This window comes from Triticum urartu, chromosome 1A (assembly GCF_056163025.1).
Source record: "Triticum urartu cultivar PI428250 chromosome 1A, HENAU_Tu73, whole genome shotgun sequence".
NCBI lineage: Eukaryota > Viridiplantae > Streptophyta > Magnoliopsida > Poales > Poaceae > Triticum > Triticum urartu.
This window is the reverse complement of record NC_141873.1, coordinates 540,801,153-540,871,996: the sequence shown is the minus strand read 5'-3', so window position 1 is coordinate 540,871,996 and position 70,844 is coordinate 540,801,153. Positions and strand designations below refer to the sequence as shown.

The following is a 70,844-nucleotide window of genomic DNA, read 5'->3' as shown; positions in this document are numbered from 1 at the left end:
CCAGCCAAGCACTGACCCCTGTTGCTGTTCTGCGCAATGAGAATGACGCCATTGATCTGTCCAGCGACGACGATCTTGGTGATGACGCTCTTGAGCAGTTGATCAAGAGCAAGCAAGAGGCAGAAATCTTCAATGACCTTCCTCTCTTTGATGTTGAAATCTTGAACAAGTTCATTGATGAGTGGTTTGACAGCCCAAACGTTAGCTTTGATGACCTTCAGCTTCCCATTGACCTTAGCGTCGCCTTCCATAGAGCCATTGCTGCTGAGCTGGCTCTAGCTCAGAAAATTGTCGAGCTGAAGCATAAGATAGATTATGAAAAAGCTCAGTTCAAGAAGCATATGGCCAAGCTCAATGTTGAAGACATTCAGAACTTCCAGACCATGATGCATGAGCTCAAGGAAGCATTCCGAACCAAACGCGAAGAAGCCAAAGGTTCTCGTGAGCGCATGAAGGATCTTGCTGCTAAATGTGTTCAGGGATACAATGAAGCTGAAAAGCGCAAGGCCTTGGGGCGACCAGGCATCGACCCCAGAATGGAGGCCAAGAAGAAGAAGAAGAAGCCAGCTGTGGCAGAACCCGAAGCACCAAGGCAGGAAGTACATCCAATTGTCTTCCCAGCCAGTATGACAGGCTCGAAGCCTAAGGTCCCCACAGTGACTTTAGAACTGAAGAAAACAAGGGGCAGCTGAAGCTGAAGCCAGAAAGCGCAAAACCAAGGCCACCATTGATGATGCTCCTCCAACTAAGAAACGCAAAACCAAGAAGAGAGATCGGGCTGCTCCCAGAGAGCCCCTTGAGGTCGAGCCAATCTCAGTGGCTCGTCCTGCGTCTGAACATCCAGAACACCAAGTGATAGTTCATGAGCCTGCTTCCCCAGAGGCTCCTGAAGCTGAAGACAAACCAGCTTTTGACCCCACCGCAGCTGAAGACATTGGTCCTCACGACAATGTTGAAGATGATGAAGTCCTTCCTCAGATCGAGCACCAGTTGGTATCATCACCTGTGCTCACGCACATCGAACTCATCAGCATTGGTCGTCCTCTGACGCCAACTGCTCAGGATGCATCGTGGGCTGATCACCCACAACGACAAGACACCCCAAGTTCTCCCCAACCACAAGTCACCTCACCCGTGCAAGATGACATTGACTTTAAGGCCCAGCAAACTCCATCTCCGCAGGCGTCGCCAGCATTACACAGGCTTCGCAAAGGACCAAGGCCCCAAGTCACTCCCACTATGCACGTGTTTGAGTCTGAAGCCAAAATGGCTGAAGATATTCCAGCTGCATCAGCCGATGAAGAAGAAGATCCAAGAGTTGAAGCAGATAGCGTTGCTACACCCCTGTCCCACCAAGATGTTGTTCTCGAGGAGAACGTGTCCGACCCTCGAGCTCCTGAAGTGGAGGTTAACAATCCTGAGGCGGCCACCAACATCAACACTGAAGCCAATGACGTTGTCATGGCTGAAGCTAATGTGGCGCCTGAAGCTACTGCGGTGCCAGAAGTACAAGCACCTGAAGCCACTGCAGTGCCCGAAGCCAATCCTGAAACACATGAAGCCAATGTGGCCCCTGAAGCCCAGATCAACGACAATGCCAATGCTACTGTTCCCCCTCCAAGACCTCACACCATTGAGCTGGCATTTGATCGTGGTCAGCCTGTTATGGTCCGATGGCCCATTCTGACTCCTCCACCCGCGGCGGGTCCACAATTTGACTATCATGTCGAGCACAGACCTCCCGTCCAGAAGCCCAAGCCAAGACTTCCACGATTCCCAAGCACTGCAACTTCATCTGGGGTCTTCAATGTGAATGGCTTCGTGGCACATAACACCTTCTTCAACAGTGCAAAAAACCCTTGTACCAAACCTCGCATTTCATCAGATCGGTTCTGGAGCTATCAGCAGCACAGCTACTATTCCTGCGTCTTATACAATCAAGGGCGCATATTTCCACATATGCGTCTCGACACTGAAGCCATAGCTAGCCTGCCCTGCCTTGAAGAAGCGTTGGATTGTTTCAGAGACGCTGGACTTCTGCAGTTTGTCACAGATAAGGAACATTGGAGTGAAGAGCTTCTACTACAGTTCTATGCAACTCTTCACATTCGAGGCTACAACAGGGATTCAAAGACTTGGGTCCTTGAGTGGATGACAGGCAATGTCCGTCATGAAGCCAAAGCTCTTGATATCATTGAGCTCACAAGCCTGCCCACTCCTGGTGAATACTATGAGCCAGGTTGTCAACAACACCAGAATGCTTTGGAGAGCATTTTTCAGAAGCCAGAACCCAACATGAGTCAAATGCTGAGCATGATGAAGCCTTTGCCTCATGACGTTGAATACCCGTCTAAATTCTTTGTTGAAGACCTAGAGTATCTGCCTCGCACCATTTACCATATCATCAGAAAGACTCTATGGCCTGTCAAAGGACATTCATCTGCAGCGAAGCTTGAAGGAGCAATGAAGACTTTGGTTTTCTATATCTTCAATGGCATCAGCTTCAATGTTCAAGATTTCTTCATCAAACAGTTGGTTGCATCTGGCTCTGACATTTTTGGTCTAAAGTTCTATGCTCCATGGATAATGCGACTTATCAAGCTTCACTCTGCCATTAACTATCAGCCGTCTGCACGCAATCATCTTGTCTTCTTGTCAGAGGTTGATCTGTCTGTTGAAGCTATTTACCCAGAGCCTGCTAAGGATCCCATTTATCTTCACAATGTTGATCACCAAAGCTTCACCCAGCCCATTGAAGTAGTTCAGGCAGTCTCGCACGTTTATCCCTTGGCTGGCAACACACGTGCCCCTCGTGCTCAAACTGACGCCACTGGTAGCACCATTGCACAAAGGCCTCGAAGGAGATCTCATGTTCTAAATGACCGAGAGCTTCTCGTCGCGCTACACCAGAAACAGGACAAACATCACGTCTGGCTTAAGCGTCAGATGCAAAGCCTCTTGGTGGATGTCAACCGCATTCGCAATCTTGCCACCAAGAATGCCTTTGTCACTCATGAAACCTGTCGGAGGTCGTGGAAGAGTTTGACGTTACTTAGTGCTGAAGCTGATCTGCAAGACGATGGCTTCACCGAACGATTCAAGTTTGACTCAACTCCTCCCAGGAATGCTCACTTGCGTCGGACTCTCTCACTTGAAGACTCTGACTATTCGTCCTCAGCTGCGACAGTGAATGCCAGAGTCATTGATGACCAAGATGATGCAACTTCACCTCCTCCAACTTCAGCGTGTGTCGACATTGCACCAAGTTCTTCTGCACCACCGGACCTCAACGACGACCCTGCTGCATCGCCTGCACCTCATGGGAATGAGTAGGCGCTCTATGTCTTCAAACCTTTTTGGTCCTTACAGACAAAAGGGGGAGAAGCATATGAGTTGATAGTCTTCAAGCGGGTCCATATGAGTGGTTGCTTTACCTTTTGCTACTTTGGCCAAGTGCTTACAACTCTTGCTTTTCGATACATTTGGTTCTTTGAGTTGTAACACTTCAACTCGATGGTCGTCTGCTACTTATTTGCTATTCTGTGATGCGATGATAAATTCCGCATGTGCGATGATAAATTCCGCACTTAGGTCATTTTGCAGACGTCCATTTTTCATTATGCATGTCATTATCTTTGTTACATCATATCATGCATGATGAATTGTCATCATAGGTTGAAGAGGATCTCCACAAGTACAACCTGCCATGTGCATTTGCATTCCAAGAGCAAATTACTTATATGCACATCTTCAGGGGGAGCCTTTGCAACTTATGAAGACAATACCCTATCCTTTACAATTTCACATATTTTATTCCCCGTTGAAAACTTCAACCAGTTTGTCATCAATCACCAAAAAGGGGGAGATTGTAAGTGCATCTAGTGCCACCCCTAGTTGGTTTTGGAGTATTGACGACAAACCTGGTTAAGGGACTAATGTATTTGTGAGAATTGCAGGATAACACAGGTAGAAGTCCCTCATTGATTCGGTTTTCCTACCAGAGATGACCCCTAAAAATGTATGAAGACATTAAAGTCAAAGGTGGGATGTGAAGACATTCACATTGAAGACTATGACAAGAGAAGACATTGTGTGAAGACTATGGAGCGCGAAGACTTAGTTGTTTCATCATTCTTTTTCTTCTTCGTTGAGTCATAGGAACCACCGTATTGTTAAGTGGGGTCCAAGAGAACCAGTCAGAATGACTGAAGTGATGCTTAACCAAAATCCTATGTTTTCGAGCGAAGATAATGAGAGCAAATCTTATCCAGAGCTGGATAAGTCAGCTTTGCTTGTAGCCCAAGTAAAGTTGCCGTGTGTGTTTGAAATCTGACCGTTGGAACACGTGTCAGTTCCTTAGTGACCCAGGGTCATTTCGGACAAATCAGGTCGGGTTGCCTAGTGGCTATAAATAGTCCACCCCCTACAACCATAAACGGTTGGCTGCTCAGAGTTAGTGTATGGCTTTTGTCATTTGAGAGCAACCCACCTCGAAGCCTTTGAGAGAGAATTCCTTGCGAGGATAAAGCCCTAAACACCCAGAGCCAAAGAGTGTTAAGTATCACTTAAGTCTTCCTGTCTGTGTGATCTGAAGACTTATTACACTTGAGGACTGTGAATCCTCCAGCCGGTTAGGCGTCGCGTTTTGAGCATCCAAGAGTCATTGTGGATCGCCGGTGAACAAAGTCTGTGAAGGTTTGGAAGTCTTCCTTGAAGACTTACCAGAGTGATTGGGCGAGGACTGGGTGTCCTTAGCTCAAGGGGAATAAGGTGAAGACACGGTCTTCTGAGTTGAATATCAGCCTCCCTAACCAGACGTACAGTTGTCACAGCAACTGGAACTGGTCTAACAAATCATTGTCTTCAACGAGTCACTGGTTCTATCCTTCCCATCTCTTTATTTACAGTTGGTCCTTGTGAAGTCATTGTCTGTTTGCATTATATTTTGTCTTCACTGAGTGACTGCTTGTTCTGATTGGCTTCATACTATCTTCCTATCTGATATATACTGCCTAGCTGCCATTAGTCGTTGTGCTTTCACTTCATTGAATACTTGACTATGGCTTGCTTAGTGTAGTCTACCTTCCGCTGCATGGTAATAGGTTTATTTCTATCGTTTGTCTTCGAAACTCCCATGTTTTGAAGACTTTCTTAAAAATCGCCTATTCACCCCCCCCCCTCTAGTCAATCACTAGCACTTTCAGTGGGGCTGAGGGGTCTGATTTTGCATCTCTGGCATGGCGGGTTGTCTTGGGATTGCACCAACCATCCAAGACTGTGCCAAGGAGGTGTTCACGAAGGTGGCGAAGGCCAGGGCATGGCCGCCGGTTCTCGGCAAGACCAACCACCAAAATAATGATCAACTCTACGCAGCACGCCTCGCCATCGCATGTCATAGCAAGGGCTCACCGTGGTCGGTCAATGAGCTAGCTTCGGCGATGGCTGCTTAGCGACAAGAAGGGAAATCGCAAAGTTAACCGCACGCATCAGGAAGCACCTCGGGGAGGAGGGCGCCGGGCTGATGGGCGTCAATGTGGTGCGCGCGTTGAGCTATCTGTGCCACTTTGGCAGGCAGCTTGATATGAGTGGTCAGGAAGTCACGGTGGCCAAGGAGGCGGCGAGATGGCTGGAGGAGGACGATCTTGGCGTGCGAAACACCAGCAAGTCCATAGTGGTCGGCACGTCCGCATGGTCCTAGAGAACGACAATGACAAGAGGCTCGTCGCCAGTGATGTGCAAGAAATTGCGCCCGCACACCGAGCTGCTCTTTGGATGAAGGATGGTGTGCCATGGTTTCTTTCTCTGTCCCTACTCTCATGGAGATCCGTCCAGCTTGTCCGAAAATACAAGTCTTAGGGACTTGTACGGGATTGTTGTAAGGTTTTATGTCTTTCCTTTGTTTTGTCAGTGATAATACTTGTTTGATTAGTTAATCAGAGCTAAACGGAGATGATTGTAAATTATAAATTTACTCATCGATGTGAATCTTTTTTTGTTTCATGCTATTTCTAGGTATTTATTACTTTCCTTGATGCATATGATAGGTCCAATGTATTAGGACATAAACATTGTTTCCCGCAAAAAAGGAAAGAAATGTTCTGAGATCGTGACAAGGAGAAATCGCCAGCTATGTTTCATCAATATTGCCAGTTTCATCTTTCCAAAAAGCATTATCAGTTTTAGAAGGTAGAGAAAAATGAGATGGGCCTACCGGTGGTTTACTGAAGTTAGGGTAGTGGCTCTTTGAGAATTTGGTTACATTTTGGTATTTTTCTATGTGAGTGTGGACCAAGGGGTTGTCCAGGTTAAAGTCAATGTCTGAAAAAAAAATGATACCTTCCCTATATGTTGTGTTTCATTGGTATCCACATCCTAGCATTGGAGATTATGTCTTATAGAGGAAAGGTCTCTTGGCTCCGTGCTTCCTCTCAACCAAGAAGGTGTTGATCTCCCAAGTGCAAGGCTTTGTAGGAAGCAACAATTTTCCTTAAGTGAGATCAAGGTTTATTCGAACCAACAGGAGTTTAGTAACACACACAATGGTCAACACATACACACACACACATACAAAACTACCTTGTCCCCCATCAGAACTATCAAGGTTGTCAATCTCACTAGTCTGCTACTCCGTTTGTCTCATAATATAAGAGCCTTTTTTACACTAGACACTAGTGTAGTGTGAAAAATGCTATTATAACTAGTATAATGCCCGTGCGTTGCCATGGGCTAACAAAATATGTGTACAAAGGAAAATGTCATATGACATGAGAGTCATAGACTAATCACATGGGATGATATCTCATGGTCCTGAAGTGGTAGAATAACACATCTCCTCATCATTGTCCTCGCCCCCCCCCCCCCCCCCCCCCCACTTCTCGGCGACCACGTGGCACTCTATTTCCTTCCACGATCCTTTCTCCTCCGTGTTTTCTTGCTCAGACTCCACCTTGCACGATAGTACTATGTGTCTTGTCGAAATCCAGTTGGCCATCTCTCATAAATATAATAAAAAGAGCTACCAGATATCTAGCGAGACATGAAACTTTACGGCGATATCTCATACCGTGCATTCAGTTTTCAAGATAAACTCTTTCTAACTTCTATAAAGATTGTCACACGGGTACATTCCACAAACTAAAACGCGATGGTACTTCAATAATACAATATTCAAAATGCAGCTCTAGTCATCAACCCGTGCGGCTGCATGGGCTTTCTCTGAAAATACATTTGTACTGAAACATATTCTCTAGGTAGTAGCTTAAGAAATTAGAAATATATGTTGTGCAAAAATGTTAGAAATACTGGATATCATCTCAATAGGACACATTTTCTTTCATGAATTGGATTATCAATAAGAGAGCAAATTGACATCCATATTATGCCAGCTTGCTGGTCTATTTCTATAAACAATAACGGGAACAACAATGAAGCATATTTGAAAATCAAATATGTGATTCCTCGAATACTATGAACCATGACATCGATCCAGCCCCGCATGGATTTGGCTTCATCCTCGACGTCTTGATGGCGGATCTGAAGCTGTGTTCGGACCGTCCAGATCTGGTATAGGGGGTCTTGCTTGTGTGCGCACGGCCATGGCTAGGGGCTCTGTGCAGGAGGTGGGTTGAAGATAGAGTTGCAACGCCGCGACAGCTGGGCTGGCCGGTTGCGTGCTCGTGGCATGCTACTGGTGCTAGCAGGCGAGGAGTGGCTCATGTATCCGAGGCGGCGGCCTCGTCCATGGTGGGCAGGCATTGCCTTGTGGCGGGTGGCGGGCGCGGATGCTGGATGTCCTTCCCGGTTGCGCGGGCGGCATGGATTGGGTTCGTGCTTTGGTGACGACCCTTCTCCGCTATCGCTCATGTATCTATGTCAGCTTAATGTGGTTTTTCGTGGGTGATGGTGTTGTAAATCTTGCGGAGAACTTGGCATGGGTGGTTCACCGTGCTTGGTTTCTCCCCCTTTGTGATCGTGTCGTCTCCTCTGCAATAAGTAATGTAACAAAGCGATGTGCAGTTTAGTGAACGGATTAAGTAGCCAACCGAGTGATAAAATGTGCCAAATTGTGGCATAAGTAAATGGTGCATAAGAAGGCGTGTTGTGCAGAACTATAGATACACCATTAACTGAAAAGATATACAATGGGATTACACCTACTTAGTAATTCAGCAAGAAGGCGTGTTTGTGTAATACAACAAAAAGGTGTGTTGATGTATTATAGTGTTAACGCCTACTTAGTTCATGAAATTAGCCACTATATTATAAATTGGATACTTCATTAGTGGCATAACACAATGGAAAGTACGTCTCATCGTCAGGGCCGGTCCTGACTTTTCAGAGGCCCGGGGCGAACTTAAAAAGTGGGCCTAATATAGTGAAAAATATATATTACATCGATGCATAGCACAATCGGTGCAAAAAAAAGATACAAAGCACAACATTTTTATGCCTAAAAAACATCCTTTTTTCATTACTAAATAAAATATATCGGATCTAACTTATCTGCTAGCATTTTCTTTCTTCTTTCTCAAAATCATGTTTTTAGCCAACATTTTACAAGAAAGGAGTCGAAATACCTGGATTTGTCTGATGAAAAATAGAAGAAATCCAGCTATTCAATCCCAAGCATATCAGGTCTTCCTAGGGTCTTCGTATCCTCAAATGAACAACCCCGTACAGAAATAGAAGATCAGTCAGGGAATCGCTGGAAAACAAAGAAAAACAGTACAAAAATCAAGCGGAAAAGGACTATGAAATTACAAGAACTTTGCAGGCCTTTGACCCAAGAAAATGTCCTGCTGCAACTTGCAAAGTAACTGAGCTTATGAAGTGTTGTCTCTGCCTGTGGCCGTCCGCTAGATGAGAATAGTTATAGGCAAATCCATAGAGGAATGAGATGGAGAAACTGAAAGGGTATCAAAGGAATCAAGTATAGAAGCAATATCCATTAATTTGCTAGGCATGCTGCATGCTTCGGGAGTAGGAGCAGAACGGGGAACGAGGATACAGGAATAAGAAACGACGGCGGCTGGTGTTATGAGATGGATCGATTGAAACGAGACTGGGATTGTGCCTTTCACAATTCAAGTAACCTACTAGTTTTTTTAACAGTACGTGCGCTACATGCTTTAAGGCCCGTCTTGTTCGGTTGTGTAGTATATATATGCACAGGGTCGGGGCCCCCAATCGGGCTGGGCCCTAGGGCGTCGCCCTTCTTGCCCCTACCCAGGGCCGGCCCTGCTCATCGTAATAAGATGTAAAATGAACACCAAAGAATCTAAGCTTCTGACATATTGAGCGATAAAAGTCATGCTATGAGTACAAATTGTACTTTCAAATTAGGTGTGCAGATCGCATATTGTATGATCTAGCAATCACCTTTGCTATACAAAAATGTTATCTACGTTGGAATCAACATGTAAAGAAAAGACAAAAAAGAGAAATAAAGTGGAAAAAGAAGAGCACGACAAGGGACCTTAGACATAATATTTTTGTGCGTGCGTGTTCTGTGTGATTTGATGTGATTGATCTATGGGCGAAATTCCAACAATCTATGGGTACTAAGGTACAGGGTAATTATTTAACACTAAGATTGCAAGAAAAAGGACAATACCTTGTCCATATTTCTCTCTAATCTATGAAACCATCAGAATGTCACGGATTATAGACCACGTAATGTTCTGAAGTAGCATCATCAGATCTCTTATCCAAGCGACACAGATCAAGAGCATTTATCTTCAGTAGTATGGGGCTGGCGTTTTGGCTCCCGGGTGAACAGTAACGCGAAAAACAATATTAAATGTTTTAAAAAAAATCTGAATTTTTTTGTAGATGTTTGTATTAGTGTCACAAACATACATGACAATTTTCATGCGACGGCGGTGTTTCGTCGGCAAAACAAACAAATTTGGGATGACATTTTTGGGTAACTTTTGGTGTTCGATTTGTTTTTTTTTGTACAAGCCAAAATATTTTATCTTTGTGCCTCAAAATTTGCAGGTAGCATTTGGATGTGACTAAGTACACCAAAAAATTTTGTACTTTGTTTTTCATTTAAAAAAATGGCCCCGAGAGCCAGCCAAAAATCTACAAGCAGTACATATCTCCTTTGTTGAAGACATCTCACCATGCAAACCTGAAGTATATTCTATTAAAACTGAACAGAAATAAATACTACGACTATCCGAAAATAGTAATATTACAGATGAAGAAGAATAACTCATATAATATAAAATGATTTGCTAGCTACTATGAGAATGATGAGTTGTTTGCAGCACTGCATCTTCTCCTGAACATTTCTATCTCTTTAATTCAGTAATGTATGTAAGTCAAGAGTGTAAGACATAAACCCTACAGAGTTCTGGTTGACAAGAATCACACAATATACCTTCAGAGTTCTGATTGATAAGCATCGTCAGGTGCCCAACCTTCGGTCAAGATGACAATATGGCATTTTCTCTCAACTATAGTCCTTCCTATTCTTGTTCCTCCTAGCCTACTCGTGCACCACATCACCCAGTCATGTGGTTGACCCTACCTGTCCACCTGTAAAGTGGGTTGTGGTCAAAACCTGCCAGACACCGTCGTCACACGCTGGTCCGGTGTTCCCATGCCGACAATGCCCTAACATGACAATTTTTTGCATGATCTTCAGGTAGCATCACCGGCCAGGATATCGTGGCTACGTTCCTGGCAACAAAGGAGGCTAAGATTGAAGAGGATTTCACTGATGTGGTTATAAGAAACAAAAACGAAAGAAACAATGGTCCTGCAAATGAACAAAAGCACGAACATCTCACTCCTCTCTTTGGCAGTGAATAAAGATCTTAGCATCCTATAGTAAGGGCCAGTTCTTTTGGGCAATTATCCAAGAATTGACCCCCTCCCCAGCTTCTCCCAGAATTACCACTTCATCTTTTTTTATAATTCCTACCTAGTTAAGATCTAATTAGCTAGGAATTGTAAGAAAATATAGAGTGGCAATTTTAGAAGAAGCTAGGGAGGGGGTCAATTCTCGGAGAATTGCCCAAAAGAACTGGCCCTAAGCTCCTCTCTTCCTCTATGTGAGCAGATACTGTAAGTTAGAAACTTTGGAGATATTCACTCAACTAAAGAAGCTATAAAATAAGATAATCATGAACATATTGAGGTGATACATAGTTTGTGCAACGCACACACAATAAATAATCATGAAATCAACACAGTCTAGAAAAAATGACTGAATGATTATGCCAATAAGACAACAACAAATGCAGAAGAATTCTAACCAACAAATAATTAAGAAAACTGACCACTAATAAAGATAAGGCCAGGAGATGAACATTGATAAAAGATTAATAGTTACTTCTGGAAATATAGAAATAGCATCGTAATCGGTGTGTTGAAGAAATATAAACAAAATGCATGTTTACGTGTCAGTGGCTATCCAATCAACTATCTTATGTGTGCGTCTGTTGCTAGTCAATCCACTTTTTCAATCTACCATGCTATCCAGGTTAGAGAGCAACTCTAGCAGACCCCGCATCCCGCCGGCCCACAAAACGTGTTTGCAGTTCGCGGAAAAACGTCTTTGCGGGCCGGCGCGGACGGCCCCAGTTGCAGACCTCGCAAATCGGACCCGTAAAAAAGGATATTCGCGGAAATCGGCTTTGCGGTGTCTGGTCTGGCGCAGCTCCTCCCTGAAGGAAATATGCCCAAGAGGCAATAATAAAGTTGTTATTTATATTTCCTTATATCATGATAAATGTTTATTATTCATGCTAGAATTTTATTAACCAGAAACTTAGTACATGTGTAAATACATAGACAAACAGAGTGTCACTAGTATGCCTCTACTTGACTAGCTCATTAATCAAAGATGGTTAAATTTCCTAACCATAGACATGAGTTGTCATTTGATGAACGGGATCATATCATTAGAGAACGATGTGATTGACTTGACCTATCCGTTAGCTTAGCACTATGATCGTTTAGTTTATTGCTATTGCTTTCTCCATAACTTATACATGTTCCTATGACTATGAGATTATGCAACTCCCGAATACTAGAGGAACACTTAGTGTGCTATCAAACGTCACAACATAATTGGGTGACTATAAAGATGCTCTACAGGTGTCTCCTATGGTGTTTGTTGAGTTGGCATAGATCAAGATTAGGATTTGTCACTCCGTGTATCGGAGAGGTATCTCTGGGCCCTCTCGGTAATGTACATCACTATAAGCCTTGCAAGCAATGTGACTAATGAGTTAGTTGCAGAATGATGCATTACGAAACGAGTAAAGAGACTTGCCGGTAACGAGATTGAACTAGGTATTGAGATACCGACGATCGAATCTCAGGCAAGTAACATACCGATGACAAAGGGAACAACGTATGTTGTTATGCGGTTTGACCGATAAAGATCTTCGTAGAATATGTAGGAACTAATATGAGCATACAGGTTCCGCTATTGGTTATTGACCGGAGATGAGTCTCGGTCATGTCTTCATAGTTCTCGAACCCGTAGGGTCCGCACGCTTAACGTTCGATGACGATCGATATTATGAGTTTATGTGTTTTGATGTAGCGAAGGTAGTTCGGAGTCCCGGATGTGATCACGGACATGACGAGGAGTCTCGAAATTGCTGAGACATAAAGATTGATATATTGGAAGGCTATGTTTGGACATCGAAATGGTTCCGGATGAGTTTGGGCATTTACCGGAGTACCGGGGGTTACCGGAACCCTAGGGGAGTCAATGAGCCTTATTGGGCCTTAGTGGGAGAGAGGAGGATGCAGCCAGGTGGAGGGCGCCCCCCCCCCAAGCCCAATCCGAATTGGGTGGGGGGCCGCCCCCTTTCCTTCCCTCTCTCTCCCTCTTCCTTCTTCTCCTACTCCTACTAGGAAGGGGGTAAACCTACTCCTACTGGGAGTAGGACTCCCCCCCCTTTGGGTGCGCCCTATGAGGGCCGGCCCTCCCCTCCTCCACTCCTTTATATACGGGGGAGGGGGCATCCCATAGACACGGAAGTTGATTGTTTAGCCGTGTGCGGTGCCCCCCTCCACAGAATTTCACCTCGTTCATATCGTTGTACTGCTTAGGTGAAGCCCTGCGTTGGTAACTTCATCATCACCGTCATCGCGCCGTCGTGCTAACGAAACTCTCCCTCGGCCTCAACTGGATCAACAGTACGAGGGACGTCACCGAGCTGAACGTGTGCAGATCACGGAGGTGCCGTATGTTCGTCGGTTGGATCGCAAAGACGTTCGACTACATCAACCGCGTTTCATAACGCTTCCGCTTTCAGTCTACGAGGGTACGTAGACATACTCTCCCCCTCTCGTTGCTATGCATCTCCTAGATAGATCTTGCGTGATCGTAGGAATTTTTTTTGAAATACTGCGTTCCCCAATACTCCCGGTCCGGAAAACCTAAATTTGCATCTTAATTTGATCCAACATAATGCATTTCTTTGCTTTTTCAATAACATTGGATACATAAGATATCACCAAATCTTTGCTAGAATAGCAAGACCAAAGAAAACAAGAACCACAAGTATGCATTTTAGAAGATTTCCAACTTCCATAACTGCTCCCACTAGTTGGATTAATATCTTCTCCATGCATTCATTGTTTATCTGCGGATTCTTGGTTTTGCATTCTTCTTTCTTCATCTTTGGTTCGAAAGAAGTAGACATTGCTTCCCCTCTAGTTGCACATGTAGCCGCATCATTGCCTTCGATTCTTCTAAGGAGTGCGTCAACATCTATTAAGTTTCTTCCTATCAATGTATTCGCCTTCCCAAAACCAAAATGAGCATCCATCCTCCTACACACATGAATGAGCGTTCGAAATGAGTTACCGCAATTGAACCAAAGAATGAGCTATCAAAAATGAGCTACCGCAAGTGCACGTACCCCATCATTTTCGCATTTGAAGAACACCCATCCGGGGTGCTTCGGCGTGCCCGAAGTTAGCCGCAACACTGTCCGCGTGCAGTCGTCGCACTGTATGAGCGACATCGGCGAGCCACAGAGCCGTTGCGCGAGCGCCAAGCCCGGTGGACGGCCGGACGAATCCATGCCCGCAAATCGTGGATGGCATTGGGAGGACGAACCTGTACCTGCATGCGGTGATGCGCCCTTGTCGGGGCTACGAGAGATGCTTCCCGACCACTCCATCGCTTGGCGCAGCCACCGGTGGCCCGCAATGAAGGTCCGCAGATCCGCAAATCCGGCAGTCCGCCGGCGCAGGGGGGAGAGAGGGGAGCCTCGTGCGTGTGGCCGCCTTTCCGCGAGCTCCTGCCGGCTGCTTTCGCCGAAATCTTGGGCGACGGCCTGGCGGCGGCGCGAGGGGGGATGGGAGGCGGTTGGTGGGGGAAAGTGTGGGCTGAAATGTCCCCCCACCAACCGCTTCTCGCTTATATGCAGGGCATCGCAGCGGCGAGGGGAAAACCCACGAATACACGGGTTGGGCCTGAGATTTTGCCACGCCCCTCAAAATTGTTTGCGGGCCGGGGCGGGATGCGGGGTCTAATCGGGCAGGTTTTTCCGCCTCGGCCTACATTTTGACAGTTATTTTACGGGTCGGGGCGGGATGCGGAGTCTACTAGATTTGCTCTGATAGCTCCCGAGGCAAGCCAGCTTTGCTGCGTGTGCATTTTGCCGCCAGCCATAGACATCTGCCAGCTGAAATACCGATTTCAGAAATATACTGGTTTCAGATCTCTTCATAACTTATAGGCATTTCAGGTATCATGAACATGTTTTAGAATGTCATGTGTAGAAAGTAAATACTAATAAAAAAGAGGATTAATTATCTATCGATAGTCCTTTTTACTGTTATATGACTAAGGATTTTTTTTTCAATCCACACGGGAAAATATATTGCTCCAGCGATTCTCAAAGTATATTGTCTACCATGGTTTTAATCAACCTGTTGTCAAACCGATTGCATATATTGTTTGCCATGGTTTTATTCTCCACTTGATCAAAAAAATCATTCATTCTCCATTAAAATCGAAATATGAACCTAATCAATCTCGCAAGACAACTCAGTACGCTGAATAAATCAAGATTAACACAAGCACAAATACAAAGCCGGACAGTCTACCAAAAATTAATGACAACGATGGGAGAGGACTGAGATTGACGCACCTGTGGTGTCATCGATGGAACAAAGAGAGTCCTGAAGTCTGGGATGTTGGCCTTCCACGCATCCTCATACGTCTGCTACGCGCCTACGCCTCATGCTGACGCCACTGCCTTGCCTTGGATCGGCCGACGAGCGTGGTGGTGCCGAGCATGACCCGCCACAGCATGATGTTGATGACGAAGCCGTCGCGCCGATGAGCACCATGTAGTTGCGCCGCGAACTGCAGCCAAGTCTTCCCGGTACTGCGCCACAAAGCCGTGCTGAAGAAACGAGGGGAGGAGGTGGGAGGGTAAGGGAGGAGGGGGGAGCGAAGGGCACCACCGGCGGCAGGGGGCGCAGAAACACATGTAGGTGCAGACGGCAGCGTCCAGCCATGCGAGGCGTGGGGCGTGGGGCGGCGGGCGGAGGGCCGCGGGGAAGATTTTCGTTCCTGAGATGCAAGGTGGGGGATCGTCCGCATCCACTTTTTCCTTTTTAACGAGGGATGAAGATACGCAGGGGCGATCAATAATAATAAAATAAAGGCGAAAGAAAGGAAACCAAATATTTGATCGATCAATCGCTTGGTAACAATACGAAGCGAAACGACAATGTACGATTATAGGAAAGGTAACAATCGATGCGTTAATTCGCAAAAAGAAAAAGATCGATGCATTAGAAAAGTTAGGATTGTGAATTGATTTTCATGAAAATAAGGTTTTATTGTTTCATAACGTGATATCTACCTGCCTGTTTGTGACGTGTCTGGTTGAGAAAGTTTGCGAATGATAAGAATATTATTTGGAGGATGAAAAAATCAACATGAGGATATGAAGATGGAAGGTGAGACAAAAAAATCAGACGAAAACAACCGTGAAGACTATTCTACCAATTCAGATATTAGGAGTAGAGATATGGAACAGAGGGAGTAGTTACAAGGATTAAAAGAATAAGTATATGGTAGATTTGATTGTAACAGAAAAGTAAAAATAATGAATTGGAATAAGCGTTTGATCAAGGTTGAAATAATATAGGCGACAAGGCATCCCCCTATCGTGCCTGGAATGTCTGCGCAAAGACATCTAGCGGCTCAGAAACTTCTAGACTTTGTATATTTAGCAAACCAGAAGAACTAAACATGTAAAGAAAAATAAAATAAAAGATCTATTAGCTATGATCTAGGCCGTACAATTGAGAATGGACGACCAACACGAGGGTATGTTGGGCCGACATCCCCTATATAAATGGCATGCCAGCAGTCGCCTCCACCCACACAATATTTGGTCCAATTGGTGCCACCCAATGGACACCAATATGCTTGCGGGGCCAGGCGTCGCCCACTTAGACATGTAGCATCGCCCGGACTACAGCAGTGTCGATCAACTACAACTTAGATTCCGCCCACTCAACCATGGGAAAGAAGCGGTGCACGACGCACATCCCGATGGTGCATGTCGACCTCACGCTCAGACTTGGGCCTGTGCAGGGCCTAGGTGGAGCTGAGGGGTCCAATGTCGCCATCTCTCGCATGGCGGGTTGCCTTGGGATTGCACCGGCCATCCAAGACCGTGCCAAGGAGGTGTTCAGGAAGATGGAGAAGGATAGGGCATGGCCGCCGGTTCTCAGCAAGACCAACCACCGAAATAATGATCTGCTATACGCAGCGTGCCTCGCCATTGCATGCCGTAGTGAGGGCTCACCGCGGTCGATCAATGAGCTAGCTTCGGCAACGGCTGAAGGCTCGGCGGCAAGAAGGGAAATCGCAAAGCTAACCGCGCGCATCAGGAAGCACCTCGGGGAGGAGGGCGTCGGGCTGACGGGCGTCGGTGTGGTGCGTGCATCGAGCTATTTGTGCCACTTTGGTAAGCAACTTGGTATGAGTGGTCGGGAAGTCGCATCGGCTAAGGAGGCGGCGAGACGGCTAGAGGAGGACGACCTTGGCATGCGAAACACCGGCGAGTCCATAGCGGCGGGCATCGTGTGCATGGTCCTAGAGCATGGCGATGACAATAGGCCCGTCGTCAGTGATGTGGCAAAGGTCACCGGCGTGTCGATGCATACCATCCAGGTGGTGTGCAAGAAGTTGCGCCCGCATGCCGAGATGCTATTTGGATGAAGGATGGTGTGCCATGGTTTCTTTCTCTGTCCCTATTCTCATGGAGATCTGTATTGTACCTTGTTTGTCCGAAAATACAAGTCTTAGGGACTTGTATGCGTTTGTTGTAAGATTTTATGTCTTTCCTTCATTTTGTCCGTGATAATACTTGTTTGGTTAGTTAATCGGAGCTCGATAGAGATGATTTCTAAATTATCAATTAACTCATCGATGTGAATCTTTTTTTGTTTCGTGCTATTTCTGGGCATTTATTACTTCCCTTGATGCATATCATAGGTCCAATGTATTAGGAAACAAATATTGTTTCCCGCAAAAAAGGAAACAAATGTTGTGAGATCGCGACAAGGAGAAATCACCAGCTTCGTTTCATCAATATTGCCAGCTTCATCTTGCCAAAAAAGAATTATCAGTTTTAGAAGGTAGAGAAAAAGGAGATGGGCCTACTGATGAGTGATATTTTTACATTAATTTCACGTTTGTTTAAACCAAGATATTTCATTTAAAAAGAAATATTCGCTCTGATATTGGTACTAATGACTAATGAATGCAAAGGATTCCACAAATCCTTCTCTTTGATATGTTTCCATAAGAAATGGACTAAAAAGAGAAGAAATCATGTGTGCAAATGGAATGGAAGGAGAATGAAGGAAGAAGTAATCAACAGGAGCTGTTTCTACGAAGATAGAGCAAAAGACAACGTTCCATACAGTGTCAAAAAAAGTCTTATATCTTTATATAGGGGGAGTATTTTGTTTTTTCAAAAACGTCTTACACAACCATCTTTATTGCATTATTCAACAAGGTCTTACAAAATAAATATATAGATCAATCTAAAGCCACTTTTCTGGTGAAAAGTGGCGCCCTACTTACAAGTTGATGATGTGCCCAATACCATGGCTGAGGCGCTACGAGGGAGGTGACACGGCAGCCCCTGGTGCGGATCCGAGCGGCCTGAAGTATACGTCAATGGACGTGGGGTTCCCCACTAGAGAACTCGCTGCCACCGGGTGGGGGCAAGAGCGCGAGGATGGGACGACACGCCTCGCCGCCACCTTCCTGGGAGCAGTGAGGAGATGGGCGGAATGGAAGGGTCCTACAGCGGCGCTGGTAGGGGTTTCCTTGCAGCCGCCAGGGGAGGTGATGCGAGGGTCGCCAGAGGGTTGGCTCGCCTCCTTAATTGAGATATGGAGGCCCTTTGCTCACATAGGGAGTATAAAGCAACAAAAAAATACAATTGCAACAAGAAACCAAACATTCACCATAGACTGCAGAATTATTGCAACATTTCTTTCACATATACACACTGGTGGAATCATTGCAACTGCCTTCCACGTATACACACTGTTAGGAGGTTAAAACAGCCAATGCACAAGTCACCTTATATCACTCAAGATCGCCAAGGACTCGGGACACCAAGACCCACCTATCTCTCCTTACCCTAGGACATAAAAGTCCATGCCACTCATTTTCTGTACATTTCACACGAAATAGGCGACCTCTTTGTCTTCATAATTTTATTGGTTCCATCACAATCCAAGGCATTCAAGTACTAATCTCTAGGAGTAACAGTGTCCTAGACTAGGGGGTGCTAACCACGTCGGTCCCTCCATAATGGGCCGGACTGAGGACCCTTGGATCATCAACAAGTGGGCCCTTCCATAATGCTTGCACTTAGTACTTCCATCGATATCTTCAGTGAGATGGTCCGCATGGGGAGAGCACATGCCTGAAGACTACTATCAAGTTTGCTCGTGTCATGGTGCAGGTGTTTGGAGCAGAGTATATGAGAGAACCAAATGTGCAGGACACAGAAAATTTGCTGGCTATTGGAGAGGCCAGAGGATTTCCATGAATGCTCTGATCAATTGTTGCATGCATTGGCAATGGAAAAACTGCATCAAAGGTTTACAGGGAATGTATCAAGGTCACACCAAAAAGGCCACCATCATACTAGGAGTGACATCACATGACTTATGGATTTGGCATGCTTTCTTTGGAGTGTCGGGTTCTCACATTGACATCAACATGCTTCAACAATCTCCCATGTTCAAGAGGCTTTGTAATGGGGAATGGCCGTCGTGCAACTACACTGTCAACGGCCGTGACTACAACATGAGAGACTATCTTGCTGATGGTATCTATTCTCAGTGGGCGACGTTTGTGAAGACCATATTCGGTAACGAAATAGCCGAAGGAAATGCAATACTGGGAGGAGATCGTATTGTGCTTTTTGGGCAGTACCAACATCACGTTTGAAACTAGTGAGGCAATGGAACGTTCTACGTATGTAGATCCCCACTTGTAGCAACAAAGTTGTTGAAAAAGGAGTCGCAACATACAAATCCAATTGTAAGCAACATACAAAGAGAAGTGCTCTCTCTCGGTATCAAAATATAAGATAGTGTAAAAGAAAACCTACCATTTTCCTGTTTCAACCCTAAAAATAACACAATCATGCAGCCAAGACCTTAACATTTTGCTGTGAACACCCTAAAGTTTTCATTTTCTTGCAAACAAGGACAAAATTTTGACAAGTCGTGGGAGTTTTCGATAGAAATTTTGAAAATATGTTATTCCCTTCGATCCAAATTAATGGTTGCTGCTTTAGTACAACTTTGTATAGTACAAGTCGACATGTATGTTTGCAAAAAAATCATAAGTTAAAAAATCAATTGACATTGAAATTACAGAGTCTAAACAAAGAGTTCACACTATAAGGAAGAGGAATAATATGCATTTCAGTCAGGATGAATGAATTTACCAAAAAAAAAGAGTAAACTTGGTAGGATATGGACGAATCGAAAGAAAGCAGAATCATCATATGACAGTCAATATTTGAATCCACATATCAGAAATAAAAGGAACATGCTTCAGGCAATGTGTGAAACTGATGAAGCAGAGGTGCAAAGGAAGTTTAACAAAAGATCTGATTTTGCTAGCTCGGAAAGTGATCAGTTGAATAGTAAGAATAAGAAGATTAAAAAAAGACATCACCATAGATCTGTAGAAGCATCTAACAGCATGGATATTAATCGGAGACAAAGCTCAGATGATAGCAGTTTTACCTCTGACAATGAAAGTTTGGAGCAGAGGAGGTTCACAAAATTCTGTAACAGGAAGAAGTGGTATGCTGTCGAAGAAAACAAACTACACACGAGTTGGCATTTACAAGTCAGACCTGAAAGCAATTACTAGATCTGCATCCTCCTATGCTTTTTTTCTATTTCCCTGTTGCTTACTCCACTAGCTACAGAATTAGTTACACATTAGTAGGAGAGTTCCTTCACACCGTTGCAAAGTAGCTTGGCTCTAGGAAATTTGCATAGCATCTTTACTTTAATCCCCACGGAGTACTTCGACATCCGTTGTTTGTGTGCGAAGATTGCCGCTATATTAAGTTATTAACAATTGATCAGAATCAAAGCAAGAATTTCGAGCCAGATTTAATCAAAGCAACATGTATGTCATGGACAGGCTGCACAAGATGGAGAGAGGGAGCTTCTTTGTGTAACGGACGAGCAAAGGAGGGCGGAGGCAGCACCACTCCCTTCCGCTGAGGCCGCCGTCGTTCCTGTTGAGTATACTGATTATTAGAAAAGATGAGATAAATTAAGATTTGTTTTGGTTTGTCTTGTACTTTAAGTTAATTATTATACTTATATATATATATATATATATATATATATATATATATATGCTCACGAGGCTCAAGCAATATAATGAACTATTCCACCAAATCTCTCTCGCCCTTCTAATATGGTATCGGTTTTTGGGTTCTAAACCCTAGCCACCCGTCGCTTCCGCTACGTGCACCGCCCCAGGGCGGTCGGCCTTCACGACCTCCACCGGGGGCGCGCTGCCCGTACCTAGGATTCGTCCGTCGGTCGTGTCGACCGACTGCCCTAAAGAGTCATTTTCCGATTTTTTGATCTGGGTTTTTCTCTCTCGCCGGTCGTTTTGATCGGCGTTTACTTTTTGGTTTTCCGATTCACTTGATCGGTTCGCGTCGCCCACCGCCGCCGTCGACCCCCATGCGCCTCTACTCCGACACCGGCGCGACCGGCCGGTCGACCTCTTCACCGACCCGGCGGCCTCGCACGACAGGCGGTCCCTCACGGTCATCGTCCGCGCGTCTGCCCGCCAGTCGCCCCGACCGGGCGGCCTCGCGCGATGCGGCGGCCCATCACGGCCGTCGTCCGTGCACCGGCCCCGCCCGTTGATCTACGCTGGTCGTCATCGCCTTGCTCCGACCGGGACACCTGCATCGCCCCGACCCGATGGCCTCGCGCCATGCGACGGCCAATCATAGCCGTCGTTCGCACGTCAGCTCGCCCATTGATCCACGTCACCCGCCTCCGTCGCGTTTGCACGGCGGCTCGACGGTCTACCTCGCCGGCCTCGTCCTCAGCTGCGTCCGGACGACTGCGTCAAGCTCGTCGGATGCCTCAACTCGGGCATCGCTGCTCCGTTGGTCGCTCGGGCCTCCCTGCCCGGGCGTCGACGCTGCTTTGGCAGCCCGGGTGTCGGTGCTAACACGCTCGCCCGCACGACGTCCCACGCCGTTCGTCGTCGCCGGCCTCATCCCGGACTCCGTCGGCACCACGCCTTCACCGAGCGGCGTCCCCGACCTCGCGCGCGATCGGCTTGATCACTCGCTCGCCGCCGCGCGACGAATCTGGCCCGTCGGTTGCGCGTGCCTCCGCAAGTCCTGTAAAGATTGTCCCCGAGTTCAGCGCGCCCTTTCGCCGATCGAGCAACGGGCTGCCGCTGCATCGCCCCATCGGGCCGCAGCACCGCCGCCCCTGTGGTTCTCCTCGCGGCTACATCGACTCGCGCGTCGCCGCTACGTCGCCCCTACGGGCCGTAGTGTCGCGATACGCGGTCCCAGCCGCCGCCTCGAGGTCGTCCCCATGGTTGCACCAACCCGCGCTCCGCCGCTGCACCGCCCTTCGGGCCTTAGCGCCGCGGCCCGCAGTCCCCGCCGTCGCCCCGACCTGCCCGCCGCCACTGCGTCGCCCCTTCGGGCCGTAGTGTCGGGGCCCGCGGTCCACTCCGCCGTCATCGCGGGTCGACCTCCCGTGGTATGTGTCACGCCGTCTCCCTTGGCGCGGGAACGCCACCGTCCGTGCAGGTCTTTGTCACGCTGTCAGGGTTCTTTGCCTACTTCGAGCACCGCCGCCGTGCTCCTAACCTAGCTGCTGCTGCCGCCGTTAGGTCGCCGCCGCCGCTACCCCCATAGCCGCCGCCCGTCCACCTCCTTTGCCTTCTCCCAGCACCAGCTTGTCGCCAGCGTCGTCATCATCTTCCCCGACCACTTCGTATACTCCGAGCACCGTTGGTGACATCGGCCTCATGCCGATTGGCGCCACAATCGTCGTCGAGTCTTCTTCTCTGCTGGCCTCCGACTCCTTGACATGGCGTACAGCTCGTACAGGTCCCAGTCTCCGCATGACCGGTGTTGGCAACACCGATGCATGCCTTCATCCACGACGTGTCCCCAGGCCTGGCAAGCCTGATCGGCGCTTTGTCAACTTAGTCTCCGTCTGTCTACGCATGCCCGGTGCTGGCAACACCGGTGCATGCCTTCGTCCACGATGTGTCCCCGGGCTTGGCAGACCCGCCGCAATGCGTCGTCAACCACATCTTCTTCTCGGCGCACCACTACTTCGACACCATTACGCCCATGCTAACTTGGCGCCCCCTTACGCCCGCGGCTCCACGGCGACTTCCTCGACACCGGCTACCCCGACTCGACATCGACCACGACATTCTTCGCACGGCTACCTCGACCACGGCTCCACCACCCACGCTATCGGCTACCTCGACAAACGGCACAAAGGGCTACCGCCTTGCTTGAGCAACCTCGTCGGTTGCCACTCCAGCCACGACTCCGCGATGCATCGACCGTTACGACTATGGGGAGGTGTCCGTCGGCTTGCCTTTGGATTTTTCTCCAGTCTCACCATCTGCATCCCTACTGTTGTGGCTGCGGGAGGATGTTGAGTATATTGATTATTAGGAAAGACGAGATAGACTAGGATTTGTTCTGGCTTGTCTTGTACTCCAAATTGATCATTGTACTCTTATATATATGCCCACGAGGCTCAAGCAATATAACGAACTATTCCACCAAACATCTCTCTCCCTTCTAATTGTTCCTCCTCGGTGAGCCCAGGCTCCAACGACGATCTAATCGGCGTCGCAAACATGCCGATTAGTGCCAACGTCCGCGCCTACGTCCATCCTCGCGATTGCCTTCTCTCGGGACGCCGTGGGCGCTGTGGCCACGCCCAAGTCCTAGGTCACACGCGTACCCTGCACGCGGATGAATGAATGTTTCTAGTATATATAGCGATGGATTAGAAGAATGAGGAGGCCCCGCTGCCATGGATCGATGAGGCGGCGTAAACCACACCCTTTTTGGTTGGTAACCAATGAATGGAACAAGAGGAAGGGAGTAATGAAGGAAGAGGAGGAGGAGCGATATATTAGAGCATGGTTAATAATATAGCCAACAGTTGGCTATAAGAAGTTGCCATGTCATCTAGAGTCAACCTAATAGCCGGCTTGTACAATAGTAAAATTTAAATATGTAGTATTTTATTAATAGTTGGCCCATTATACATTCTCACAAAGTGACTTGGGTCTCGTGCTATAGCCGGCTCTTATTCTACAGTCTGCCTCCCTTCTCTCTCCTCTTTTCTCTCCTCCAGCTAAGCAAAAATATAATACTTTAGTCCTTGTAGACTGCTTATGTCACCCTATTGTACTTACTCTTAGTTTACTGGTAGCAACTCGTCTGCCTCCAACAAGGGATACATAATGTAGCTGGTTCCAAGGAAGGATACATAAGGTAGCGGTTGGTACGAGGCCGTTTATTACTATACATAATGTGAATGGATCACGTTACTTAGATCTCTGTGTTAATCCCTAATCATTTCCCTCGTCTCTACTAGCAAACTTGTTGCCTCTCCATCCGTCCTAAATTAGTTGGCTTAGATTTGAAAGCTAATTTAGGACAGAGGTAATATGAGTCAACTAATTCAAGACTAAGATTGTAGTAGATTTTATATATGCGTAGATTAGAGAGGAGAACAAAGGTAAAATAAAATGGATCAATTTTTTGTGCTCCCTATGTATCAAAATATAAGACATTTTTGTAGTTCAAAATGAACTACATAAACATCTTATATTTTGGTAGACTATAAGACATTTTTTCAGTTCAATGTAAAATACCCGAGGTATTTGTTGAAGGGATCAATGGAAGACTTTGACATAACATCCCGTATGTGTGAATAAAATTGTTCTGTGAAGATGTCTCTTGTCTTGCCCACGATCTTCATCGCTGCAGGTAGCCCGGATCATGGAGATCGAGCACCGGTGAGGCTAGGAGCAAGGAGACCGTGAAGTGTTATACCGAGCGCTAGTGATAGTAAGGTTCACTAGGGTAACATGGATCATGTCCTTGGGGCTAAATGAGGTGTACTCATTAAACGCCCAAAGCTCTTGTCTGATTTTATTATCTTAATTATGGAGGCAACCCCGCGTGATGGATAGGGGCTGCAGTAGGACAAGTGATTCTTGATGCAGGACTCGCGCTGCTCAAGATGTTATTTTGACACATTCCCCACTTCGATCTGTAACAAGCACATCTCGATGGGTAACTTCCAGGGCGAAAATTAATATCCTATTTGATCTCAACGCATATATAAGGTTGTAAGCATAAGACCTCATACTCGTACCTCTATTTATTGTAAGTGTTTGAATCACTATTTGCTTGCTGGTCCGGTCAAAATCTGGATTTGAAACTTTAACAAAAGCTTGCTAGAGACCATCACTTTGAGGAAATGTTCCTCTCGTGGGTTCAATAAACCAAGGTCACCTCTGGGGAAATAGGTGCGGGATACTCTTTATGTTCCAATATCGGATCAATAAAAGGAAGTATCAAGCCTTTTTCCTGGTGCTATTGCCCGGGAGGAGTTTAGTGTTCCTAGCCTTTGTGTTTAGAGTGTTTGTTAAAGTTAATTTCTAGTTTTTTTACTTTCCTATTTTTAGTTTAAGTTTTGTTCTTGTTGCAAGTCTTATCAGTTGAAAAACAAAAATGTTGCTATGGCTCGTAATAATCTTGGGAGTTTTGCTACTCCCAGCAACAACTTCATGTGTGAACCCATAGCACAACCTGAGGTAGCAGCCGCTGAGTATGAGATTAAACTGAACTTAGTTTCCATGGTTCAACAGGAGCAACTTCGAGGCTTTGCTTCTGAGGATGCCGGTATGCACTTACACAATTTCATTGATTGTGCAACATGACACGCATAAAGGATTATGATCTCGACGCTCTGAAATGGCGTCTATTTCCTTTCTCTTTGAGAGGAAAAGCTAGAGAATGGCTTAGAGCATTACCTAAGGGCAGTATTACTTCTTGGGAAGATTGTTGCATTAAACTTTTATCTAAGTTTTATCCACCTACAAAGATTATGCAATTACGTTCTCAGATTACAGGGTTCAAGCAAGAGGGACTTGATCCACTAGCGCTTGTGCGGGATAGAATGAAGGAAGTTATAAGAAACGGTCCCAATCATGGAATGGAGGAATGGTTAATCCTCCATATGTTTTATAATGGCTTAAATCATATGTCAAAAACTATGCTTGATACAGCTGCAGGAGGAACAATCATGGGAAAGCCTATAAAAGATGTCAAGAGACTACTAGATGATATGCAAGAGAACCATGCCCAATGGCATGTTGAAAGAACCACCACCAAAAGGGTGAATGCCATGGAATAAAATAACGCGGAGTTGACAGCCAAGCTTGAGGAACTTATCTCCGTGATAAAAGGCAAAGAAGAGGTAAACGTAAATGCCATCACTAATAAAGAAACTAGTGATGTGAATTTTATTGCTCGTAATAGCTACAATCCTAATTGGAAAAATAATGACTATGCTCCTAGACTTCCTTATCCTAGTAATGGAGGAGCATCCAACAATTTTAATGGAGCTAATGGTAGCAATAGAAATACTCTTGAAGATACTCTTAAAAGCTTTATTGCTAGTCAGACTAAGCATAATGAAAACTTCAAGAATATCTTGAAGAATCATGATAACTTACTTGATCATTTGACCAGTAAGGTTGTTGGATTAGAAAGTTATGTGCAGGTACTTGAAGGAAGATCCAAGAATATGGAAGCAAAAGTGGCTAAAATAGCGGAGAGCCAAACACTAATTTTGGCTAAGTTTGCAGGTAAACCAGAGCCTAACCCGTTTGAATAAGTTAAAATGGTGAGAAGCAACGAAGAGAAAACTGAAGTCCTTGACACAATTCATGTGTCGGAGTACAATTGTATCGTTGCATATTTTTTGTAAAGATGATATCCATGAAGTATCCATTACCGGAGGTAACTAATAATGAAGCATATAATGTCTTTGTTAAAAAAAGTTGCATCCAAGGTACATGAACTTGATGATGAAATGAATAAACTCTACAATAAGTTACTAGCTACGCAAGAGGAAGCTTTTGAACCTACTATATAGATTGAGATAGGATTGAATACATTCAGTGCCTTATGTGATCTAGGGGCAAGTGTTTCCACTATCCCCAAATCATGATATGCTTAGTGTACGTAGTAATTTGATGATATGCTTAATTAGTGTACTAATTTGATGATATTCTTAATTAGTGTAGTAATTTGATGATATGCATACTGTAGTGATGTGAAGATATGCTTAGTGTTGAATCTGATGATATATGTGGATTGAAGTGTATGCTTTGATTGATAATTACGCATGACATGCTCATTTATCATATATATTGTTTTCAGAAATTACCTAAGAAGCTATTGGTGACCCACAAGTATAGGGGATCAACCATAGTCCTTTCGATAAGTAAGAGTGTCGAACCCAACAAGAAGCAGAAGAAAATGACACGCAGTTTTCAGCAAGGTAATTTCTGCAATCACTAAAATTGTTGGTAACACGGCAAGGTAGCCCAATCCTTTTGTGGCAAAGAACAAGCCGGAACGGTCTCTTATAATAGGTAAAATGTTCTTGAGGGGAAAAGAAAATTTCATCTAGTCACTTTCATCATGTTGGTTTGATTCGCGCTCGCTACTTTGATAATATGGTATGTGGGTGGACCGGTGCTTAAGTGTTGTGCTTACTTGAACAAGCCTCTCACTTATGATTAACCCCCTTGCAAGAATCCGCAACTATGGAAGAAGAATTAGGATAAAATCTAACCATATCATTAAACATATGGATCCAAATCAGCCCCTTACAAAATAGCGCATAAACCAGGGTTTAAGCTTCTGTCACTCTAGCAACCCATCATCTAATAACTACTCCACAATGCATTCCCTTAGGACCAAAGTTGGCGAAGTGTCATGTAGTCGACGTTCACATAACACCACTAAGGAAATCACAACATACATACCATCAAAATACCGAACGAATATCAAATTCACATGACTACTTGCAACATGACTTCTCTCGTGTCCTCTAGAAAAAAGTAACTACTCACAAATAATATTCATGCTCAAGATCAGAGGAGTAATAAATATCATAATGGATCTGAACATATGATCTTCCACCAAATAAATCGGTTGTCATCAACTACAAGATGTAATCAACACTACTAGTCACCCATAGGTACCAATCTGACGTTTTGATACAAAGATTGAACACAAGAGATAAACTAGGGTTTGAGATGAGATAGTGTTGTTGAAGATGTTGATAAAGATTGGCCTTCCAAAGATAAGAGGGTTGCTGGTGATGACGATGACTTTGATTTCCCCCTTCCGAAGGGAAGTTCCTCCGGCAGTATCGCTTCGCCAGAGGACAAAAGTGCTCCTGCCCAAGTTCCGCCTCGAGACGGCGACGCTCCATCCCGAAAGTCCTCTTTTTATTTTTTTCTAGGTCAAAAGACCTTATGTATCAGAAGATGGGCACCGGAGATGGACCAGGGCCTCCACACTACAAGGAAAATGCTTATACGTAGAAGTTTACCAGTAGCATCTGATTGGGGGCCCATGCTACTGGTATGTACCAGTAGCGCCTGGTACAAAATGTGCTACTGCTACTGCATAGCAGCAGCGTTGGTTAGCATGGTCATGCTGCTGTTACGTGGGTCGCAAGGCCAAAACTCTAGCCCACTTAGATGTAGTGTGGGCTGTGCGTCGACGCTACAGCTAATGGACTTAGCAATAGCATCGGCCTGTACGCCGCGCTACTACTACACCAAGTGAAAACCCCGGCCGGCCCCCTCGCAAGTACGACATAAGTTGGAGCAAGTCGAGCGCATGACAGAACCTTACGCCTTTGTTGTGAGTGAGAGATGAACAATTTTTGGTAAGCACTTGTTGACTTACCAAGAAATTTTATATGACCAAAACGAAAAGAGGGAGGGAGAACCTACATAGGGTTGGATGAAAGATGAACGGGCGCCAAACAAGTCTTCTTTTTTTCTTAAGTAGAGAGATATCTTGTCTTTGCATAAGAAGAGAGATAGAGAGATCTTAGAGAGAGAGAGGGAGAGAGATCTTATCTTTTTGTTTGTATAGCGCAATTGAAAAATATGTTATTCCCTTCGATCCAAATTAATGGTAGCTACCCATCTTGGAATTGTGTTCTTCGGCTTCGTCGTCTCGATGGTGCGTGCTCCAGCAGCGTCTTGGAGTTTGGGAGATTTATTTAGGATGCAGTGGGCCAGCATTTATCCTCTCTTCAGGGTACGACGGTGACGGCCTTAGTAGGGCTGGTTCGGCGCATGTCAAGTGGATGGCGACGGGCAATTCCAATGCTCTTCTGCTACTTGGTTGGATGAAGACGATGGATCTGGAGCCCGACAGGCACGGGGACGCTCTGCAGCCGACGAACCACATCGGAGAAGGTTTTATCGTTCGCGGGAGACGAGTTCATCGGCTCACAAAGCGGCTTTGTCCGCGATGGTGCTTCTTCGGACCAGGGTATGAAGGTTTGTTGTCTCTCTTATCTCCGGCGGCACTGCCGCGATGGTGGAGATAGGCGGTAGTTGCCAATCTACACAAGCACCTCCAAGGCTATGATTGTACTTTGTCTCATCGCGGGGTGTTTTGTGCAAATGTACCAGGACATCTGTCCTCGCTCTGTCTGGTTTGGGACTGCGTATGTTGTAACTTTGACAAATATTGAAACACGTGGTTTCCATTTCAAAAAACAAAATTTAATGATCATTGCTTTAGTACAACTTTGTATAGTACAGGTCGACATGTATGTATGCATGTAAAAAATCAGCAAGTGTATAGGGTATGACGGATGAAATTCTCTTAAACGAGGTAATTAGTGTCAAAAATGACAAACTCAGGGGTAAAAAACTGAAATTCATTCTAAACATAGGATTTACTTGGTAAGCACTTGTTTGGTAATACTTACTGGATTATGAAGAAAACATAATTTTATTTGATAAGTCAACAAGAGACTGGGCAATTGATAAAAGGGCAGCCCGATGCACATAGCCTCCCGTTTGCGCAGGACCTCATGGTCACAAGGCAACAGCTTTACCGCTGCATCAAGACTAGGCAATTGAAAACTGGTGGCAAAAACAGAGAAGAGGGTGGGTAATATGAAAACAAAAAGTGTGGGGGGGGGAGAACATACATAAGTTGGAGCAACTACGACATAAGTTGGGTCAACACGACTGGGATGTTTCGGGGGAAACCCTACATCTGGGTTTACCGAATCGAACGATGGTGGCGTCTTCGGTGTCGTTCTCCCTCCTGGGGGGCATCGTTTTGGAGCAGGAGCTAGCTGGAGGGGACAAGAGGAGGAGCGCTGTTACATCTACCACAAGGCCGGCGACGGATCCCGGCGGTATGGCGCTGCGGAGTTTCAGTGACAGGCGTGTGTGGATGGATATGTGCAGGATGGTGGCATTGTCTGGTGCCGTGGTGGCATCGACGACAGGCCTAGCAAGGTTGGTGCGTCAGTACTTGTTCTGGAGATGGATCGGTGGAAGGCGACGGCAGCGATCATTGAGAGTGTACCGGACCGGTGTGTGACCTAGTCGCGGTATATGGCTGTTCTAGGGCATCCGGCTTTAGATGTTAGGTTGTGTGATGTATGTTTGGTATTAGGCTCGAACATTCGGCACCCATTCATCAAGGGGTTAGGAGTAGCGACAGGTATCGCCAAGATGATGGCTTTAGACTTATTGATGTATTACTTTGTAAGGTTATTGTAAATAATTCATAAAATGGTTGCATGCATCGCCCAGAGGCCGGGGTATATCCTCCTTTAAGAAAACGACATAAGTTGGAGCAAGTACGAGCGGACTGTTGTGTACGAGAGATGAATGCTTATCTAGTAAGCACTTGTTGACTTAGGTGGTGTTTGGTTCTCTAGTTCTAGGACTTTTTCTAGTCCCTAGGACTTTCGGAAAAAGACTCTCAAGGAGGTGCTTCTAAGGACTTTTAATAAAAAGTTCCAAAAAAAGTCTCACCGTGTTTAGTTTGCTAGGGACTTTTTCTAGTCCCAACACAAAAAAGTCTCTGGAACCAAACACCCCCTTAGCAAGAAATTTTATCTGGTCAGTCAAGAAGAGATGAGGTAGTCGAGGCAATTTCCGAAAAAACAAAGAAAGGAGGAAAATTCAAAAGAAAAGAGAAAGGGAAGACTTACATAGGGTTGGATGAAAGATGAATGTGCGCCAGACAAGTCTTCTTCCTTTTAAGTAGAGAGATATATTGTCTTTGCATAAGAAAAAAGAGAGATCTTATCTTTTTGTTTGTATAGCGCAACTGAAAATATGTTATTCTCTTCGATCCAAATTAATGGTCGTTGCTTTAGTATAACTTTGTATAATACAAGTCGACGTAAGTATGCATGTAAAAGATAGGTAAGTTTATAAGTTTCAGAAGACCGTTTTCGTGTTTTCCTTCTTAAATCAAGTTTCACATTCTCATTTTGCCAGCATTCAACTATGATGCAACCCACTGTCGTTGCCTCAATGCCTCGTGGCCACGATCAGGGGTGGTTATATTACGGTAACAAAAAGGAACTGCCCAGGACCAGGGGATTTGGCGGCCGGCAACGCAGCGCCATCCCACCGTTTTCGCTCCTCACTGCCGCCCAATGGAACCCAGCATGGTAGCAGAGACGCGCGCCGCCCACCCGGACGGCGGGCGCATCACGGCGGCGGCGGTGGTCGGCTGCATCTGCCTCGACCACGTCGCGTGCGCCGAGTGCGATCGCATCCTCGGCATCCCATTCCTCGCGATCGACGCACGGCGCCCGTCCCCACGGCGCGCGTCGACGACGCCGGGCTCAGGCTCGGGCTCAGGCTCGCCGCCCGTCCCCATGGCGCGCATCGGCGTCGGGCTCAGGCTCGGGATCGGGCCGGGCACATGCGGAGACGAGGCCCTGGCAGAGCGGTTCGACGCGTCCATCTCCGGCATGACGGAGCGGCTCGGTCTCGCGCCGGCCGTCAGGGATCGGGCCGAGGAGGTGTTCAGGAAGATGGAGGCGGCCAGGGCGTGGCCGCGCGGCCCGGGCTGGGCCAAGGGCCGGTCCCGCCGGGACAAGGGCAGGCTCTACGCGGCCTGCCTCTCCATCGCGTGCCGCAACGAGGGCTCCCCGCGGTCGCTGAGGGAGCTGGCCCTGGCGACGGCGGACGGCAGCGCGGCGGCGAGGAAGGAGATCGCCAAGCTGATCGCGCACATCAGGAAGCGCCTGGGCGAGGAGGAGGCCGGGCTGGCGACGGGCGTCGGCGCGGTCCCCGTCTACGGCTACCTGCGCCGCTTCGGGCCGCTGCTCGGGCTGGGGGACCGGGAGGCGGCGGCGGCGTGGGAGGCCGCGCGGAGGCTGGAGGAGGGCGTCCTCGACGTGCGGCACAACGCGGAGGCTGTTGCGGCCGCCGTCGTCTGCATGGCCATGGAGCGCGCAGGCGCCAGGAGGCACATCAGGGAAGTGGCGACGGCCACCGGCATCCCCTATACCACCGTCTACCTCGTGTGCAGGAAACTGCGCCCCCACGCCGCGCTGCTCTTCGACTGACGGACGCGCCGCCATGGTTCCTTTATTGTTCTTCTCCCGGCAATCGTATATGTGATCCCCGTAGTGTCTGAAAATCTATTCTTCAGTCCATTGCAACCACGCACTTAGTGTGTAAATACATACGTATCTAAATAAATCTAATATAAATAATTTGAAACGGAGGTTGTACTTGTTTGATTATTACTACGCTGAGTAGGTATTTAGTTCAGAACTCCTATACGGAGAAAAATTGTAAATTATCAATTAAACTCGTCAACGTGAATCTTTTGATTCGTTTCCTATTGTTTTCTGTGCACGATGAACTATTTGCTGGCGGGGTGTCGAGTGCTAATCCTGAAGGAAATCCTTTTGTTTGAAATCTTATTTGGTGTTCCTCTGTTCCTTTGCGTACGAAGTACAGGTGTTGCACGGGACATGTCCCATCTATGACACTGTAGACAAAGATAGCTATCATGCTTTGGTTGCATGCGGCCATGCACGTAGCATTTGGAAGGCCATGAGGAGAGTTTGGTCGCTACCACAAGACCAGTTACTTCTTAACAGCGGTAAGGAGTGGTTGCTGAACTTGCTGCTTAACTGTAACGTACTTCAGCGTGAGCGTGCTCATTTGGCGTATTTGGCAATTACAGAATTATCTCACTCATGATAAAAAGAGGCTCCCCCGATGAAGGCTACGGTGGACTTTTTGATTAGCTATATGAAGTCTGTTGGAGATACTAGGAAGTTGAGTACAGAGGAAATCATTAAGGGGGAAATGCCAATTGCTGATTAGGCTTTTCCTCAAATGTGAGCTACTTCAGGGCCTAGGCCTTGGCCACCTCTAACGCCTAATTTTGCTGCTCTGTCAGTATGGATCCTTTTCAGTGGAATCTAGCGAGGCGGTAGTGGGAATGGTTCTCAGGTGACACAACGAATCTGCTAGTTTTGCTGCTTATCGATTTATTTTCAATTGCAATAATGCATTGGAGATGGGGATACATGCAATCATGTAAGGAATGACGCTTGCTATTCAACACACTAACCTTCCGGTCATTGTACAATTTGACTCAAGTGAGGTATTGTACAGTTTAACAGCGGATGGGCTAGATCGCTCTGTCTATGGTCATCTTGTGGCTGAAATTAACGAGTTCATAAAAATCAGAAAGTTTATTCTAGAAATGTTAACTAGGGATTAAAATAGAGTTGTCGATTGTCTGGCAAAGTATAGTCATATCGAGTGTACCACGGCTGTATGGGTACACTAAGGACCACCATGTATGGAGGACGTTTTTCCTCCGTAATTGTAACTTTAAATATGAAATAAAACTCCTTTGATTCGACAAAAAAAAAAGATTAGCGTGCCGACTGTCCCGAAGGAAATGCAAGCACTTCGACCATACTGGAAAACAAAATTATCAGCTAGCCGGTTTCAGAAGCAAGGCTAAACGGGGCTGCTCAAAAGAGTAAAATTAGCCCTGCGGTAGTGCGGTACATGCATGAACTTGTTTTTTTTCTATTCATGAACTTGCTCTTGACATTGATACTCCTATGTCTCTTAACTTGGCAAGTGTGACCGGTTTACTCCATATCACGTTGTACTCAGTATTTCTCAAAAAAGGAAAGAAAAATCCAACACATTGAGCGCATACTTTCCAACCAATTTGAATGACGGTTCAATAATAAGCTTGGTGTTTAGTCATCGTGATCTGTTTTCTCCGGTTGTGGCAACTTTTATCTTCATTTTATTTTCGCTCCTTGTAAGCTTATACTGAACCGCGGAATTTTTGAACATGTTGCTTAATAATATAGCTGCATGCATCATTTTGATGCAGAGGCCGGGGCAACCCTCCTTTAAATAAAATAACATGTGAGTGCATTCTTTCTAGATCAGTTCATCCTACTGATATTAATGGTCAAGCTAGTATATCAAGGACCTAAACGCCTTGCGGTAGCTTGTTTTCATAGATGTTAGCAGAACTCTCACGAATGTTTGTACTTGAGCGTAAAATAAAATATACTACTTAATAAATATCATCTTAAATCCTTCTTCACAAGTTTTTAAACCTTTCTTTTATATCTTTTTCTTGCGACAATGAATCAGATCTATTACAAAGATTCACAAGAAGCACAAATCATCTGGAATATAATAAAAATTACGTTGATGCCCCTAAACCGCCAAACGACCATTGTTGTCACCGGAATGAGTTGCCGACGCGTTGTTGTCGTTGCTCCCATACCGGAGCCGGACTGACCTTGTCAATACAGTCGAGAAGTCTTCGTGCACATGCCTCTAAGGGCCAACGTCCCAGAGCCATAGTCGTCGTCTTTGAACCCTTGAATCAATCTGAAAAAACTAAAACCAAAAATCATCGTCGTGTACGTGTGGCAATAAAACCTAACATTACCGCCGCAGTGAGCCGGCAAAAATCTATGCTAGGGCTCCTTCTAATCCGTCCTGGCGGATGAGCTTGAGGAGAATCGGAGCCCGGAAAACCAACTCGAAGAAGAGCACGCCCTTGCGAGGACTAAAGCTCTAGCATATCCACTAACCGGAGTCATGGCACCATCCCACTTTCAGCCCCCGGTCGTCTAAGCATCAGGCAGAAAAAGCGGATCCACAGACTCGCCAGCGGAGTTCGAAGGGGGGAAAGGCTATCCCAGTGGTCTTGCGGGAGGGGGGGAGAAAGAAAAGACTTTTCTTTTGTACCCTTGGCAACAAGCTTGTCCACCAAGGTGATTCAGTATAGCTTAGCTTACCCTAATATATTGTTCTCTGCTGGTCTTTGCTGCCAGCTTGTCCTTCTCAAGCAGCCAAGGGAAAAGACCCACAATGTCTTTTTTTTACTTCTCAATTTTTTTCCTTTTTACTACTATTTTTTAGAACGAAGATGCAAGGAGAGTACGTCTTTAAATTAATAAAGCACACAACAAGCAGAGTGACAAGCTTATAGTTCAAAAACAAACCTAAGCCGGACAACGGCTAAACCAAGTCAGCATTGCAGGCGGTCAACTAGCCCCAACCCACAAGAGCGTGTCGGCTCAAAAGGATCCCAAAATAAGACCTCAACCGAGCGGAGAGAGATGGCGAGCAATGACTTGGATCATTATGATATTCTCCATTTCCTCGAGCATGTCATCAGTGTCATGTTTTTTCCTCAAAGATGTGCATTGGTACAAAAAAAGATGACATTTGAAGATGCAGTCAGCTAGGTGAGAAGGGAAGCACTTCTCTGTGGTAATTTTGTTCCTAATTGACCAAAGCGATCACAAGAGAGCCCCAACACATCTTCCTAACACCCTGCTGAAAGGGCCACAATGGGCCTTAAGAATATTACAGGCAACACCCGAAGAAGGATTCTAGCTTTGCCCGAAGGCCTCGCGAATTGTGCTCCAACACGTGGTTAACGTCTTTTGCACTACCACAAAGCGCACAGGCACCATTTGATGGGCTTTGTCTCTTAACCACGTTATCGGATGTGGGGAGACGAATTCTGAACATTTGCCAAAGGAAGATTTTTATTTTTAGAGATAGACCAGCTTCCAAAGCCCTTGGTGATGTCAAGGGTTGGCCCTTTAGTGAGCTTGGAATAGAGAGATTTGACCGAAAACTGGCATGAGTTCGGCAGCTTCCAAGAAAACCCATCTTGAGCTTCGTAGAATAGCACGCTGGTTAGCCTGCTGCACATATGTGACCAGATGATCCCTTCAGCCGGCGAGAGTGCACTTTTGAAGTAAACAAATGGAAGCATTGCACCCAATTCATCGGCCACCTAAATGTCAGTGTTAGTAGTGAGTTCATAGAGGGACTATAATTCCATCCAGAGAGGCTCGCAGCTCATCCACGAGTCTTGCTAGCAACGCGTGGATTTCCCGTTATGGACATGGAATTGGGCACCTAACGCAAACGTTGGTTTGACCGCGTGGATCCTATTCCAAAAGGTCGATCCACGCTTTGAGGACTCAAATAAAGTGTCGTTCGGGAAACATTTGGCTTTTAGTAAGTCTACCCAAAGGCCTGAAGCATTCTGAGTTTCAAATACACTTGGTAAGAAGGGCTTGTCTCAAAAAAACTTGGTAAGAAGGGGTACACAAAAAATCTGAAGAGAATTTTTTTAACATGCTAAACCTGACATTTTTCATGACAATTTATATTGACGCGATGATAACAAATTTAGTTTGCAACCATGACAATTTTCTGATAAGAATACATGAGTCGGGTTTGTCATGCTCACCAACACTTGCCATCCTCGAGGAACATTATTTGTCACAAAAAAGGTTTGATTTTGTAGGGGTATTATCAAGTTTTATTGCTCAAAATCCACATGATGTGGGATACAAAATGGATCATGGGGTTGGACAAACCAGACATGTCGCCCCTGATCAAGAGAATGCAAAAACTTAGCCAACCTACTGGCGTTGCTATTAGCAGCTCGGCCTTCAAAGGAAAAAATACAATTAAACAATTGAGACCTACTATTAATCTCCCTGGCAATATGTTTCAAATATGAGGCTACAACAAAATTTTGGAGCATGAGATCTTTCGCTAGAGATAAAGCCTCCCAAAATGCAATAGCTTCTCGTTGCATCATTTATGCCATAAATTTCCGTCTCCATCGCGACATACAGCCGCCACCACAGCCCTCACCTCATTTATTGTAGTGGCTGCTCCACATGTATTTTCATATATCATGGCAGGGGTGTCTTCGGTCTCACCCTTGTTCTGCCCAGCAACCCAGTGGTTCCGAAACTTTTCGCCTGCTCCATATTCAGCTCATCAATGAATCTGCATATAAACCCATGTGTGGCCGATGGACTCTGGAAAATCTCATCATAAATTACCTTTCGACGTGCCCACCAGATGGCCCAGAGTGTGACAGCCAATCTTACAAACGAAACATTTGATAATGTATCTATCATTGAGAAAATCCACTGTCGTGCGTTGGGTTTAGTTGTCTCGCATAGGTGTTCTACTAAATCTCCATCGACCAAAGCCCACACGCATCTAGCAATCGAACACTCCAGCAAAGAGTGTCGCCAAGAATCCTCGGCACCACACATACCGCAAGTACTCGTAGTTGACATGTTCCTATGAGCTCTGACATCTTCTGTGGGAGAGAATGTTTTGCCAAACGCCGTAAGAACATTATTATTTTACCTGGGACCGGAGTTTTCCACAATTATTTTCATGAAGCCGAGTCATGATCGGTAATGTAAGATCGCGAAAGGCCATCCAGCCAAGCCCCTCTCCTCATCTTAGTATCTATCATCATTCTATACGCGGTTCTCACAGTAAACATCCCACTTTTCTCAAAGTTCCAAGCCCAACACTCGGCGATGCCTATTGTGCAAAGAGGTATGCCAACGATAGCAGGGATATCAATTGGCAAGCACAATTCCTCAAGTCTCACACAATCCATGATAGCAGATGTATGATCAATAAGATGTGACACAAGTTTGGGAGGGTTACCAACTCTGCACACATAAGGTCTATCATAGCATCCCTAGGTATCCAGTTGTCCAATCAAATGTTAGTCATCTCCCTGTTACCTATTCTTCTTATAAGACCTTGTTCCGGTATGTCTCGATCTTCAATTATTGGCCTCCATATTTGGCTTGGGTGACTTCCTAGTTGGGCATTGAGAATTGAACCATTAGGCACTGAGTGATTCAGGAATTGACAACAAAAAAGGTTTGATTGTCACGTCAAAAATCTTAGGAAAGATTTGTAGTCGAGTGAAAAGAAAACGATGGTATGGCCCACGAGGCCACGATCAGGGATCAGGGTTCAGGGTTCGTAACAAAAAGGAACCGCCCCAGGCTCAGGGGATCTGGCGGCCGCCAAACGCACCGCAGCGGCACGCCATCCTACAGTTTTCGCTCAATGGAACCCAGTCTGGTAGCAGAGGCGCGCGCCGCCCACCCGGACGGCGGGCGCGTCACGGCGGCGGCGGTGGTCGGCTGCATCTGCCTCGACCACGTCGCGTGCGCCGAGTGCGATCGCATCCTCGGCATCCCATTCCTCGCGATCGACGCACGGCCCCCGTCCCCATGGCGCGCGTCGACGCCGGGCTCGGCCTCAGGCTCAGGCTCGCCGCCCGTCCCCATGGCGCGCATCGGCGTCGGGCTCAGGCTCGGGATCGGGCCGCGCACAGGCGGAGACGGGGCCGGGGCCGAGCAGTTCGACGCGTCCATCTCCGGCATGGCAGAGCAGCTCGGCCTCGCGCCCGCCGTCGGGGATCGGGCCGAGGAGGTGTTCAGGAAGATGGAGGAGGCGAGGGCGTGGCCGCGCGGCCCGGGCTGCCGCTGGGGCAAGGGCCGGTCCCGCCGGGACATGAGCAGGCTCTACGCGGCCTGCCTCTCCATCGCGTGCCGCAACGAGGGCTCGCCGCGGTCCCTGAGGGAGCTGGCCATGGCCACGGACGACGGCAGCGCGGCGGCGAGGAAGGAGATCGGCAAGCTGATCGCGCACATCAGGAAGCGCCTGGGCGAGGAGGAAGCCGGGCAGGCGGCGGGCGTCGGCGTGGTCCCCGTCTCCGGCTGCCTGCGCCGCCTCGGGCCGCTGCTGGGGCTGGGGGACCGGGAGGCGGCGGCGGCGTTGGAGGCCGCGCGGAGGCTGAAGGAGGGCGCCCTCGACCTGCGGCACAACGCGGAGGCCGTCGCGGCGGCCGTCGTCTGCATGGCCCTGGAGCGCGCCGGCGCAAGGAGGCACATCAGGGACGTGGCGACGGCCACCGGCATCCCCTATCTCGGCGTCGACATCGTGTGCAGGAAGCTGCGCCCCCACGCCGCGCTGCTCTTCGACTGACGCACGCGCCGCCATGGTTTCGTCAGTGCTCTTCTCCTGGCAATCTGGTAATACTATGTACTGTATGATCCCGTAGTGTCTGAAAGCTATTGAGTGCTACTACTTGCTTGATTATTACGTACTACTACGCCGATTAGTAATAGATTTAAATCACTAAAATAGTATTCTAAACGCTCTTACATTAGTTTACGGAGGGAGTATTATTTAAGTCGGAACTCGTCGTGTAGAGAGATAATTTGCAAATTATCAGTTAGCTAAACTCGTCTACATGCATCTTTTGACTCGTTTCCTGTTGTTTTCTGCGCTTGATTTGGAAAAAGAAAAACCACCAGCTAAATACTGCCAGTAAACGCTCTTATATTTCTTTATAAAATGAGTACAAAATTACACCCGTGATACATTCACTCGCTGATATCGGTGCTCCTCCAATCTCTTAAATTGCAAATGTGACCGGCTTAGTTCCTAGTGTCAAGTTGTACTCGGTACTACTATATCTCAAGAAGGAAAAGAATTCAACACATGGCGTCCTTCTCATCAAGCAGCCAAAGGAAGGGACCAGAAAGTCTTTCTTTACTTTTCCTCCTTTTTTTTCTTTTCTTATTGTTCTTATTACCATGGAAGGCTAAACAGTTGGGTTCCTGCAACTTGCAAGCATGCATGTTCTGGTATAAGCAAAAAAAAAAAAAAAAAAAAAAACAGCAGCAGCACATGGTTCCTGCAAACGCATGCTATTGCGAGAAGGTTTTTCTTCTTCCCACTAAACTTGCAGCTTCCTTTTTTTTGCGTCGAACTTGCAGCTTCCTGGAAGCTTCCCACTAAACATGCGTACGCGCAGACCCAGCATGACGCAGTTCCTGTTGAATTCTAACACAATTAATTTGTCATTGTTTCGACAAATCTAAGACAATTAATTTGGGACGGGGCGGTACTACCCTCGTAAAAACAAAACAAAAACGTGTAATTCATTTGTGTACCTCCTCCCAACCCCACAACTATTCACTTGTCTAACTGTATTCCCCTTTCATTTTAGTCATGTGTACATATTCTGAGGATTGATATTTGGTCAGTCGATTTTGTTGGCAGTTGATTCCTAGTTTGAGATTTGTGCTCCCTTTTTTTTCATGGTGGTTTTTTTTTGTTGGGCTGATTTTTTGACGGACCACTGGTTTGGGCCAGTCAGTTCCTTGATGGACTGAAGCCCGTTACCCGTGCGGCACAGCCCTCCCCTATCTCCATTTGTTTTTTTTTCTGTTTTTATGTGTTTTTGCTTTTGGTTTTTGTTTTTCCTTATTAATTATTTTTTATCTTAGTATTTTTGGTATTTGGATGAGTGTAAATATACACACAAATATTATAAAATATATGCGAAGATTGCACAATTATATAATTATTCTTTGCATGCTACAAAGAAGTACACTTTCAGCACAGAGTTGTATGCAAGTTTTTTTGTTTACTTATTGTATTTTTTATTAAAAGGTAATGCCAATGCAACTAATTGATTTTTCTTATAAAACTTCATTTTTTTGATATATATTTTTAGTTACGTAAAACCTTTAAAGTGCACGCGCACTATTTCGTAGAAACGGGCGGCCGGCTTACATGTGTGTCTTTTTTGTCAGCCGGTGGATATATTTGTTAGCGTTAAATACGTACAGACTAGTCTGGGAAACAGATTCACGCACATTTATTTTGGCCTCTTAAATTTTTATAAAGTCATATCTTTTAAACCACACGTCGGAATTCTGATCCGTTTTCACCGTTGGATTCATCGCGACGAGATCTTCGAAACTAGATCCCGCATGGATATGTTTCGATGAAATTTTTTTGATGCCAACTTTGATGCTATATGGTGCAACTAAAGTACTGCATTGTGCAACTTTAGTACTACATGGTGCAACTTTTTTTTAAACCAATTTTGAAGCTACATGATCTAACTTCATATAAGGTTGCAACCTACCAACCATAACAACTTAATGTGCAACTAGTCTACTACTACCCCGACCAACTATCTAGTAGTGGATTGCAAGCCTTGTCCCTACTTTGGGCCTCCTTCGACTCATCCATCGCCGAGCTCCGCACCATGGCTATTGTCCTCCTCCGCAAACTCCCCTCTCCGACGACATCCTCCGACTCTGGCCCCTCCTCCTCCCCGAGAGCCTGACTGCGCTCAAGTCCAACCTCCTCAACGCGTTCGACAGTGCCGCAGCAGACCTGACGGAGCTTGATGTAATCAGGGGTGTCTTATATTTAGCTACTTTGTGCTCAGTTGGCTTGTTATATAGTCTAGTTGCACATATATTGATGTTTGGTTGGCTTATAATGTAGTCTAGTTGCACACATATTGATGTTTAGTTGGCTTGTAATGTAGTCTAGTTGCACACACATTGATGTTTAGTTGACAGGAAGACTAGTTGCACACACATATGCTCAGTTGGCTTGTAATTTAGTCTAGTTGCACACACATTGATATTTAGTTGGCTTTTAATGTAGTCTAGTTGCACACACATTGATGTTTAGTTGGCAGAAAGACTAGTTGCACACACATATGCTCAGTTGGCTTGTAATTTAGTCTAGTTGCACACATACTGATGTTTAGTTGGCAGGATACTAGTTGCACAGACATATGCGCAATTGACATGGCAATGTAGTCTAGTTGCACACGCATTGATGTTTAGTTGGCAGGATTATTGACACACACATATGCTCAGTTGGCGCGGCAATGTAGTCTAGTTGCACACACATTGATGTTTAGTTGGCAGAAGGACTATTGACATACACATATGCTCAGTTGGCGCGGCATGTAGTCTAGTTGCACACATATTGATGTTTAGTTTGCAGGAAGATTAGTTCGTCAAAACATCCCCATGTGGGATCTACTTTTGAAGAGCACGTCGCGAGAGTTTCAACGGTGAAAAGGTATCTAAATTTCGACACACGGATTAAAAGTTATGCCTTTTTAAAATTTTAAAATCATAAAATAAATGCAAACAAACACATGCACATGCATATGCATGCACAGAAGAAGATATATATGCTGGCATTTAATACGTAGCAGAAAAAGAAACTACTAGATGACTATTTTAATTAAAAGGGGAGACAAAAAATTACCTAAAATGACGGGCCGCTTGCTAAGCATCCCAGGCGGCCATGCGCCCGCTAGATGCGTCCTTTTAGTTATTATTTTTATTTTCTTTCTTCTTTAAGGATGATACCAATACCAATAAATCATTCCTTCTTAGAAAAAAAATTTAGCGGAAAATCCATTATTATAAGCTTATTGTTGCTTTTTTAAAAGCAAAATTTCATTGTATATTATAAGTTGCGCCCCCACGCTGCGCTGCTCTTCGACTGACGCACGCGCGGCCATAGTTTTGTTAGTGCTCTTCTCCTGGCAATCTAGAGTACGTACTTATACTATGTATGATCCCTCAGTCCAATTCTACTACTTGCTTGATTATTACTACGCCGATTAGTACGTATTTAATTCGAAACTCCTGTAGGGAGATGATATGTAAATTATCAGTTAAACTCGTCGACGTGAATCCGTTTTAGATAAGTTAATCCTACGTACTGATCCTCGCAAAAAAAAAAGGTTGATCCTACTGATATTCAGAGTCAAGCTAGGTATGAAGGACGTAAACGCCTTGCCGTACCTTGTTTTCAAAGACGCTAGCAGTATTCCGACCAATGTTTGTACTTCAGTGTAAAATAAAATGTACGTACTTAGCAAATGAAGATAATAAAAATCATTTTCAATCCTTCTTCACAAGTTTTTAAACCCTTCGTTTATATATTTTTCTTGCGACAAGGACTCTCCTTTTTCTTTTCGGTTGATAATTGTATACTCAAATAGCAGCAACGCTACGGTCTGAATTACAAAGATCAAGTACCTCCGACAAGTCAGAGTTCAACCACACTACAGTTCTAGTTTCCGTCCTAGCAAATTTAGCCAAGAAGTCACTAACAGCGTTTTGGCCACGAGCAACATGTGTAACATAAGTTCTACGAAGACTCAATTGATGCTTGATTTCCCGCACTAAAGAGGCAAAAATTGATCTGTCATTATTTTGCTCATTAATCATGTTCACTGCTGCCAGTGAGTCTATCTCCACATGTATAGGGAGTTCCGTTCTCTGGATAGCGATCGATAATCCCTTCATACACGTACAAAGCTCTGATTCCATGGCATTTCTACAAGAGAAAAGCTCTCTGCATGATGAGTAAATGATGTTGCCAGCGCTGTCTCGAAGGATCATGCCCGCACCAGCTCGCCCATCGGCAGTCCATGAGCCATCTGTATTCAGTTTTGTCCAACCTTCTTCAGCTAAAGCCCATCTCAATGTAGTCTCTGAACTTGTTATCCTGTGCGACGAGGTAGTAATATGCTCATAGGATACAACTTGTTTTCCTTTTGCTTGGTCACAATCCGAATTATGCAGCACCAAAAGAGAGTCTAAATAGCTCATTAAGTATCTCCTCGAGGCCTCCATAGGCGGAGGGTCTTTTTTTTTGCGGAAAAACTTCCAATCTATTCATCTTCAATCAAGGTAGTACAACGAACACTAGAAATATTAAAGATTACATCCAGATCCATAGACCACCTAGCGACGACTACAAACACTGAAGCGAGCCGAAGGCGCGCCGCTGTCATCGCCCCTCCCTCGCCAGAGCCGGGCAAACCTTGTTGTAGTAGACAGTCGGAAAGTCGTCGTGCTAAGGCCCCATAGAACCAACGCACCAAAACAGCAACCGCCGCGGATGAAGAGTGTAGATCAGAAGGAACCAACCTGAAGACACATGAACGAAAACAAACAACGAACAGATCCGAGCAAATCCACCAAAGACAGATCCGCCAGAGACACACCTCCACACGCCCACCTATGATGCTCGATGCATCACCAGAACGGGGGCTAGGCAGGGAGACCTTCATTCCATCTTCAGGGAGCCGCCACCGTCTCGTCTTCCTGAGCAGGACACAAACCCTAACAAAGCTCGAAAAAAGATCTAAAAATAAAGCCCTCCCACCGGCAAGGGCTGAGATCCACTCCGCCTCCATGGCCCTAAGGCCACCGGAGACGGGACGGATCGGCGCCGGCGCCGGCGGGAGGCGGAGAACCCTAGCTTTTTGGGCGGTGGCGGCCGGCTAGGTCACGTACGTAGCCTGCTGCATATTGTTGTCTGGGCGGAGGGTCTTTGTGATGAATGATTCCATTCCGATTATCCCATCCCCTCCATAGAGTCATCGGCAACATACATCTCCTGACCTCAGACAGCGGGGCAAGAGCATCAAGTAACCATTCAGTACCACCGTTGCATATTTCCTTTATCTTTGGCGGATTCTAGCTCATGGACATACATCGCCAGAATTGCACGACAAGGGGGCAACAACACAATGCATGAAAGGTGTCTTCCATCTCTCTCCCACACACAGGACAAGTTCCTGATATATTTTTCTTGCATCCCAACTATAATAAAAATTATGTCAAGGTGAGAGCGCCGTCTAATCAGTCACGATGAACGAACTCAAAGAGGATCGAAACCCAAAAGACCAACTCGAAGAGTGCCAGAATTCTCCTCCTCGCCCCCCGCCGTTGGAGCAGCAGACAAAAGGGAGGCGAATCCACAGACTCGACGGCAAAGATAGGAAGGAGAGGGGGGGCAGAAAGATAGTTTTTTTCTTTTATACCCTTGACAACAAGCTTGTGCATCAACGTGATTCAGTAGTATAGCTTAGCTTCTACTAATGTTGTTGGTCTCTGCTGGTCTTCACCGCCTGCGCGTCCTTCTCAATCTCAAGCATCCAAAGAACCCTCATAAAGTCTTTTTTCAAGTTTCCTCATTTTTTTTCTTTTCTTATTACTATGATGAAATGCTAAACAGTTGGTTCTTGCAACCATGCATGCTACTGTACTTACTATAGGCAAGCAGCAGCACATGGCGCCGGAGCGTTTGTTCTATTGCTATCGCGAGTAGCAACAAACCACAACTATTCTCCCCCACAGCACACCTGGTTGCGGAAAGCCTCCTCCTTTTATTCTTCCCAAAACTTGCAACTTCCACCAAGCTTCGCCCTCTCCGAATACGTATACGCCGGTGCCCAGCATGACACGGTCCCTGTTAAATCCTAGTACGACCCACGCAAAAATAGAAACTCTCTTGAGTATGGTATACAGCCGTACAGGCTACAGTCCTCTCTAAAGATAAGCCTTGTGGCTTGTCCCGTCCTTTCAAAATCTTTTGATTATGATAGGTCTCATTTGGAATATCAAGAGTCTTGGCCAACCTGAAAAAATCCAATGCCTTCCGATACTATTTCTAAAGCTAGTCCTGACTCCTGACTTTATTGGGTTTCATTCAAGAAAGAAAAGGAGAGTTGATTTCTGAGGGTTTCCTCAAGTCACTCTATTCTTTATACTCCCTCTGTCCCAAATTTCTTATCTTAGATTTGTCTAGATACAGATGTATCTAATACTAAAATGTGACTTGATACATCCGTAGCTAGACAAATCTAAGACAAGAATTTTGGGACGGAGGGAGTAGATTTCTATTTCCAACATCAAAACTGTTGAAATTTAACGTTCGGAACCAACTGAATAGACAGGGATCAAACTAAACAAAGGCAGCAATTAAGGGGCTCCTCAACTAAAACTGATTTGAAATATTCCACGTTGCAAGATCTTGTCTGATGCTGCATGTAAAAACCGCCACGGAACCAATTCTAGAGTTCCCAATAGAACCAGGGCTTGGAGTTTCTCTCGAGCTTGATGACGGTGGCTCCAGAACTGATCTTCTGACCTCCCAGGCCACAATGAAAATGCAGGTTCCCCTCTACACTCTACAGGCTGAGGCAATGGCCCTCCTCGTCGCAGGAAAAAACGCCAGCAGCCAACATGGACGTTAGAGCCAACCCTGGCCAATGGAAGATCAGGTCTCATCTATAGCCTTTTTCTTTCAAAACCTCGATGACTCCAGAGAATTGAATGGGCTGGTTCACAACTGCGCGTCTGCGCCCAGCATAGTATGAAGCTGAATTTGAACAGCAACCCTACCTTCAACTGGTATAACTCAGCTCATAGTGGCTTCTCAATGTCCTATACTTTCAAAGCTGGAGTAGGAAACTTCCATGTAAAGGATTTCTAAATCCTATCTGTAAACTGTGTTCAAATGTAATATAGGACGCCTCCCGCTACAAGTGGTTCTGGCCGGTCTCTCACACTCAGCAAAGCACTCCAAAAAAGTTGCAATCACAGCAATTTCGTCGCATAAAAAGTACAGCACAATGAGCAGAACCCAAAGAACAGAAGAAAAAAGGGGAGATGCAAACATATCTATAGGCCAATACTCTACTTCCTGTAAGATCATACAGTCACGAAGCCATAATTCTGCAGACTACTCCAGGTATACAAGTTCATCGCGAAACACTGATCAAACTAGCAATACAATCCAGCAGCTATCTAGACAAGTAACAAAGCATCACCAGCACACAGCAAGCATTTCAGCCCAGAAATTATAATGAAAACCCAAATCATGCAAACAATCAATATCTCACTCAGGTTCATGATTAAAATATGGCGGTCAAAAAGATCAGCGACAAATGTCACAAACCACATTGCCATGAACAGCTGAAATAACTTGCTCACGAGCAGCTATATGCTCAAAACTGTCAGGTCAGGGATAGGAGAAATCGCACTCCATGGATTATATTTTCAATCACGACAATTTCATCACATAAACAGCTAATGATGGCACATCAACGACAGAATGCAAGGAACAGAACAATGGCTAGTGAAGTGGTAACAGGACTTAGATAGGAGGAAAACATGCCAATGGATTTATCCCCAGCAATAAACAGATGGTTTCTCATATTCAGATTTCAGCAAGCATTCCACTATTTCCAATCACCGCAATTTTATCACATAAAAAGCTGCTGACGGCACAACAATCAGAGAACACAAGGAACAGAATGGATCATTCTGCTTCGCCTCCCCCTAAGGCGGAGTTGCCACTGATTATCATCGTCCCAATACTGGTAAATTCTGTAACCGTCCTTTCCTCTTACTAGTCTATGTTTACGCCAACTTGTGCTAGAGGCATTTAACATAGCAGTTGTGGATAACACGAGTGATCAACCAATATGCCAATACTCACCATGTCCTCTACTGTATTTCCAATCACAGCAATTTCACATAAACGCTGCCAAGAGCACAACAATCCCAGAATGCAGAACAATAACCAATGAAGTGATAAGAACAGAAATTAGATGCAGCAGCATAATAGCAGCAACAGGTGGCTAGTGTAGTCTTCACATATTATTACCATGGCAAGACAAAGTGCATAAACGACAAGGGCTGATTATCAATTTATCATCATCCCAATACTGGTAAATTCAGTAACTGTCCTTCCCTGTTACTAGTCTATGTTTACGCCTACTTGTGTTAGAGGCATTCAACATAGCAGTTGCGAATAACACAAGTGATCAACCAATAGCCAGGTTTTCACACTCAGCATGTGCTCTACTGTATTTCCAATCACAACAATTTCACTAGACCGCACAACGATCCCAGAATGCAGAATGCAGAACAATAACCAATGAAGTAATAAGAAGAGAAATTAGATGCAGCAGCATAATAGCAGCAACAGGTGGCAACGTAGTCTTCACATATTATTACCATGGCAAGGCAAAGTGCGTAAACATAAGGGCTCGCGATATAAGTGCCCAACTCTGCAGATTCATCAGGCTACTAACCAGCAGAACGTAAATCCATAACACTAGCAGTCCAGTAATAACAGCGCGCGCCACCGACAGAAAAGGATTATCCAGTCTCGTATGAGCCATACATAGCAGCAGAGCAAAAACTTCCGGCGCCTCGTTTCAGAGCACCAGATTACCTCTTGAGGTTGAGGAGAACCACAGCGATGGCTGCAGTGGCTGCGGCTCCAGCGGCTGCGGCGGCGGCCACCTTCCCGTGAGGCGCCGCCAGGCCTTCCTTGGCCGAGGGAGCGGCAGCAGCCTCCTCCTCCGCCCCCTCCTTGTCTGCGGCAGCGGCGGCGGCGGAGGCCTTGAGGGCCTTGATCTCCTCCTCGAGGGCGAGCTTCTCCTGGTGCGCGGTGGCCAGGTCCCCGCCGGCGCCGCCCGGGCCGTCGGCGTCGCGGTCGGAGCTGTCGAGGAGGCCCTGGAGGCGCTTGACCTCGGCGCGGAGCCCCGCGGCCTCGCCCTCGGCCTTGGCGGCGGCGCGGTCGGCGGCGGCGATGTCCTCGCGGGCCCCGGTCACGAGCGCCTCGAGGCGGGCGGCCTCCGCGGAGAGGAAGCCGTTCTCGTGGAGCACCTCGGCCAGCTTCTCCTCCAGGTCGCGCTTGCCCGCGCGGAGCGCGTCCATCTCCTCCGGGTCGTAGGCCTTGGGGTGGCCCCCCTCGCCGTTGGTGAGCGCCGGGCCGAAGCCGAAGCCGAAGTCCGCCGCGGCCGCCGTCGGGGACGCGAACGTCTCCTCGCCGTTCTCCATCTCGTCCGCCGAAACCCTCGCCGCTTCCTCTCTCTCTCTCTCTCTCTCTCTCTCTCTCTAGGTCGCGCCGCGTGTGCCGTGCGCTGGATGCGAGGGTGGAGAGGAGTTCGAGAGGGAGGGCCGCCCCGGCGCATATATCCTGGGCCGGAAATGCGATCCCCCGATGCTCCCATCGGACGGTCGGGAACCACCCTCCCAGATCGGACGGCTGACGGGGTGCGGCGCGGTGAAAAGCCAGGGTTGCGTCGCGCCCATCCACGGGGGAAAAGCAGAGGAGGACGGCTCGGCTGGATTCCATCTCCCCACTCGGCCACCCCCCACCCCACCCCACCGCCGCGGGATCCACTGCGCTGCGGCGAGGACGACGGCGAGGCGATCCCGGCCCTGTGCACCAGGGGCGTGATGGTAAGATCCGCGGCTCGCTTCCTGTAATTCGTTGGCTGTGTCGCGATCTCGACCTGTAGCGCGCGCTTAAATCTTAGGGTTCTTAGGTCTTTTCGGCGATCTGTGCGTTGTTGACTGGTTTGTGTGGGATCGTACGCTGCGTCTTCCCGTGTTGACGTGGTGCGGTTGCTTCGATCTCGCGGCCGGTGACTGAGGTCTCGGGCAGATTGAGCTGATGCTGGTTTTGGTAGGCCGAGAAAGCCTGTGTAGTACGTATGCTCAATCCTCGCAGTATAGGCAGAGCGGTGGATATTTCTGAGCTAATGTGATTTTGCTTGCTACTTCGATTAGGAAGCGAGTAAGGGGATCAGACCAGGGTTTGTCTGCGTGCTAATTTTGGCGTCGAGTTATCCTTAGGGGCCATACTTGATTGCTTGTTGCTGTGTATTTTTGTCAAGCGAGTGAAGAGGCGGCAAATTGACGGTTACAGCACCACCTGGAATTGCTTTATGTTTCTGGAATCCAATTGGCTGGCCCTCCTGTGATTTTGCTTGCTACTTCAAATAGGAAGTGAGTGAGGAGCAGACACGGGTTTGTCGGCGTGCTAATTTTGGCGTTGAGTTATCCTTTGGGGGCCATACTTGTTTGCTCGTTGGCGTGTATTTTTGTCAAGCGAGTGAAGGTGCGGCAAATTGATGGTAACAGCACCACCTGGAATTGGTTTGTGTTCCTGGAACCCAATTGGCTGGCCTAAAAGCGCATTGCAGCATCTTAGTCTGGCAGTGTTATTTGTGCCACCAGTGGCACTTCATCTGATGATACGCGCGGATTTCTTCATAGGAATCAGCTCTTCAATTTACTGTTTTTGGACGAAGTATATATACTGTTGAAATTTGCATGCAAGCTTAATCCCATGTGGAATCTAGACCAGCTGGGTGCATTGATATGTTTTAATTGTGGTACTGTTATATTGGTCTAATACATACCATCTATTTGAAACCGATATTTTTCTTGGTAGGCTGACCATGACCCAGAGTTGGAGGCCATCAGGCAGAGGCGAATGCAAGAGCTAATGGGACAGCGTGGTGGTGCGGTAAGTTACTTAAGTGCATGGTGAAAGTTGAATCTGTACTGAAAAAAAGTGCATTTTCTTGATTGACTGACTGGAATGTAATGATTAACTTCATAATTATAGGCAAGCCCACAAAATGCAGGGCAACAAAAGGCTCAGGAAGATGCAAAGCTGTATGGTCTTATTATCCACCATATTCCCATGATTATCTTATCCTCCATCTTACGCTATGTCATGTGAAGCTTTAGGAGACACTGAGCTGACTTTGTATCTCAAACTCAACCAGGGAAGCTGAGGAACGCCGGCAGATGATGCTTGCTCAGATACTGTCTTCTGAAGCTAGAGAAAGAAGTAAGTTCTCTGTTAATGCCATTTCTGTTGTGTATGATGGTTGTTTTTTTATTTACAGCCAAATAATTCGAGCCAGAGTACTTGCTTTTCTTAACAACTGAGAGGTTCAATTACTTAACAGTCGTCTACCACTAAGCAATATGGAAAACGTTTAGGTGTTTCAGAAAATTTCCTGCGGTTCTTCAAGTAGTTTTCTTTTAGGGAGTAAATATTCTAATTAGAGATGACGCCAGGCTGGGAAATAACCATGAGTCTGCTCTTTGAAGTGGCATAATTTAAGCGGAAAATGTAATTTAATACATCTGTACTCTGTAAAATTGGCAGTCTCCCGCATAGCTTTGGTCAAGCCTGATAAAGCAAGAGGAGTGGAGGATGTTCTGCTGAGAGCTGCACAAACTGGTGGAATATCTGAAAAGGTAATACCATAATAGATATGTGGCACATTTCTTTCGTATGTCAACATATTTGGTAGAACTTGCTTGTAACAACATTGCATTTGCTTGTCTGCAGGTGTCTGAAGAAAGGCTTATCTCACTTCTGGAGCAAATCAACACCCACACAAGCAAACAAACCAAAGTGACGGTGCGTACATCAGTACTTGTTGTGCCTTGTATCGATTCTTAACATAAGACATATAGTTGCATAAAGAGAGTTCATTACATTCAAGAAAATCTACTTTGCTTGCACAGTAGTGGGTTTAGGCTTAAGCTTCATTAGAATTCCATATCGTGTGAGGTGCAAAGTTCTCTTCATCTGAAAACTATCCAACTAAAACGCAGTCAGCTTTATCCCCCTTTGCCGTCCATGCTAACTCTAGTATGTTCAACAGATTCAGAGGCGTCGCTTTGACGACGATGACTAGTTGGTAAGCTTGATGTACTAGCGAATGGGTGCAGCGGCGTCTGTTGCTTGATTCAACAACCGTCAAAACCTTACAAACTATTTGATTGGTCTTGGGTTGTATATGATCTGGATATTATTTGGTGGGGTTTTTCATTGATAACTGTTGGATGCGTCACTTCTACCCCTGAAACTCTTTGCGAAACCTTTGAGTTGTTGTGGTCGATTTATCAAGTTCTATCAGATAATGTTAGTCTGTATGAGTTCCTCCGGCGCAATGTGATGTCTGTCTCAGCTTGCTCCTGAGTTATTCATGTGCAATGTGATGTCTGCCTCAGCTTACTCCCAAGTTCTTCATGTCCAACGTGATGTCTGCGACTCAGTGATTACACGGCCCTCCCTACTACGCCTGTGCAATGTGATGCCTACTTCGGCTTGCTACTACACTAAGTGGATTGCATGATTTTCCGTCAGTGACAACGTGAGATATCGTTGATGTAGTTTTCCGACTGCATCACTCCTGTTTATGCGTACATGTATCCACATGCCCTATATTGGCCTTGTAGTGTTTAATTGAAGGTATGATGTAAGGAAAATAAGTGCAATCCAAGAATAACAGAACAGACAGGTAAAGCAAAATATTCTGTATCGGGTTTTTCATGTGCATTTCACCCCAACGTCCTTCGTGCCGCAGCAGCTTGGAACCAGATTTGAATCCAAGCACACTCTAGTTGCAAACTGCCCAAGGTTTTGGTATCCGGAGAATTTGAAACCAAAAACACTGATTGCAATGCTAGCACAATTCTTGCGATATGGTAACATCGTCAGAACGCACGCCAGCATCTAACTATAGAGCACAGCCGGAGCCTGGAAATTAAGCACAGCCGATTGAAAAAGACTGGGTTCTGCGCCTAATGCAGAAGCAGAACCTACCGGTGTAGGATCAGGAATCTGGAAACACAAATTACATTGCTACGATATATGAAATCACAGACATGGCATGGACTAGCTCAAGAACCTAGTGGTAAAATCAACTCCCTGATGCATAATTATTTCTCAATCTCGGTTTGCACCACTGAATTCAGTTCTTACAACTACCAAATTCCAAGAAATTTAGTAGTAGCACTGGTTGCAGATAACCAGAGTTCAGCAACCAAAATACAAATGGCCAGACAAGATCACTAATACAGATATAGGACCACAACTTCAGTTCTAGATAGATTTCAGTTTGCCAAAGCAGCAACTTCAGCTCTTACAACCAACGGGCCAACAAAGCGTTGGCAATCACCCAGCACAGGTACTACTACCACCACCACTACTTGCAGATAGATAGATAAGCAGAGTCAAGAGTACAGATGCAGATGCAGAAACCAACTGCACGACGTCAGTCTAGGAGGATGTGAACTTGGTGACGGCCTTGGTGCCCTCGGAGACGGCGTGCTTGGCGAGCTCGCCGGGGAGGACGAGGCGGACGGAGGTCTGGATCTCCCTAGAGGTGATGGTGGGCTTCTTGTTGTAGCGGGCGAGCTTGGCCGACTCCCCGGCGAGCTTCTCGAAGATGTCGTTGATGAAGGAGTTCATGATGGACATGGCCTTGGAGGAGATGCCGATGTCGGGGTGCACCTGCTTCAGCACCTTGAAGATGTAGATCTTGTACGTCTCCACGCCCTTCTTCGCCTTGCTGCCCTTCTTCCGGCCCCGGGTCTTCCCCTCGCCGCCGGCCTCCTTGGACGCCGTCTTGCCCGCCGGCAGCCGCTTCTCGGCCTTGGGCTTCTTCCCCGCGGGGGTCTTCTCCGCCGCCTTCTCCACCTTGTTCTCGGCCGCCGGCTTCTTGTCTGCCTTGGGGGCCATGGCTGCCGCTTCGGGTGGGGTTGGGAGCTTCGGTTTTGGGTTGTGTGAGTTTGCTGGAGGGGAAAGGTGGGACTGAGATGGTGTGGGGAATGGAGCGGGGTGGGTGCTGGGTTTTATAGGGGAGGAGAGGTGGGCGCTGATTGGTGGAGGGGTGAGTGCCTCGGATCGATGACGTGGACACACTCCCCAACTGCAAAGCGACCATTCTTCCTAGAACCAGATCATGCCCTCTGGATGGGCCGGGCTTGACAAAGCCCGAAGCAAGAATCCCAAACCCGTATTCGGCCCGGTCTGAAACATTTGAACAGTACACTTCTTATTTTTGCCTAAAAAAAGTACACTTCTTATTTAAAGTATTATTACTTTCAGTTTATTAAATATAGTACAATGCCGATTCTTAAATTAAATCAATTATTTAAAACTCATTCGGCCTTTGTTCGGGCTTCGGACGAAAAAGTCGAGCCCATGCCTAGACCGGATGTCGAGCTTTCGGGTCAGGCTGCTCATGAATAGGCCTACTGAAAACGGACCGGATGCAAATTGAATAGTGTTCTTCCACGTGGGTGCCGGTCCGCAAGGTCTACAACATTTCTTGAACCTTTGGTCTGTTGTCAGGAACATACAACTAAATAGTGCTATTCCGAATGTTTTCTCATGGAGGTGGAGTTCGACTGGACAATACTCGGCGCAATCTACCTACAAAATGCTATGCTAGGGCATGATTCGTTTGCCCACTGCTCACTATATTTGAAAAAGCTTGGTGCCGCTTAAATGCAAAATCTTCATTTGACTTGCTATTCAATACCGAGTTTGGACCTCCGACCATCGATTCCGGCATGGGCTACAAAATGCTACCTCCAATTGCTTCACTTGCTGCCAGGAAGAGGATACTCTCGACCACATACTTATGCAATGTGTTTATACACGACAGGCGTGGCAAGCATATTTCACTGCTTTAGTTGTCCATGTCGACATCCCCAAAGCGGAGGACAACCTGGAGGAGTGGTGGCATCGTGCGGGCCAAGCTTTGCTGAAAGCAATCAGAAAGAGTTTTGATTCACTAGTTATTCTTATCGCTTGGAGCTTGTGGAAGCAAAGAAAGAGCGAGGATGTTTGGAAATGTGACGCAGCAACATAATATCCCTCAATTTGTAAACCACATTCTTGATGAGGTTCGGGCTTGGAGATCGGCAGGAGCTAGGTGTTTTGAAATCTTTATGAGACAGTAGCCTATAATATTCTAGTGGGTGCGGATGATTGCGGGTAGCTTAGCTTGTTTTGCTTCCGACATTTCTTGTAACATATTCTCTGCATTCTATAAAATTATCGTATGTAATTTATGAACTCTTGAAAAATAGTCTTCTTCCCATTAACGTTTTCATAAAAATAGATACAAATGCGAATATGAATGTTATATGATACAAATACGGAGCAGGTGCTACTTGAATATGGACATATATCGGATGTTTGCTCGATTCGGAACGGATACACATAATAGCAACATATTTGTTAAAGAGAATAAGTTATTAGCTACATGACATGAAATAATGAACTTGCGACATACAAAATAAGTCAATGAAAGACGGGTTTATAATAAATACCACTATAATGCATAATAATTTCTAGTTCATCAGTCGTCGGTTTAAGCATGGCTTCAGCTTCTTCTGCTCTCTTCAATAGAGCTGTTTTTTCGGTCTTCCAGCCGTTTTTGTCAGTGTTCAAGTTTTGTTTAAGCTGTTCAATATTCTTTAAAGCAACCTTCAGTTCTGATTTGGCCTTGGATGTCTCAGATTGTTGAGTTTTAATGTTGGCCTTCAGATCATTGAGATGCGAGTCCTTCTCAGCCAGTTCAGCCTGTGATATAAGTAAACATGGAAATATATTATGAGTATGATTAGTGTTGAAGTCACAAGCACAATACAAGTATTATCCTTGGCACTTGGGGGCTAATGCATATTGCTTTTTTAAGACAAATTTTTAAAGTCCCAAGCACAATACTATTGGGGAACGTAGTAATTTCAAAAAAATTCCTACGCACACGCAAGATCATGGTGATGCATAGCAATGAGAGGGGAGAGTGTGATCTACGTACCCTTGTAGATCGACAGCGGAAGCGTTAGCACAACGCGTTTGATGTAGTCGTACGTCTTCACGGCCCGACCGATCAAGCACCGAAACTACGACACGTTCGAGTTTTAGCACACGTTCAGCTTGATGACGATCCCCGGACTCCGATCCAGCAAAGTGTCGGGGAAGAGTTCCATCAGCACGACGGCGTGGTGACGATCTTGATGTTCTACCGTCGCAGGGCTTCGCCTAAGCACCGCTACAATATTATCGAGGATTATGGTGGAAGAGGGCACCGCACACCGCTAAGAATATGATCACGTGGATCAACTTGTGTCTAGAGGTGCCCCCCTGCCCCCGTATATAAAGGAGCAAGGGAGAAGGAGGCCGGCCCTAGGAGGGGGCGCGCCAAGTGTGGAGTCCTACTAGGACTCCCTAGTCCTAGTAGGATTCCACCTCCCATATGGAATAGGAAAAGAGGAAGGGAAAAGGAGAAGGAAGGAAGGGGGCGCCCCCTTCCCTAGTCCAATTCGGACCAGACCAAGGGGAGGGGTGCGGCCACCCTTGAGGCCCTTTTTCTTCTTTCCCGTATGGCCCAATAAGGCCCAATACGTATTCCCGTAACTCTTCGGTACTCCAAAAAATACCCGAATCACTCGGAATCTTTCCGATGTCCGAATATAGTCGTCCAATATATCGATCTTTACGTCTCGACCATTTCGAGACTCCTCGTCATGTCCCCGATCTCATCCGGGACTCCGAACTCCTTCGGTACATCAAAACTCATAAACTCATAATATAACTGTCATTGAAACCTTAAGTGTGCGGACCCTACGGGTTCGAGAACAATGTAGACATGACCGAGACACGTCTCCAGTAAATAACCAATAGCGGAACCTGGATGCTCATATTGGCTCCCACATATTCTACGAAGATCTTTATTGGTCAGACCGCATAACAACATACGTTGTTCCCTTTGTCATCGGTATGTTACTTGCCCGAGATTCGATCGTCGGTATCTTAATACCTAGTTCAATCTCGTTATCGGCAAGTCTCTTTACTCGTTCCGTAATACATCATCTCACAACTAACTCATTAGTTGCAATGCTTGCAAGGCTTATGTGATGTGCATTACCGAGAGGGCCCAGAGATACCTCTCCGACAATCGGAGTGACAAATCCTAATCTCGAAATACGCCAACCCAACATGTACCTTTGGAGACACCTGTAGAGCTCCTTTATAATCACCCAGTTACGTTGTGACGTTTGGTAGCACACAAAGTGTTTCTCCGGCAAACGGGAGTTGCATAATCTCATAGTCATAGGAACATGTATAATTCATGAAGAAAGCAATAGCAACATACTAAACGATCGGGTGCTAAGCTAATGGAATGGGTCATGTCAATCACATCATTCTCCTAATGATGTGATCCCGTTAATCAAATAACAACTCTTTTGTTTATGGTTAGGAAACATAACCATCTTCGATTAACGAGCTAGTCAAGTAGAGGCATACTAGTGACACTCTGTTTGTCTATGTATTCACACATGTATTATGTTTCCGGTTAATACAATTGTAGCATGAATAATAAACATTTATCATGATATAAGGAAATAAATAATAACTTTATTATTGCCTCTAGGGCATATTTCCTTCAAATACAGGTATTATCCTTGGCACTTGAGGGCTAATGCCTATTGCTCTTTTGAAATACGAATTTATCTGATGACTTGGGTGAAATGATCCGGTTTATCAAGATTATTGAAATGTTGAGTTATCAATAATGTAAGTCGCGTTTTAACTTGACAAGTTTAAATCGGCCCTTGGGGACTACACATGCAAAGTTGAATCCTGATATTTAAAGTCTCGGCTTAACATGATGATTAAACCGGCCCTTGGGGGCTACTAGTGAGGAAGTTCTTCTACTTTGCCCAGTGACGACGACGTCGCCAGTCTTCTCTTCAGCAGGCTTAGCTGGGCTTGGCAGCTTAGAGATGGCCGGCTCGACATCCAGGTGATCTATGGAGGCTTCATGGTCTTCTGGTGGCGCGTCATCAATGGTAGCTTCTGCAATTGGATAAGAGGACTCTGGTTGTTGTTCCGGCTCAGACGGGTTGGAGTCGTCGACCGGTTTATTAGATTTTGCCTTTTTGCTGGGTTTGGCCTGGCCCCTAAAAATAAGAAGCACAAAGAGGTCAGCATATTGATCAAGCACGAAGTTTTGAATAATTACATATACCCTTACCTAGGCACAGTCTTGAAAGCTGGATTTGGGTTCCCGTTGAGTCGCCAGAGGAAGAGTGAGATATTCCCTCATAATTTGAATCAGACGGGTTAAGAGGTTGACGAACAAGACCCGCCTTGGGGTAATCTAAGTCAAAAAGGTTTTAGACCTCCTGTCGACGTTTGCGAGGTGCTGGGGTGTTCGGTAAGCCGGAGGATAAAACTCCACCGCCACTGTTTCGGGTTGTACGACGAGCTCATGTTGTTGCTTCTTTAAAAGAAAGTTGGGATCCAAGTGAGCTAAAGGGTGAGAAAATCTTACTTTCCGGCTTGCTTGTCGGGTTTTCTGTGTTGGCAGAGGTTCTGAGCCGGAGGAAAGACTAATTACCCCTGCGTCATCTACACGGCTGGCATCTACCTCATCCTGATAATAGTCATTGTTAATAAGATGTACAAAAAACGAGCCAAGAGAGTCAAGTTCTACCTCCGACTCATCATCATCACTGTCATCATCCGAGTTTAACCCGGCGGGCTCGATGGTTTTCTTCTTAGCAGGCCTCTTGGTGACCTTGGTCTTGGTACGAGCCGGTTTGGCCGGTTTCTCTTGCGGTTTCTTCTTCCAAAATGAAGAGTTGGCCTGTTAAAATCAAAAGATCATAAGTAGGCAGCATTAATGCAAATGTGATTAAACGGAAGGTGTGCAACACTTACAGTTGGCGGCTTGTTGAGGGAGTAGAATGGACTAAGTCCTGTTTTACTGCAATCTGACAAAGATTCGTTCAGCAATGCCTTGGTGCCTTCTGTAATTTCTATGTCAGATAGTTGAATGTTGAATTGGCGTTGGGGGTCTTTTAAATCGCTAGTGTATTCGCACATTAAGCCGGGGCAACGGCTTAATGGCAAGATGCTCCAGGACACCCAGCACCGAACAAAGTCGATGTCGGTTAGGCCATTAGCCATGAAGGCTCTGAGCTTTGAGAAAGCTAGTGCATATTTGGCCCGCTCCTTCACGTTGATTCGTGGGGGAAGTGGATGTGTGTTGCTAAGCCGGTGGTCGCGGTAACCTGGCAGAGGGTTTTCGTCTGCTGGAGATGTGTCTTGACAGTAGAACCGAGTTTGGTTCCAATCTTTGGGATGACTCGGCGGCTTGACGTAGGGAAAGCTGGCTTCTTTTCTCTTCTGAATTGAAACCCCACTGAGTTCCAAGTTGGGCCCGTCAGTAAACTCTGTCTGACGATTTAAGTAGTAAAATTCTCTGAATAATTCAACTGTGGGCTCCTCTTGAAGATAAGCTTCACAGAATACTTGGAAGTTGCAAATATTGGACACAGAATTGGGCCCAATATCTTGAGGGTGAAGTTGGAAAAAATGAAGTACGTCGCGGAAAAACTTTGAGTCGGGTGGGCTGAACCCCCGAATCATGTGGTCAGTGAAAACAATCACTTCTCCGTCCTTGGGCTTAGGTGGATTTTCTTTGCCAAAGCTAGATGTAGATGTCGAAGAAGAAATTCAAAATGCATTATGAAAAAAATATGATGTCCTGTTTTAAAAAAAGATGATTAAATCAAAGCCAGGCACATTCATATCCAAGTAGAGGGAAATGGTTTTACAACCTTGATAAGATCAGATAACACACAGTTCTCTCCTTTGATAAAAGGACCCTGCAAAAACCAAAAGGGCAGCAGCGTGGTGAGAAGTCAAGTCAAGCGTTTGCGTGGGAGCGAATGCTGAAGGGACATGAACCTCCGATGTTTGTCGATAATACCCTTCTATATTTGGTCTTGATGTTTGGACGTGGTGATTAGCATTATTTATAAAGTTTTGCAAAAGCCTGTTTCAAGAATGGGTGTATATAAATGTCTTCTCAAACGAGATTAACATATTTGCTTGAAACCAATACCCAAGCAAATATTTTCAGACGCCTCATCAAACTTCACAAAACACTTTGAGTAGTAGTACTACATAAACTATTTTGATGGGGTTTGATGAGATGAACAATGACATACATAACCTCCAAAGATGAACACTTGGCTTGGCCATGAAAGGTGAGTAAATAGTAAACTCGCCATTGTCAAACACTTCATACATTGTACCCCGAAGAGAAAAACTCGATTGAAGAACTAAAATTGTGAAGCCAAATAATTTAAGCCAGGGTACTTGCTTTTCTTAACAAGTGACAAGTTAGATCACTTAACAGTATATCACTAAACAATATGGAAACCTTCAGGTGACAAAAAAAGTTCAGGTGGTTCTGCAAGTAGTTTACTTTTAGGGAGTAAACCAGAAACGCGTAATGGAGCTCGAGCTTCACGGAGCCCTCTATTTGAAAACTTCAAAAATCAATTTTGTAAGTTTCAAAAAATTCAAAAGAAAATACACATATACATATGGATGTGTACTAGTTGTCTGCGAAGTTCGCGATGAAATACCTTTTTATGCGAGCTACACAAAAATGAAAAAATCACATGTTTCTAGCACATGTACTATCCACTATAAAATCAATGATTATTACTTTTTGTACAGGCCACATAAAAACGTATCTCGTGAGAAATTTCACACACATCTAGTATACATCTATAAGTACTTGTGTATTTATTTCAGATCTTTTTGAAACTTAAAAAGTTGATTTTTTAATGTTTGAAAATAAAGGGCTCCCTGGAACCCGAGAGCAAAAAAATCCACTCTCGGAGTAAACGTTCTAATTAAAGATGATGCCAGGCTAGGAAATAACCATGAGTCTCCTTTTTAAGTGGCATAATTTACACAGAAAATGCAAATTGATACTACATCTGTACCCTGCAAAATTGGCAGTCTCCCGCATAGCTTTGGTCAAGCCTGATAAAGCAAGAGGAGTGGAGGATGTTCTGCTGAGAGCTGCACAAACTGGTGGAATGTCTGAAAAGGTAATACCGTAATAGATACGTGCCACATTTCTCTCCCTATGTCAAATATTCGGTAGAACTTACTTGTAAAAACGCATTTGCTGGTCTGTAGGTGTCTGAAGAAAGGCTTATCTCACTTCTGAAGCAAATCAACACCCACACAGGCAAACAAACCAAAATGCCGGTAGAGTCACTGCACATAAGGAAATTTACTTTGCTTCCAGTAGTGGGTTTAGGCTAGCTTCATTAAAACCCGATATGATCTGAGGTGCAAAGTTCTCTGCATTTGTGATTCTTACAGTGCAACAAATGGCTAGGCATCTGCAAAATATCCACCAAAACTGCAGTCAGCTTTATCCCCCTTTGCCTTTCATGCTAACTCTAGTATGTTTAACAGAATCAGAAGCGTCACAACGTCCTTGGCGACAATGACTAGTTGGTAAGCTTGCTGTGCGAGCAAGGACAGGGCGTCGACCCGTTGGCTGGGCAACTGAGATTGCTGCCAACCCACCCGAGTTCGAGTCCCGTGACGCGCGGTGCTCACGGCTTTTCTCTCCTATAAAGAAAAGCCAACAAGGATTAGCCCTTGGGTTGGTCTCATATTTTTTTTAAGCATGCTGTGCGAGCGAATGGGTGCAGCGGCGTTTGGTGCTTGATTCAACAATTACCAAAACCTGACAAACTATTTGATTGGTCTTAGGTTGTATATGATCTGTATATTATTCGGGGGGTTTATTGATAAGAGTTCATGTGTAGCTTCTACCCCTGAAACTCTCTGCAACACCATCCAATTGTTGTGGCCGATTTATCAAAGCCTGTCATCAGATAATTGTATTAATATGTACGAGTTCTTCTTGTGATGTCTGCCACCCAGTGGTTTACATGATTCTCCCTACTACACCCTGTCTGTCCAGTTCCTTCATCTGCATCCCTCGCTTGTATTTGGACTTCTTAATCGAAGCTTAAGGAGTAGATATGAACAAGACTAGGCTCTGGACCTAATGCAGAAATAGAACATAATGGAGGATCAAGAATCTGCAAACAGACTTGCATTGTTACGAAATGAAAGCACAAACTTGCCAGAGGTTGGTTAAGAAATGCATCACTATTTCTGAATCTCCGTTTGCACCACAGAATTCAGTTCTTACTACCAACGAGGCGACAGCAAGCATTCAGCGTTTCCCATGAAATTCAGCAAAAGTACTACTTGAAACAGTAACATTCAGATAGATTAGCAACTTCAGTTCTGACAACCAACTAGCCAACGAAGCGTTGGCACACAGACGACCACTCCTACCACTACTTGCAGATACATAAGCAGAGTCAGCGACTAACAGCAGCCAACTACATCTGTCACAACAAGCGGCGCGTCGTCAGTCTAGGAGGATGTGAACTTGGTGACGGCCTTGGTGCCCTCGGAGACGGCGTGCTTGGCGAGCTCGCCGGGGAGGACGAGGCGGACGGAGGTCTGGATCTCCCTAGAGGTGATGGTGGGCTTCTTGTTGTAGCGGGCGAGCTTGGCCGACTCCCCGGCGAGCTTCTCGAAGATGTCGTTGATGAAGGAGTTCATGATGGACATGGCCTTGGAGGAGATGCCGATGTCGGGGTGCACCTGCTTCAGCACCTTGAAGATGTAGATCTTGTACGTCTCCACGCCCTTCTTCGCCTTGCTGCCCTTCTTCCGGCCCCGGGTCTTCCCCTCGCCGCCGGCCTCCTTGGACGCCGTCTTGCCCGCCGGCAGCCGCTTCTCGGCCTTGGGCTTCTTCCCCGCGGGGGTCTTCTCCGCCGCCTTCTCCACCTTGTTCTCGGCCGCCGGCTTCTTGTCTGCCTTGGGGGCCATGGCTGCCGCTGGAGCTTCTCGGAGGTGAGAGTGAGGGAGAGGTGTTTCGCTCGGAGGTGGGGAATTGCAGATGTGAAATGAGGCTGGGGGCGGCGAGATTATATGGTGGGGAGGAGGTGCGCCCTGATTGGTGGAGAGGCCGGTGCCACGGATCGATACGGTGAAGTGATATCGACCGTTCGATGCTGCTCGGGATGGACGGGCCGGATGCGCTAAGGCGCGGATCGATGACGTGGGCGAAATGGTGGGCAGCTGGAAATTCTCCGTGGCTGGCGGGAATTCTGTGGTTCTCCGGGTACTGCACTTGGGTCCTACTTGATCACTATCGGATCGTAGGCCATCAGCCATGTGTGTGCTTGTACATCTTGGCCTGGAGTCGATGCAGGCCAAGCGTGATACTTTTTTGAAAGGAAAAATACCGTCTACTCGTTCATTGTAAATAAAGGGCTTATTAATGTTGGTATTTATATTGTACGTTTTCCTTTTGCGGGATATATTGTACGTTTATAGAGATACTAACATTCTGGAAGGATTGAGAACAGTAAGCTCACCAAAGAAGAGAGGCAGCTCCGAAATGAATGGCCCCCGCGTCGTCCGCGTGAGCAACTCGGGCAGCGACTCGGATCCCTTTTTACCGGAGGTTTCCCGTGCGCCTTCCCTTGCCGCCGTCGGGCTCACCCGTGTGGCTAAGGGCGGTGGTAGGGTTCCATTCTCGTGCCGATGTGGACGGCGTTCGGCGAGGTGCGTATGCTTGCTTGGATGTTTGTGAAGGTGGAAGTTGCAGCGACGGGGCAGCGGTGCTCCACGTGGGGCTCAATTCGGCAGTTGTGTGGCTAGACCGGCACCAATGTGCTTCCCACCGTCACTCATGAATGCCATGGTCACCAACGGAAGCAGCCACCTACGGCACCGTCAATTCCTTGGGAGGAGCACATAAACCGCTCCTCTTCCCTGCCATGGAATGAAGATCTACTCCCACTCGTCTGTATGGCCGCCTCATGTGGAGCCTCATGTGGAATCCTCCATCTGGGGCAGCCCAGCGGAGATCCAATCTGGGAGTGCGCTCATGCCATGGTCGTTGCCCTTGGGATGGCTATTTGGCGTCAGGGCGTGGCAGGTTGTGGCGTTGTCCAAGCACAATTATCACAACTGACTCCCGCATCTCCAACAAGGAAGGGCGGTCATGGTGACCTTCCCCTTGGGCTCGGGGCACAAGGTTGGGTGGTGACATGAATCCGGCCAACATTTTGCTCGGCGATCATCAGCCAAATGGTGGTCACCTGGGATGGAAATCTGTATAATCCGTGTTCATAAGCGAGGACAGTGAAGATGGTGGTTCTGAGTGATGTTGTCGTCTTAGCAGATCAGCCTCAGTTCGCACTTGTGAGGATAGTACAGGGTCTCTATTAAAAGGAGGCATGATATCCCTTAGTTTTCATTAGGACCCCGCTGCCACGGGAGGATAGGACTAAAGATGTCATGCAAGTTCTTTTCCATAAGCACATATTACTATAGAATACATGCCTACATTATATTGATGAACTGGAGATAGTTCTTTGTTACCCTAGGTTATGACTGCTACATAATGAATGACATCCGACATAATTATCCATCATTGATCCATTGCCTATGAGCTTTTCACATATTGATCTTTGCTACGTTACTTTGTCGTTGCCACTATTACAATTGCTACAAAACTGCTACTGTTACTTTTGCTATCGTTACCGTTACTTCCATACTACTTTGCTACTAAATAACTTGCTGCAGGTATTAAGTATTTCAGGTGTGGTTGAATTGACAACCCAGCTGCTAACACTTGAGAATATTCTTTGGCTCCCCTTGTGTCGAATCAATAAATTTGGATTAAATACTCTACCCTCGAAAACTGTTGTGATTCCCTATACTTATGGGTTATCAAGTCCCTTCGGTCTACCTGTGCGGAGATGGTCATCGCACACCATAAGGACCATGCCCATATGCAACTATTGGGATCGAGGCAAGTCAAGGAGACAACATAAGTTGACTTCGACTGGCGGCACTACTCGAGTACCCAGTCTTGAGCTACGGAGTGAAAAGTTTGCTCTTGATGCACCACTAGGTGATGGACCTATTACAGGAGCGGATGCAGATGTTATGAACGTTTGGCAAAGCTCGGTATGATGACTACTTGATAGTTTAGTGCGCCATACTTTACAGCTTAGAACCGGGACTTCAAAGACGTTTTGAATGCCACGGAGCATATAAGATGTTCCAAGAGTTGAAATTGGTATTTCAGACTCATACCCGAGTCGAGAGGTATGAGACCTTTGATAAGTACTTTGCCTACAAGATGGATGAGAATAGCTCAACTAGTGAGCATGTGCTCAGAATGTCTGAGTACTACAATCGCTTGAATCAAGTGGGAGTTAATCTTCCAGATAAGATAGTGATTGACAGAGTTCTCTAGTCACTATCGCCAAGTTACTGGAACTTCGTGATGAACTATAATATGTAAGGGATGACGAAAACGATTCCTGAGCTCTTCGCGATGCTGAAATCGGCGAAGGTAGAAATCAAGAAAAGCATCAAGTATTGATGGTTGACAAGACCACTAGTTTCAAGTAAAAGGGCAAGGGAAAGAAAGGGAACTTCAAGAAGAATGGCAAGCAAGTTGCCACTCCCATGAAGAAGCCCAAAGCTAGACCCAAGCCTGAAACTAAGTACTTCTACTGCAAAGGAAATGATCACTGGAAGCGGAACTACCCCAAATACTTGACGAATAAGAAGGATGACAAAGTGAACAAAGGTATATTTGATATACAAATTATTGATGTGTACTTTACTAGTGTTCATGGTAACCCCTAGGTATTTGATACCGATTCAGTTGCTAAGATTAGTAACTTGAAACAGGAGTTACAAAATGAACAGAGACTAGTTGAGGGAAAGTGACGATGTGTGTTGGAAGAGATTCCAAGGTTGATAAGATCACCATCGTATACTCCCTCTACCTTCGGGATTAGTGTTGAACCTAAATAAATGTTATTTGGTGTTTGTATTGAGCATAATATGATTGGATCATGTTTATTGCAATATAGTTATTCATTTAAGTCAAAGAATAATTGTTGTTCTGTTTACATGAATAAAACCTTCTATGGTCATACACTTAAAATAAATGGTTTATTGAATCTCGATCGTAGCGATACACATATTCATAATATTGAAGCCAAAAGATGCAAAGTTAATAATGATAGTGCAGCTTATTTGTGGCACCTCCGTTCAGGTCATATTGGTGTAAAGCGCATGAGGAAACTCCATGCTGATGGGCTTTTGAAATCACTTGATTATGAATCACTTGATACTTGCGAACCATGCCTCATGGTCAAGATGACTAAGACTCCATTCTCCAGAACAATGGAGCGAGCAACTGACTTATTGGAAATAATACACAGTGATGTATGTGATCCGATGAGTGTTGAGGCTTGCGGCAGGTATCGTTATTTTCTGACCTTCACAGATGATTTGAGCAGATATGGGTATATCTTCTTGATGAAACATAAGTCTTAAACATTTCAAAATTTCAAAGAATTTCAGAGTGAAGTAGAAAATCATCGTAATAAGAAAATAAAGTTTCTACGATCTGATCGCGGTGACGAAATATTTGAGTTACAAGTTTGGTCTTCATTTGAAACAATGTGGAATAGTTTTGCAACTCACGCCACCTGGAACACCACAACATAATGGTGTGTTCGAATGTCGTAACCGTACTTTATTAGATATGGTACGATCTATGATGTCTCTTACTGATTTGCCACTATCATTTTGGGGTTATGCATTAGAGACAACTGCATTCACGTTAAAAAGGGCACCATCTAAATCCGTTGAGACGACACCGTATGAACTATAGTTTGGCAAGAAACCCAAGTTGTCGTTTCTTAAAGTTTGGGGTTGTGATGCTTATGTGAAAAAGTTTCAGCCTGATAAATTCAAACCCAAATTGGAGAAGTGCGTCTTCATAGGATACCCAAAAGAAACTGTTGGGTATACCTTCTATCACAGATCCGAAAGGAAAGATCTTTATTGCTAAGAGTGGATCCTTTCTAGAGAAGGAGTTTCTCTCGAAAGAAGTGAGTGGGAGGAAAGTAGAATTTGATGAGGTAATTGTACCTTCTCCCGAATTGGAAAGTAGTTCATCACAGAAATCGATTCTAGTGATTCGTATGCCAATTAGTGAGGAAGCTAATGATAATGATCATGAAACTTCAGATCAAGTTACTGCCGAACCTCGTAGATCAATCAGAGTATGGTCCGCACCAGAGTGGTACGATAATCCTTTCTGGAAGTCATGTTACTAGACCATGACGAACCTACGAACTATGAGGAAGCGATGATGAGCCCAGATTCCGCGAAATGGCTTAAGGCCATGAAATCTGAGATGGGATCCATGTATAAAGAACAAAGTATGGACTTTGATTGACTTGCCCGATGATCGGTGAGCCATTGAGAATAAATGGATCTTCAGGAGGAATACGGACGCTGCTAGTAGTGTTACTATCTACAAAGCTTGAATTGTCGCAAAAAGGTTTTCGACAAGTTCAAAGTGTTGACTACGATGAGATTTTCTCACTCGTATCGATGCTTAAAAGTCTGTCTGAATCATGTTAGCAGTTGCCGCATTTTATGAAATCTGGCAAATGGATGTCAAAACTGTGTTCCTTAATGGATTTATTAAAGAAGAGTTGTATATGATGCAACCAGAAGGTTTTGTCAATCCTAAAGGTACTAACAAAGTGTACAAGCTCCAGCGATCCATTTATGGACTGGTGCAAGCCTCTCGGAGTTGGAATATGCGCTTTGATAGTGTGATCAAAGCATATAGTTTTATACAGACTTGCGGTGAAGCCTATATTTATAAGAAAGTGAGTGGGAGCACTACAACCTTTCTGATAAGTATATGTGAGTGACATATTGTTGATCGAAAATGATGTAGAATTTTCTGGAAAGCATAAAGGAGTGCTTGAAAGGAGTTTTTCAAACAAAGACCTCGGTGAAGCTACTTACACATTGAGCATCAAGATCTATAGAGATATATCAAGACGCTTGATAAGATTTTTCAATGAGTACATACCTTGACAAGATTTTGAAGTAGTTCAAAATGGAACAGTCAAAGAAGGAGTTCTTGCCTGTGTTGCAAGGTGTGAAGTTGAGTAAAGACTCAAAACCCGACCACGGAAGAAAATAGAAAGAGAATGAGAAGTTGTAAGTGCATCTAGTGCCCCTTAGTGATTGGTGTATTGAAGACTTATAGGTTAAGGGACTGATGCGTTTGTGAGTGTACACATGTCTATAAGTGTATGAGGATTTTGATATTTACAAAGAAAGTCGACCCCTAAAAATGAAGTTCTTCGACTGAAAACTTTGGATTTCTAAAGACTTTCTGAAGACTTTGAAAGTGAAGAAATTGGTGCGATTCTGAAGACTCGGTATTCATTCGAGGAACATGAAGCGTGAATGCTTTTGTTTTCGTAGTTTAATTTTCTCTTTCTTGAGTCATAGGAAACACCGTACTGTTAAAGGGGGTCGAGGAAATACTAAGGAAAATTTTCCAAGTGATGCTCAACTCAAATCCTACACCTACCAATCCCTTCGAGTGAAGCCATTGGAAATCTCATACAGTTCAGTCAATTTCTTCAGTGACAAAGACGAAGTTCTTCTGGTCTCTAAGGAATTTGTTCTGACCGAGGAGTTAGGAATTCGCCAGTGCGGATTGCCTACACAGTGAGGAACATGATATCCCTGAGGAATTTGATACTCAAAATTCTGACCGTTGCTGTGTTATGCGCCAGCTGTCCCAAAATATCTACCCACCTAACAGTCATATCATTGAAGGACATTTATGTCTTATCATGTCGGGCTTCTCCCTAGGCTATAAATAGCCGCCCCCTACAACCACTAGCTGGTTGGCTGCTCCGAGAGAAACTGACACTTGTCATTTGAGAGCATCCCATCCTCCGAGGACTTTGAGTGAAAATCATCAAATGAGGAAAACCCAAACACCTACAAACCCAAAGTGATTGAGCATCACTGAAGAGATTGATCCTGCGTGGATTCGACGCTTGTTACCTTTGAAGACTGTGCATCTTCCAGACGGTTAGGAGTCATGGTCTAGAGCATCCAAGAGGAAATTGTGGATCGCCGAGTGATGGAGTCTGTGAAGGTTTGGAAGTCACCTGAAGACTTACCACAAGTGATTGGGCGAGGTCTGTGTGACCTTAGCTCAAGGGGAATACGGTGAGGACTGAGTGTCTTGAGCTGCGTGTTCAGGACTGGGTGTCCGGGACTGTGTGTCCTCAGGTTTAAATACCTAGCCGCCCTAACCAGACGTACAACTGTCACAGCAGTTGGAATTGGTCTACCAAATCATTGTCTTCACTGAGCTAACTGGTTTCAATTCCTCAACCCTTCCATTTCCTCATTTCTGTGTTGTGTTCTTGTTCATATCTGTTAGAAGATTTTGACTGAAGACCTTCTCTATTTCCTCAGTTCAATTTCTTCAGTCTGTTTGTCTTTATCCTGTGTTATCCTGTGTTTACGCTTTCTGTACTCTGTGCTTGTTTTCATTTCATCATGAAGACCATGCTCATGCACTGTTATGTTTACTTCTGAGTACTTATTCCGCTGCAAGTAGTTCTTCACCCAGGAATTTCCTCACCCTGAAATTCCTCAGTGAAGAATTCATAAAAATCGCCTATTCACCCCCCTCTAGTCGATATAACGCACTTTCAAAAGCCATTCCCTATGCCTCAGTCATAGGTTCTATAAAGTATGCTATGCTGTGTACCAGACCTATTGTATACCTTAGCATGTTTTTGGCAAGGGAGTACAATAGTGATCTAGGAGTAGATCACTGGACAACGGTCAAAATTATCCTTGGAGGACTAAGGAAATATTTCTCGGTTATGGAGGTGATAAAAGAGTTCGTCGTAAAGAGTTACGTTGATGCAAGCTTTTTACACCGATCTAGATGACTCTAAGTCTCGATCTAGATACATATTGAAAGTGGGAGCAATTAGCTAGAGTAGCTCCGTGCAGAATATTATAGACATAGAAATTTGTGAAATACATACGGATCTGAATGTTGCAGACCCGTAGACTAAACTTCTCTCACAAGCAAAACATGATCACTCTTTGAGTGTTAATCACATAGCGATGTGAACTAGATTATTGACTCTAGTAAACCCTTTGGGTATTAGTCACATGAAGATGTGAACTAATCACATAAAGATGTGAACTATTGGTGAGAAATCACATGACGATGTGAACTAGATTATTGACTCTAGTGCAAGTGGGAGACTAAAGGAAATATGTCCTAGAGGCAATAATAAAGTTGTTATTTATATTTCCTTATATCATGATAAATGTTTATTATTCATGCTAGAATTGTATTAACCGGAAACTTAGTACATGTGTGAATACATAGACAAACAAAGTGTCCCTAGTATGCCTCTACTTGACTAGCTCGTTAATCAAAGATGGTTAAGTTTCCTAGCCATGGACATGTGTTGTCATTTGATGAACGGGATCACATCATTAGAGAATGATGTGATGGACAAGACCCATTCGTTAGCTTAGCACTATGATCGTTTAGTTTATTGCTATTGCTTTCTTCATGACTTATACATGTTCCTATGCAACTCCCGAATACCGGAGGAACACTTAGTGTGCTATCAAATGTCACAACGTAACTGGGTGATTATAAAGATGCTCTATAGGTGTCTCCGATGGTGTTTGTCGAGTTGGCATAGATCGAGATTAGGATTTGTCACTCTGATTGTCAGAGAGGTATCTCTGGCCCCCCTCGGTAATGCACATCACGATAAGCCTTGCAAGCAATGTGACTAATGAGTTAGTTGCGGGATGATGCATTACGGAACGAGTAAAGAGACTTGCCGGTAACGAGATTGAACTAGGTATTGAGATACCGACGATCGAATCTCGGGCAAATAACATATTGATGACAAAGGGAACAACGTATGTTGTTATGCGGTTTGACCGATAAAGATCTTCATAGAGTATGTAGGAACCAATATGAGCATCTAGGTTCCGCTATTGGTTATTGACCGGAGATGAGTCTCGGTCATGTCTACATAGTTCTCGAACCCGTAGGGTCCGCATGCTTAACGTTCGATGACGATTGGTATTATGTGTTTATGTGTTTTGATGTACCAAAGGTTGTTTGGAGTCCCGGATGAGATCACGAACATGACGAGGAGTCTCGAAATGGTCAAGACATAAAGATTGATATATTGGAAGGTTATATTCGGACACCGGAAAGGTTCCGGGGGTCACCGAAGAAATATCGAAGTACCAGGGAGTTACCGGAACCCCCGGGGGGTCAATGGGCCTTCATGGGCCTTAGTGGAAATAGAGGGCAGCAAGGGAGCTGTGGGGCGCGCCCCCTAGGCCAAAACCGAATTGGTTTAGGGCTTTGGGGGCCGGCCCCCTCTTTCCTTCTCCCCTCCTCCTCTTTCCTTCCCCTCCTAGTTGGACTAGGAAAGGGGGAACCTACTCCTAGTAGGAGTAGGATTCCCCCCTTGGGGCACACCCTATGAGGCCGCCGGCCCCTCCCCTTTCTTCTTTTTATACAGGGACATGGGGGGACCCTAGAACACACAAGTTGATTGTTTAGCCGTGTGCGGTGCCCCCCTCCATAGATTTCCACCTTGGTCATATCGTTGCAGTGCTTAGGCGAAGCCCTGCACCGGTAGCTTCATCATCACTGTCACCACGCCGTCGTGCTGACGAAACTCTCCCTCGACCTCAG

The 70,844-nt window shown here is 45.7% G+C and overlaps 7 protein-coding genes across 7 annotated transcripts; 4 read left to right on the top strand and 3 right to left on the bottom strand.

Moving 5' to 3' along the window:
- The first annotated feature begins 16,522 nt into the window (after nt 1-16,522).
- LOC147992395 (transcription initiation factor IIB-2-like) lies at nt 16,523-17,227 on the top strand. Its single transcript, XM_087540358.1, has 2 exons — nt 16,523-16,604; nt 16,776-17,227. Exons 1-2 carry the CDS (start codon nt 16,523-16,525, stop codon nt 17,225-17,227), a joined length of 534 nt encoding a protein of 177 aa, XP_087396484.1.
- A 14,029-nt stretch (nt 17,228-31,256) lies between these two features.
- Nucleotides 31,257-32,779, top strand: LOC147992394 (transcription initiation factor IIB-like). The gene has a single exon (XM_087540355.1). The coding sequence runs from the start codon at nt 31,330-31,332 to the stop codon at nt 32,248-32,250; it is 921 nt and encodes a 306-aa protein (XP_087396481.1). The 5' UTR covers nt 31,257-31,329; the 3' UTR covers nt 32,251-32,779.
- Nucleotides 32,780-37,911: 5,132 nt separating this feature from the next.
- On the top strand, nt 37,912-39,732 carry LOC147992393 (transcription initiation factor IIB-like). The gene has a single exon (XM_087540349.1). The coding sequence runs from the start codon at nt 37,982-37,984 to the stop codon at nt 39,032-39,034; it is 1,053 nt and encodes a 350-aa protein (XP_087396475.1). The 5' UTR covers nt 37,912-37,981; the 3' UTR covers nt 39,035-39,732.
- Nucleotides 39,733-47,629: 7,897 nt separating this feature from the next.
- LOC125532200 (uncharacterized) lies at nt 47,630-48,625 on the bottom strand. The gene has a single exon (XM_048696344.2). It carries the CDS (start codon nt 48,532-48,534, stop codon nt 47,920-47,922), a length of 615 nt encoding a protein of 204 aa, XP_048552301.1. The 5' UTR covers nt 48,535-48,625; the 3' UTR covers nt 47,630-47,919.
- A 153-nt stretch (nt 48,626-48,778) lies between these two features.
- On the top strand, nt 48,779-51,441 carry LOC147992392 (double-stranded DNA-binding family protein). The gene is made up of 7 exons (XM_087529909.1): nt 48,779-48,939; nt 49,937-50,011; nt 50,114-50,163; nt 50,277-50,341; nt 50,666-50,757; nt 50,852-50,923; nt 51,171-51,441. The coding sequence occupies exons 1-7, from the start codon at nt 48,937-48,939 to the stop codon at nt 51,201-51,203; spliced, it is 390 nt and encodes a 129-aa protein (XP_087386035.1). The 5' UTR covers nt 48,779-48,936; the 3' UTR covers nt 51,204-51,441.
- Nucleotides 51,442-52,374: 933 nt separating this feature from the next.
- Nucleotides 52,375-53,134, bottom strand: LOC147992391 (histone H2B.2). The gene has a single exon (XM_087529922.1). It carries the CDS (start codon nt 53,030-53,032, stop codon nt 52,571-52,573), a length of 462 nt encoding a protein of 153 aa, XP_087386048.1. The 5' UTR covers nt 53,033-53,134; the 3' UTR covers nt 52,375-52,570.
- Nucleotides 53,135-61,408: 8,274 nt separating this feature from the next.
- LOC147992390 (histone H2B.2) lies at nt 61,409-62,128 on the bottom strand. The gene has a single exon (XM_087529917.1). It carries the CDS (start codon nt 62,042-62,044, stop codon nt 61,583-61,585), a length of 462 nt encoding a protein of 153 aa, XP_087386043.1. The 5' UTR covers nt 62,045-62,128; the 3' UTR covers nt 61,409-61,582.
- Between the last annotated feature and the right edge of the window lie 8,716 nt (nt 62,129-70,844).

Excerpts from the sequence above, each read along its gene's own strand:
- LOC147992391 (XM_087529922.1), bottom strand. The coding sequence starts at position 53,032 with ATGGCCCCCAAGGCAGACAAGAAGCCGGCGGCCGAGAACAAGGTGGAG.
- LOC147992395 (XM_087540358.1), top strand. The coding sequence starts at position 16,523 with ATGGGAAAGAAGCGGTGCACGACGCACATCCCGATGGTGCATGTCGAC. Across the intron at positions 16,605-16,775 it reads TGGGCCTGTGCAGGGCCTAG|CGTGCCTCGCCATTGCATGC; the intron begins GTGGAGCTGAGG and ends TGCTATACGCAG.
- LOC125532200 (XM_048696344.2), bottom strand. The coding sequence starts at position 48,534 with ATGGAGAACGGCGAGGAGACGTTCGCGTCCCCGACGGCGGCCGCGGCG.
- LOC147992390 (XM_087529917.1), bottom strand. The coding sequence starts at position 62,044 with ATGGCCCCCAAGGCAGACAAGAAGCCGGCGGCCGAGAACAAGGTGGAG.
- LOC147992392 (XM_087529909.1), top strand. Across the intron at positions 50,758-50,851 it reads CTGGTGGAATATCTGAAAAG|GTGTCTGAAGAAAGGCTTAT; the intron begins GTAATACCATAA and ends GCTTGTCTGCAG. Across the intron at positions 50,924-51,170 it reads GCAAACAAACCAAAGTGACG|ATTCAGAGGCGTCGCTTTGA; the intron begins GTGCGTACATCA and ends TATGTTCAACAG.
- LOC147992394 (XM_087540355.1), top strand. The coding sequence starts at position 31,330 with ATGGAACCCAGCATGGTAGCAGAGACGCGCGCCGCCCACCCGGACGGC.
- LOC147992393 (XM_087540349.1), top strand. The coding sequence starts at position 37,982 with ATGGCCCACGAGGCCACGATCAGGGATCAGGGTTCAGGGTTCGTAACA.